Source organism: Barbatula barbatula (genome assembly GCF_947034865.1).
Source record: "Barbatula barbatula genome assembly, chromosome: 4".
Taxonomy (NCBI): Eukaryota; Metazoa; Chordata; class Actinopteri; order Cypriniformes; family Nemacheilidae; genus Barbatula; species Barbatula barbatula.
Window position 1 is genome coordinate 26,990,472 of NC_136768.1, and position 72,089 is coordinate 27,062,560.

The following is a 72,089-nucleotide window of genomic DNA, read 5'->3' on the forward strand; positions in this document are numbered from 1 at the left end:
AATATGAGTAATACTTACACAATATAACTAATACTTGCAATTGAATAAAAATACTTCAGTTTTCATATATGTCACAATTCATTCCTTAAATACGTAAATATATAAGCCATATATAGCCAAAGGCTGTTAACCCTTGGCTTTGATTTGTCTGTCTTTCTTTGTTGTGTGAGGCTTTGATGTTGGATGATAAAAATAGGCATACTGTTTTACATGCACTTTAGATGGTTGTTGTTATATTAAAAAACATAAATTGTGGCAATATAGTGGCATTACTCTCGTTATTCATTGGAAATGTGTTGTTGTGGTGGAAAGAAAACATAATGGGGTGTGAGAGCAGGGGTTGAGATATGATGGGGGTCCAGCACTCAAAAAAAGATTAAGAACCACTGCTCCAGGACATCTTCTCTTTGTAACATCAACTGACAAACCGATTTTAAGTAATGAAGAACTTAAGTAACAAGCTGATGCGTTCATTGAATACAGAATACTGGAAAATGGGCTTTAGGCTATCTCCACACCAATGCATTTTCATTTGAATACTGAGTTTTCGTTTTCAATACGCTCTTCGTCCACACTAGCGTTTTTATGTGTTTGCCAAACTCTGGCCATCCACACTGAAATGTCTGAAAACGCTGATGTCACCGTAAGGCGCATGCGTCAAACGTAAGAACATCACATGACGACAATGATGCGTCATCGTCTATAAACGTCTCCGTTTTCCTCATCCACACTACGACACTGAAACAGCGTTTTGAAATGTATGAATTTTGGAGGGTGTTTTTATAAAGCTCTGATTTCCTTGACGGAAAACACCGTCTCAGTGTGGAGCAGCAAATAATAGGGTCCTTATTTCATCAATATATCGGCGAATTAAAGCTGCATTTCTTCACAATACTCTTGTCAATCATTGTATTTCAATATCAAATCACATGTGTTCACAATTTAAAACCCAAAGCAATGAAAGATTTAAATCTTCTATTTGTGGGCATTAATTGCAACCTAACTATTTCATTTCCATCTTATTACAGTAAATGGAGCAGGCTTTGTGAATGAAACAGGCAAATTTGTTTTTATCTCTGATATCCAGTTGAGCTGGAAAGATGCTATAAAATATTGCACACAGACATACACAAACCTGGTCAGCATTTGGAATCAAACTGATAATGACCAGCTTTTGCTGATGATGCAAGGATTTGACAGAGCATGGATTGGCCTGTACTGGAAGTCGTGGAGTTGGTCAGACTCATCAACTGACTGGGTTAACTGGAAGACTGGACAGCCAAACCAGACTGGGGTGGACCAACCTTGTGGTGCTGTAGGTCCTGATGGTCTCATGGATGATCGGCTCTGCTCAGAGGCCCTCCCGTTCATCTGCCGGACTTGTATGTATCATGAATAATTTGTAGTTACTCCCCTGAACATTTCACAATTGTTGGCAAACAGAATCTAAGTAAACTAATTACATTAACAATTGTATTATAGGAATTGAATGGTACAACTGCAGTTAAGTTTAAAATAAATAGTAATTTTAGCTTAAAGTAAGTTGTTTTATGTTTATTTTTTCATTGGCCAAGAATAAATAACCGACTTGTTTTTCAACAGATACAAAGCAGCAGATTGTGAGAGTGGAGGTGAAAACTGGTCAGAATGTAAATGATCCTGCCGTGATGGAGACCATCTTGCAGTCTGTAAGTATGAAACTGGAACACATACAGTCCTTTGTATAGTACAGGACAAATTGGAGTTCATATAACCAGTCCATATATTTTGCATTATTTGTTTTTAGTTTCGGATAACAACACCTCTATTGTATTGTTAATATACACTTAACTCCGTACATTAGCAATTCCCTTTTAATTGCCATCTTTTTAGCGTCCGGTGTCATATCCCTCGCAATAGTAAGAAAAACAGGTGCAAAACAGGAGAGTCACCTCTTACAAAGATTGACATTTGCACATGCACTGGCAGACCTCAGTTACATTTCTCGGTTATGATCAATCCGCATGTTTAGAACTGATGAAATGAAGCTGACGCTATTTACTCTTTATTGCTAAAAGCAATTTAAAACTGTTGAATAATTCACACATGCACTAAGAGAGGGCTGAAATAAAGCACCGCTTTATCAGTCCGAATGTTTGGGACAAAACTACACAGTAAAATGGCCAGTGTAAAATCAACACTGCTCAGAGTTAATATGGTCACACTCTACAGATTGTAATAATGAGGCAATTAAGTGATTAATTAAGAGATGATTAAGTATTAATGATGAACAACTGCTGTTGATTTTCTTCAGATTAAACAGAAGCTGAAGGATCGTGGGATAGAAAAAGATACAAGTTTGACATGGAGAGTGCAACCGGATGGAAAAGTTTTCACACCAAAACATGGTTGTGAAGAGAATATAAAGCAGAGAGACTGTTCAGACTCTCTTTTTTAAATATAACACTTCATAGGACCATAATTGTTATGTTTAGGACCGTCAATTGATTTCAAGGAAACTTATTTTTAAATACGTTTTACAATCATTTAAATTTACTCCTTGAGTTTACTAATTATATTCTGCTAAAGCTCAGAGAAATAACTTAATTTAGCTTTAGCTGCTTAACACAGTAATGTATTTTGAAATTGTATTTTCAGTGTGAGGTAGATTTGTGTCTGTATATGAGATCTCAACAAAATTAGCAAAAATTATAACAAATTTATATATTTTTATTATTTTTATTATTTATATAGCACACATAATACAACAAGCATTGCCCAAGGTGCTTCACAAACAGTAGGATAAAACACTTAATTTACAAAAATTACGTACCAACAAACAATGCAATGTCAGCAAACATAAGATGGGAGACATACTGTATCACTTGGGCCAAGACCACTTCAGACTGACCCACATGCTACATCTAATAAGTGGGTTTTTAACAACGACTAAAAACAACAATATTTAACCACTACAATACGATCTCCATGTTGATACAAAAATAGCTGTAATTAAAAGTTACTGACTGTATCTGTAACATGTCAGAGGCGACCTGACCCTCCTAACAGAGTCTGACTTTTAGACACTGCTTTTATCAGGATGGTCTTTTTCTAAAACAATGCCCTGTAGCGTACTGCATTCTTCTCTGTTGTACTTTATACACGTATTTTTCCTCTATTTTTGTATTTTCTTTTTCCTGTAAAGCTGCTGTAATGGAAATTTTCTAGTCTAGCTTCTTGATGTGTCTATCTATATGTTTATGAAGTTTTTATCCATGTTTTCTTCTCTATGTTATCATGTTTTTCTCTATACGCGTCATACCACTCTGCCTTTGCCCTCGAGCAGAGGCCAAGATGTTCTGTTTGGAATAACGGGCATCACTTCTCGGAAACCAGCTCGGGATTCTGGCTAGGGGGCAAAGGGAGGGGGTTTTCACGTAATCATATATATACTCTGGGTGCAGAAGGAAAGAGTGCCTTTGCTCTGCACCATGCTCATTGCTTATGATGCAGATTAAACGACAATAAAATACTTTGCAAAGTACCTGATGTCTCTGTGTGTTGCGTTTGTCAAAATTGACTCACCTTGATTAAGGAATAAGAAAATTCCACAACAATTTGGCGACGAGGTATGGGATCACAAGGCTGACGGAGAACGGACTAGAGTTGACTGATCATCCTGGACATAGCAAATCCAGCTCTAACCCCATACAGGGACGAGAGAACTCTACTCCGGACCCCAAGCTGACGTGATCCCAAAAGAACTCAGTGCAAGGCACAAAAAGGAAAAGTGGTGAGTCAGATAGATTTCTAAAAAGTCTGTAGAGCAGGGACTACTCTGAAATAGTAGATTTCTAAAAGGTCTGTAGAGCAGGGACTACTCTGAAATAGTAAATTTCTAAAAGGTCTGTAGAGCAGGGACTACTCTGAATTAATAGATTTCTAAACAGTCTGTAGAGCAGGGACTACTCTGAAATAGAAAGAACATTTCTAAACAGTCTGTAGAGGGGGACTACTCTAAATCGTGAAAAATGGGACAAGGAAGATCCCATATGAATATGGATAAACCAACATACAGAGAAATGAGGAAAAGGTGGGGAACGGGAAGTTTACAAGGCGTACCCTATTTAATAGAAAAAGCTTACTTTCCAGAAAACGGTACATTTAGTACCACAAAATTAGGGAAAATAAGAGAACACATGGGGAAAAAAGACATATTTAAAATGTCTACAAAAGAAAGGGAAAAATATGACGAAGCGTGTAAATGTTTAGAATTATGGGAAAAGGAAGCAAATAGACGTGACTATGTTTTTAAAGGAATGGCATTGGAAGAACTGCCACCACCGAAAACTCCATTGTACCCTGTTTTGCTTGAATATAATGATTTAACCCCTCTGTCTTCTTTACCCCCATCTATGACTGAGTACAAACACCAACCGGAGGATGATTGTGTCCCTCCTCACCGACATCTGAACCCGATCGAGGCAGCTCCAGTGCCCCCACCAGTATCTCCACCAGCACCAGTGCCGCACATGCCACAGCCTGTGGTGCGTCAAAAGCAAGAAAGAGCGCAACCAGCACCGACGTATAAAGAACTTTTGACCTTTTGCAAAGAATTCTCACCCTCAATGAAAGAATTAGAGAGACTGTTGAAAGTCAAACTGAAACCATCTGACCTAAGAAAGCTACAGTGTAAATGGCCTGTGGAGGAAGTATTTAAAGAACATTCTGGACTTCAACCTGATTCAGACGGACCGGACATTGGTCCGTTCGAAGGACATCTCAGATCCGCTTTTCTCCGAAACCTGAGAGGAGAGCTGAGACGAGAAGTGGAAAAATCATGCATCGAGCCAGATCGCGCGAGAATGAGTGGGATTGTCCGTCATGCTGTACACGCCGAAAGACAAACAGGCAAGAAACAGTTTCAGAAGAAAAACACCCAAGATAAAGAACTCCACATGGCTCTAATGAATATCGGAGGAGAACACAGAAGAATAGGAAGATGGCGAGGAGGTTTTAAACCCTCTAGTAATTATGATCCAGAGAAGTGTTTCAATTGTGGAAAAACGGGGCACTGGCGAAATGATTGTCCTGAGCCTCCAGGAGCACGGAGGTCGAAGAAAAGGTAGATGGAAGTGAGGAGGTGAGGCATCATTCCGAGGGTGGTGAGTATGATTTCACTTAGCATATGCAATGAAGAAATGCTTTTTCCTACTGTATGCAATGAAGATCTGCTTAGCTCACATTCCATGATGAATGAAAACGCTTTCTGAACTTTGCTAAAATGCACAATGCTTGTGTGCAACAAACTGCTCGAATTTTTTATAGATTCAGGGGCAACAAATAGCCTACTGTGATTCACAAGAAGTGTTTAAATTTGCCAGAGTCTAAACTAGCTGTGTTTTCCCTAAATGCTAGTGGCTCTAATGTAAAATAATTTATGTCAAAAGGGTGCAATGTGAGTTGGGGAGTGTCAAATTTCAACACAGGTTTCTCATGTCTGACTGCTGCCCGATTCATTTGCTGGGCAGAGTCATAATGTGTATGATGACAGATTGAGCATGATACCAACACGACCCGTGTGCAGCGCTCGTACAGCTGTACGATGTAATATTGAATTACGTAAGTATGATGTAGAAAGTTTTGCCTCACAGAGCCTCATGACGTTGATTACAATGGTGTGGGGAGCTGTGGGTGTTTTGCTGACAAATATGCGCACGCCATAGAATGGGTTAAAAGGGACGACGTGCAATATTCAAATTTGTTGCATGCCCATCGTGAGAATCATGCCTGTCTGTCAGCAACAAGGGGACTTGAAGTGTTTTCACACACTAAAAAAGATTAATGATGAGTATTGACATACCAGAAATTTTGGTAAAGGTGCCCGTTCAACTGTTGGTAACAGGAAAATATTATGTTGAGTTGATTAGGATTTGTGAGCCTGTTGTGATAACGCCCAAGGGTAATTTTCGTCCACGCAAACAGCAATTCCCCCTCAAAACAGAAGCCTCAAACCAGAAGCCCTCAATGGCATAAGGCCAATATTCAACGAGTTTCTCAAAAAAGGCATAGTTGTGCCATGCCCAAATTTACCGGTGCGCAGGCCTTTGTGTTCTTTTCTCTTATCTTTTAAACTGGAAACAAAGTAAATGTCTCCAAAGTCCAGCTGGCAAAACAATTTGTTCGGTTTTTGGGTCACGAAATTACTGACCGCGGCAGACAGCTGTCCGCAAAGCGTGTCTGCAATTACAGACATCGCAAGTCCAAAAGCAAAGAAGCAATTGATATAATTTTTAGGGACCATTTCTCTGCTCAGACAGCAGAGCTCATTGCACTCACACGCGCATGCGAATTAGCAAAGAATAAAAATGTAGACATTCACACAGAGAGTAGAAATGCATTTGGTGTAGCTCATGATTTTGGCACACTGTGTAAACACAGAAACTTTTTAAAAGCTGATGGTAAAAACATTCTTAATCAGACACCGGTTGCTGATATGCTATCTGCCATTCTTCTCCCACCAGCCATTGTTGTGTGTGACTATGCCACACACACTTTTGTATCTGAAACAATTTCTACAGGAAGCCGACAAGCTGACCTTGCAGCAAAGCAAGCAACATCAGAGACAGACAGATTTTCTCCAGAAATCACTAACAAAACTCTTTCTCTTGCAGAGATGCAAACATTTTGCAGAACCGGATGAGCGTGCACTCTGGAAGGAGTGCTCATGTAAATACACAGACAATGTTTGGGGGGGCCCAAATGTCCTCACCTGTTTGCCAAAACATTTTTTCTCTGCTTTTGCGATTTTGACGCATGGCCTAGACCACGCGTCAAAAGGGGGGATGTTACAAGGCAATGTGTTTTTGTGTTTTTTGCTCTCAAAATGTTTGTGCAGGTCAAAAGAGCAGGAGCAAATGGAGCTGACAAATCATTACACAGCTTCCAGGAAGTCGTAGGAAAGACATGCCTCCCACTGCAAAAAGGTGTCCAAGGAGTGGCAACTCCAAATGGCCATCAAAATGGCATCCACAATGGCTCTTCGCAATGGTCGTGCAAGCGACAGGAGGAGCGACACTGCTGGTGCTCACAAAGGGAATCCACAGTTCGAGAATTATAAATTAGAGATTATAGAATTTTGTTTCTGTGCAACACTATATTCCAAGTTTAATAAAATGGTATGGGGAGGGACAGTGTTACCCTAATTCTGATAGGTACTGGGGAACAAATATGTATTTGTGTAGAGGTACGTGTACCTCAGGTGATGTGGTGGATAAGGCAACAAAATTTGAAAATGTGGGCCATTATGTCCCCTGGGACGGCCAAATAAAAAGGAAAAAGAGAAAGTTTTAGACTAGCTCTAACTCAGAAAAATTTTAGTTATGAGGGAACGGGAGCAACTTCCCAAATAAGACTGGAAATATGGAAAGTGACGAAGGCTGAAGCAGGTGGTGTTACCAATTCTAGTGGGATTTTAAGAACTGTTTAGATAGAAGAATGAAACCTGTAAGAGAAAGGGCGTTGCTCATCTTACGGGTCAAAGTATAAAGATTTTGGTTACCATAATATGTTAAAAGGGGGGAATGTAATGGAAATTTTCTAGTCTAGCTTCTTGATGTGTCTATCTATATGTTTATGAAGTTTTTATCCATGTTTTCTTCTCTATGTTATCATGTTTTTCTCTATACGCGTCATACCACTCTGCCTTTGCCCTCGAGCAGAGGCCAAGATGTTCTGTTTGGAATAACGGGCATCACTTCTCGGAAACCAGCTCGGGATTCTGGCTAGGGGGCAAAGGGAGGGGGTTTTCACGTAATCATATATATACTCTGGGTGCAGAAGGAAAGAGTGCCTTTGCTCTGCACCATGCTCATTGCTTATGATGCAGATTAAACGACAATAAAATACTTTGCAAAGTACCTGATGTCTCTGTGTGTTGCGTTATTCAAAATTGACTCACCTTGATTAAGGAATAAGAAAATTCCACAACACTGCTTTGAAACTATGGAATATTGTCCAAAGCGCTATATAAATAAACTTGAATTGAATGTGCATTTGTGCTGTGTTCGTTATATTGTAACTTGATTTGCAAATGCAGGTTTGTTGAGGTGTGATGCTTGTAGTTAAAAACAGTTGCTGTAAAGTAACTTAAAAGCTACAGTTGCTTAAACAGCTAAATCCCCAGTAATAAATTAACACTGTTGGGTGTCTATACACAGTAACATGGCCAGTGTTAAATCAACACTGCTCAGAGTGTATGTGTCCACACTTTGGAGTGTTAAAAGTAACACTGAAGCAGTATTTAAGTAAATTAGTTAACAGGGGAGAATTAAACACAAACACTATTAACATTTCATTTATACAGACACCACTTTCACATTTTCTTATATGTGCATACAAGATTTTAGGGAGAAGCAACAGGGTTTAAACTATTTTTATTTTATTGAAATCAAGTTGGTTCGATGTCGCCATTATGGTGATCAGTGTTTCATATGATATATCATGCACTGTGATCAGCAGATGAACACATTTCTTTTTAAAGGAAAGGAGACAGCAGCACTCATCATACAAACCTTAACTATGGTGATATTAGTAAAGTTCTGTTGGTAAATGGACGAATTGCTATCAGGTTACCCAACATGCACTGTAGCATGATGTTATTTTTGTTACCATTCTTGAGCTAAATAATCTGTTGATGTCTCTGTGTATAGCATTTATAACATCTCGGTTACGTATGTAACCTCCGTTCCCTGATGGAGGGAACGAGACGTTGTGTCGAACCGACAGATGGAGTTTGACTTAAGAACCTATCATCTTCTGACTATTTTGAAAAGGTCAATGAAATTGGCGAAGGACTCCGCCCCCGGATATCGGGGTATAAAAGGGAGACGGCATGCTGCATTCATTCAACTTTTGTGCTGAGGAGCCTGAGAGCATCTCTTGACTGCTGCAACGGGCGGCAAGTGTTGTGGCATGAGGGACACAACGTCTCCTTCCCTCCATCAGGGAACGGAGGTTACATACGTAACCGATACGTTCCCTTTCTGACGGTCTCTCGACGTTCTGTCGAACCGACAGATGGGGTTCCTATGGAAAACGCCACAGCACTATGCCGCGTCACAATCTCTAGCGAAGTGACGGTGACTGGCCTAGGCGTGTCAGACGGGAGCGCTTGCGCGAAATTGTAACCATCCAGTGGGTTTGGCAGGGCGTCCCAGAGCTTTGGCAAAGATAAGAGGCACCTGCCCTTGGCCACCACAGACGGAGGCCTTGTATCTCTAGTGGCGAGAAGTGGGGTTCCAGGACCCTCCCAGAGGATGGCCCACCCGAGGCGTAGACCCCCGCGGAAGAAGGCATCTGTTCCCCGTCAGCAGACCGCCAAGAGGTACTCTAAGCAGCCCTAATGGGACGAACCTGGGGGAGATTTCACTGGGCACAATCCTGGCCTTACCAATGCTGGGTCGGAGAAGGACGCTGCCTGCCGCGTTTCCATCAAGTCCAGGCCTGGCGCCCACTTACTCACAAAGATTACACTTACTCACTGAGCGTTGCCGTCTGTTGGAACCAGGTCCAGTATAGGTAGAGTCATCCATACTCAGGTAGACCCCTGTACTAGGGCTAGTGCCCCATACGTAGTGACTCCCCTCTGGGTCGTCCCGTGTGTTGAATTCCTCCCTCCTGATTTCCCGATTGGTGAATCTGTGACCTCCCCGCGGGTGGTAGTCCCACCTGGATTTGTCCCCCTACTCGGGCTGACACCTTTTTGTTGCATGTTGTTCTCCCCACCGGTGAGACCATGTTAGTGTCTCCACATGTAACCTCCCCTCTGGGTAGGATGTGTCCTCCGTAACACACTCTTCAAAGAGGAGAGCAGTTTTTCCCCAGTATTCGGCTCCGGACAGCTCCTCGCTACTAGAGGCGTACACCACTGTACTTGATTACCGTCAGTACAGGCTTCTCAGTATGACCACTACTATGTTACTGGAAGGTTACAAAAGCAACATGGCGGCAGAAACCGATACAATGATACAAAACTATTTTTATGCATTTATCGCTTAATTTCTGCATGTATGTCTGTATTTCTTTATTCATGCACTTTTTAAGTCATTTCTCAGCGTCCATAGAAAATGATGCTCATGTAATGATGGATGAGATATATTTTGATATTCACTGTAAAAAATGGTGCAGTTTTAATAAAACATTCCGTTTCAAACGAGCCTCCATTCAAACCACACCAAAGATTGTACTGTGTAGGCAGAATTGTTTTTGTGAAATAAAAGACCGTATAAGAGCAGCCGCGGCGCTACCATTGGGCCCGGGTGGGCCCACCCATTTTAGGTCTGGGCCCGCCCATTTTCACCCAGGCCGAGGAAAGCTTTCAGCGGCTAAGAGAACCTTCTACCCCACGTGTGGACTCTTAAGCCCGCCCACAGGCTGCATCGTCACCAGCTAGTGATCCAATGAAATGAATGACGTTGGCGCGCAAGCTTTTCAAGCAAGCTCAATGAATGAAAAAGAGAAGAAAAAAAGAAGAAAAACTAGCCGCTACTTTTTCTTCTTTTTTTTCTTCTCTCTTTTTTTCTGTAGCCTAGCCAAGTTTTTCTTTGCACACGGTAGCTATGAAACGCAAAGCAAAGCAAAGAAAAGCAGCTTATTTTCATTTAATATCAGTAAGAAACGCTCCGAGGAGCAGGAGGAGGAAACTCCTGCCATAAGTAATGCGGTTAGTGACCAGCTACCATCCTGCTCGGCCGCCCTCTCTCCATCAAGTCCTCTCATAGCCGCCCACTCACACCAGCAAGGCAAGTAGGCTAACAGTTAGGCTAATGTTAACGTTAGTGTCTGGTTGTCTGTATGCACATTTTCTGGAGGGAAAAATAATATTGGCAGTAAGCAGAGGTAGGCTAATTATGATAGCGTTTTATGTGTTATAGGAGGAGACAGGGTTCAGCAGCCTAGCACAAACGCCGTTCCCCAAGAAGACCTGTCACAACCTCCGCTAGACCTGTCATCAATAGATGAGCCCGCAAGCCAGCCCAAACACCGTACATTTCCAGCCACACACATTTCGGGGAAATATAGGAGTTTTTCTGACAGGTGGTACTCAAAATTCCCGTGGCTGGAATACGTCTCGGTTACGTATGTAACCTCTGTTCCCTGATGGAGGGAACAAGACGTTGTGTCGAAGCCGAAAGATGGGGTTCGCCCTTGAGAACCAATCATCTCTGACTATTTTGAAAAGGCCAATGAAATTGGCGAATGAAATTTGCATGCCGGGCTCCGCCCCCAGATATCCGGGTATAAAAGGGGAGCCGGCGTGCTCATTCATTCACCTTTTGTGCTGAGGAGCCTGAGAGCATCTCGTGACTGCTGCAGCGGACGGCTATTGTCGTGGCAAGAAGGACACAACGTCTTGTTCCCTCCATCAGGGAACAGAGGTTACATACGTAACCGAGACGTTCCCTTTCTGTCGGTCTCTCGACGTTGTGTCGAAGCCGACAGATGGGGTTCCTATTGAAAACGCCACGGCACTAGCCGCGTCACAATCTCTAGCGAAGCGACGTTGACCGACCTGGGCGAGCCACACGTGAGCGCTATCGCGAAATTTGTAACCTTCCAGTGGGCAGGCAGGGGCTCCCAGAGCTTTTGGCAAAGATGAGTAGCCCCTGCCCTCTGCCAACTCAGACGGCCCCATTGGCGAGGGCCATCCAGTCGTAGGGCTACTGGGTAAGCGCTGTTCCTTCAATGAGGACGTGCGCTACGGAGACCACTTCCCACCCTAGGGGGGAATACAGTGGAGACACCAACATGGTCTCACCAAATAGGGGAGAACTCATGGGAGGTATGTGCGGAATGCCGCAAGGTGGATGTCCACCTGGTGGAGGTCATGGGTTGCCACGCGGGGAACCATCTCATGACGACATCTCAGACGGAACCACCCTAGTTGGGGGTTACTACGTGTGGGGCACTAGGTCCGGTTAGAGCTATATGTAATAACTCAGCTTGATACCCGGCCATAGGCGGCAGGGCTGCTCCGCCGAGCCCGCCGCCCTGAGTGCTTATTGATGGATGGACGGACTGCCTATTCTTCACCCTTGGGGAAAGAAGGGAGGCAGCCCATAGCGCGCTGATCCACCTAAGAAGGGGAAAGGCGCTATGCGCAGGCGTACGCCCCACGACTGCTGGTCTCACCTGTTGGCAAGACTCGAGCTGCCGACTCCCCACGGAGGTTTGCAAGCCTCTGCGAGGTATAGCGTAGCCCAACCCGCAACTCTACAGATGTCTGCCAGAGAGGCGCACTGAGCCGATGCCCACGAGGAGGCCACACCCCGACCGGAGTGTACCGTCACTCAAATGGGCACGGGCTAGGATCGGCACGCCGTAGTGACGGCGTGTGCGATCCGGCGCGACAACTCTCCTCGGAGACAGCACTCCCGTTGCTGACCTCCAAAACAGACAAGAGCTGCTCAGGGCCTTGAAGCCCTCCGTGTGGTTCGAGTAGAGGCGCAATGCGCTTACTGGACACCCCACGTACAGGTTGGGTCTTTCTCCCGGTGTGGGAGCGCCTGCAAGTTCACCACCTAGTTCCCAAAAGGGGGGCGGCGGAACTTTGGGCACGTAAGTCGGCCGGGGTCTCAGGATCACGTGAGAGTCACCGGGCCTGAATTTTTGCAATCGGTGGACAAGGAATGCTTGCAGGTGCCTCACCCTCTGGATGGACTCGAGCCCCAGCAGGAGAGCCAACCCCCCTCGCAGAACGAGGAAGGGGCTCTCGGCAGGGCCCGAAAAAAGGGGACCCAAAGGTCCACCTTAAGGTCCCAAGAGGGTACGGGGCGCGGACGAGGCCTTAGCCCCTCGCGCCCTAGAGGAACCTAATAATCAGGTCATGCCGCCCCAGAGGCTCACCAGCAACTGGTACGTGATAACCGCGACAGCGGGTACCCATGTTCCAATGTGGAAGGGGAGATTACTCCCCAGCCTCTCCTGCAATAGGACAGCACGTTCCTGAGCGAGCAATTCCGCGGGTCTTCTCCTCGAGAAGAGCACCAGGACGAGAAGGGGCGCCACTTAAAGGCATCCAGCCTTGTGGGCATGGCCCTTGCCTGAGTGACAGTCTCCACCACTGAGGGGGGTAGGTCATCCAGGAACTCCTCGTCCCATCCAGGAGCCAGACCCAGAGGTCCGGCTCGAATGCCACAACGTGTCCACCCCCTGCGAGTAGGCCCTTCGCCAGGGGGAGTTGTCGTCAGGAGTATTAGCTCCGAGGACCAAGTGTAGTTGGGCCCGTAAGGCGCAACTAGCAGCACTTGATACTCCCTACCCAGACCTTGCACAGGACCTGCGCAATGAAGCTCACTGGGGGAACCGTAGTTCCGCTTGTCCCGCGGCCAGCTGCGCGCTAGGGCCTCCGTGTTGAGGGGGTCCTCGTCCAAGGAATGCCCAGCGGTACTGGGTGGTGTTCAGGGAGGCGACAGGTCCCCCTGTGCCCGCCCAAACCACACCCAGGCCAGCCCGCAGGGGTGGAGTCATCACTTCCCACGGGGTGTCAACTGACGAGAGAGCGCTTGGCTGTCTGGTTCAGGACACCCGGTGGGCGTGTGACCTGCAGGGGCTTTGCCACCTGCTGTCTCCACGGGAGGAGGCGTTTTGGGCGAGTTGCGATGACTGCAGCGAGCGAATGCCACCCTGAGGTTTAGTACGCTACGCCGGTCGTGCTGTCCGGGCCAGTATGCTGGCTCTGCACGAGAGGCCGGAGCCTCATCAGTGCAAGCAGGACAGCTAGCAACTTGAAGGCAGTGATCTGCCAACGCAGGCGGGGGCCCGTCCAGCGACCCGACACTGCGCGCCCGTTGCACACCGCACCCCGTAGGGAGGCGTCTGTCGTTCCACGACCGGCCTCAAGACCTGCTCGGGGTTAGGATGCGACGGCAGCAGGCGTAATGACGATACGCCTACTGCCAGTGCGCCACGCTCTCCAGGGAACTCATCTCTGTAGTCAGTGCTGTCGCGGTCCCATGTGCGTCAACCCGAGGGGGACAGGCCACCCCCGAGGACACCATGCCCAGGAGCCTCTGAAACTGATTTCAGGGGACCGCTGGCTGCTGCCTGAAAGTTCAAGCAGCTCAGCACTGACTGTCATGGAGACAGTGTTGAGTTCTCTACCAGGAAAAAGGGGAGCTCCGTGCCAGGGAGAGCTGCTCTCTTTTTCCCGGCTGACCCGTTACTGACATGCCAGCCCCTCAACAGTGCCGAGGGAACTGTACATGAGAGTATGCGGTCAGTTGTCATGAACCACTCCTGGCGTCTGACAGACACCAGGACGCGCTTCTGCGCCTCCCGAACGGCACCCTTGCAAGGTGCTGCTCAAGGTATGCAGCGACCCCTGGTTTTGGGGATGATGAAGTGCGGCTGTCGAAGCCACTGGACATCTCGGCCGAGGGGATGGTTCGATCGCCTTCGCCAGAGGGGTGGCAGCCCCAGCCTGGAGCACAGGAACATCCCTGCCTCTGCTGAGGTAAGAGGATGCCTGAAGTCCGGTGGAGGTCTGGCGAGCTGGATCGAATGCCGAGACGGACCACACTCCCAGCCACCGTGATGGTTTGAAATGCTAACCAAGCACCCAGAGACCTCACAGGGGGGGCTGCGATCTACTTCATCAACCCGCGGGGGTTGGTTCAATGACTAGCAGTGCTGTTCCCCCCGGGGGAAACGGCTCCGCTAAATCACCTGCCAGGCGATGGCGCAGCTCGACGCACCGTCGAAGCGAGAGTGCTGAGGGCTGCTTTATACTCGTCATTGCGTGCCGCCACGACGCAACGTCGAGTTGCCGAACACCATCTTTCAGAGGGTGAGAGCGGCTGCAAGTGGGACCCAGAGAGACACCTCTCCTTGTGAGAAGGCGGGCACTAGGCCCCCGAAGGGGCCCAGAAGGTGTTTGGGACACGGCAGGGACCGCCCCATTCCGACCATCCAGCAACCAAGGCTGGGTCGGGCCCAATGGTTCAATCTCTCTAGGTGGTCCTTCTCTCGACGTCTTCCTCCGGGGGGCCACCTGCGGGGGCACCGGAACCGGAGTCGACGCTGGAGAAGGCCAGTGCTGCTGGGGGCAGACCACGTGCGAGACCTCGACGGCCGAAAGGCGGCCGGGTCACAGCAGGCCGGTCTGTTTCTACACTGTCAAAAGGCTGCTGGAGCAGTCCTTGACAGCGCCACCAATCAGCCGACCTTGCGAGAGGGGAGTCGGGAAAGTGGCCTTTCTCGAGCTCGCCCCCCTGCGCAAGATTGGGTCCGAGGCATCTTTCCGGGCCACTGATGTGGACATCGTCTGACCCAGCCTGCGCTGCCACCGCGGTCCCCGGAGGGCCAGTCGGCGGCGGCACTACTTGGGTCGGTCTTACCCCGTGGGGCTCTCTTTAGCGCCCTGGCCTGCAGGGTGGCCATGGCGTAAGAGTGGAGGCAGCTTGGTCCACGGCACTGCCAGCCTCAACACCAGCGATGTCGAGCCTTACATGCCCCGGACGGTGAGCCTAGGTCAAGCTCCCCAGGTGGCCGCCGTCTGCGGATACCCGCGACTGCATGCTCCACCCAGGGTGCATTGACATAGTCCCTAGCTGCCTCCCCGCCCCGAGGGAAGAGAGGGCGATAGTCAGCTAGACGGAAGCGCGCCGAAGGGGGCGCTCCAGGTCCTACTGAACTCCTTATGCAGCTCGGTAAAACTTGGCACTTGAGCCGGGCCCAATGTGCGAGTACCCAGCCGCGAGCACCAGGGCTGCACCGCAACCCGACGCTCACGGCGGTCCGAGCGAGCATGGCTGACATCTTGACGTCTGCTCTCACCTGTGCTCGACCTCCCGAGGGAGGGAGCTTCAGGGAATCGCCAGAGTCTGATGCCAGCAGGTCGCGCTCCGATGTTGCAAGAGACACCTCATCTCCACGGCTCGTGTCCTAGCGCGTGGCTGAGGAATAAGATGGGGCGCGAGACGGGGCGCGAGCGGTCCGCGAGCCGACCGGCTGACGGATTAACGCTCACGATAATCCCCACATCACCCTCGCTGCTCGCCGCCGCTGACGGCAGGGCCGTAGCCGCTGCGGTCACAGAACGGGAAGCAAACGAGGTGGTGGCTTGCTCTTGACAGAACATAGCCAACGTGACGCAACGTCTGAATAGCCGTCCGCCCGCAGTGACGCAACGTCTGACTAGCCATCCGCGCGCAGTGACGCAACATCTGAATAGCCATCCGCGCGCCGTGCGGGCAGGACGAATCCACGAGGCTGCCACAGTGGTCGGACCCCCGAACACTTGCGGCAACCACCGTGTCCGTCCCCGTCCTCGATGAGTGTACTGCACCCAAGAGATCAGCGGGCAATCCCACACTGAGGAAATTGCTCTTTTAGAAAAATACCTCTGGAACTGCCAGGACGCCCAGGGGAATCTCCGCTGCACCGCGTCGTAGAAATCGGCAATTCGAAGAATGTCATCAGATGCGAAGGCTCCGAAGAACAAAAGGTGAATGAATGAGCACGCCGGCTCCCATTTTATACCCGGATATCCGGGGGCGGAGCCCGGCATGCAAATTTCATTTGCCAATTTCATTGGCCTTTTCAAAATAGTCAGAGATGATTGGTTCTCAAGGGCGAACCCCATCTGTCGGCTTCGACACAACGTCGAGAGACCGACAGAAAGGGAACAGCATATCAAGAGATTCTGTATTTTGTAAGTATTGTCGTAATTTCCCTGAAGCAGCTTATGAGGATAGATTCATTAAAATGGGCTTCAAAGACTGGAAACATTTTTCTGAGGGTTGTGGCAAACATGAAGCCAGCAGGGCACATGTTGCAGCGCTGGGGAAAATGGATGGTTTCAAGCAAAGTCACCAGCCAGGACGGGGAAATATTATTAACCAGTTGAACAACGATGCCAGCAACAAGTCATTCATTGAAAGACATAGACAGCACATCATGATGGTAATAGATCTCGTCCTGTTCTGTGCAAAACAAGAAATCCCATTGCGTGGGCATCGGGAAAACCCAGATGCGTTAAACAAGGGTAACTTTTTGGAACTACTTGACCTGGTTTCCAAATATGACCCAGAAATAAAAAGGCGACTGGATGAATTACCCAACAATGGTAAACTACTGCACCACACTATACAGAATGAGATACTGGAAATCTCAGCATCACTCATTGTCAAAAAAATAAAGGCAGATTTGCATGATGAGCCAGAAACATATTATGCGATTTTAGCAGATGAGTGCAAAGACTTCTCCAAAAGAGAGCTAGTGGCAGTATGCGTCAGATACCTGCACAACGGCACATTGAAAGAACGGGCTGTGGGATTTGTGGAAACGGAAAACATGACTGCAGAGGCAATATCAGCTAAGATTTTGGAAGTCGTGGAGCCATTGCAGCTGGACCCGGGACAGTGCGTCGGATTTGGGTTTGACTGCGCATCAGTCATGTCGGGGAACAGAGGAGGGGTACATGTGATACTGAAGAGGACGTTTCCCCATGTTTTATACGTGCATTGTAACTCACATAGACTTAACCTTGTCCTGTGCACAGCAGCTAAAGTGTCTCCTGGCATTTCAACGTTTTTCGACATTATAAACAGCTTGCATAATTTTATGACTGGGGCGCACAGACATGCCAAATTTTTGGAAATTCAGAAGCAGATGCGACCAGGACAAAAAACAATGGAGCTGGAGAGATCCTGTGATGTGAGGTGGAGCTCATGGTCAAATGCAGTCAGCAAGGTGTTGACGCTCCTGGGCCCTTTTTTGGAGACCCTCGCCACATTCTCCGAAAGTTCTGGCCAAACAAAACTTGAAGCTGACTCCCTACTGCACCAAATGCAAACGAAAAAGTTTTTGTTTCTGCTTGTCACATTCAACCAGTTATTGGAAGTCAGTGACTATGCCACTAAGGGCTTGCAATCTTCCACACTATCAGTTACAGATTGTATTGATCTGATTGAAGGGCTCAAGGACAGCTACACACAATTCAGGAATGAAACTGATGCATTTGATAAAGAAATGGCACTGACAGATGAGCTGATGAATAAACACGAGATTGTGCGCTGGGATATCAGTGGATCACGCAAGAGGAAGTTGCCGGCCAGGTTAGACAACATGCACGTTGATTCTACTCTGGGCAAATCATCACCTGTACAGCAAAACTCGGACTTACAGCAATTATGGAATGACATACTGGACTAGCAGATGATGGAGCTGAACACTCGTTTCAAGCCCGACACATACGGCTTTATGAGAGCCGCTGCTGCCTGCTTGCCACGGTCAGACACCTTTGGTGACAAGGCTCTCATCCGGCCCGCCTGCGCGCACTTTTCCATTCCCGTGGAAGACGCAGAGCACACTGTGTTTGTGCAGCAGTTTACAAGAAAGGCAAAGGCCAACAAGACCACAAACGAGAAAAAAGAAACACTCGTAGAAGTGCTCGACGCATGCCCCCGTGATATTTTCCCCAACATGAACAGTCTCATGCGGGCCCTCCTCACATTGCCCATGACGACATGTACTGTGGAGAGACTCTTTTCAGCTGTCAAACGGATAAAAACAGGCACCAGGGCAACAATGTTGACAGATAGACTGAACTCTTTGTCCCTGCTTTCATTTGAAAGGGAATTGACTGATTCACTGAAATATCAAGACATTCTTGCTGTGTTCAGCATGAAACCCCGCCGTCTCCTGCTCTAACAAGCCCCAAGTCCCACAAGCAAGTTTGAATTGAATTGTGTGCATGTGTTATTATTTATCAGCTATCTCGGATTGTTATGATGTTGTTTAGTTGTTTGTTTAATCCTATATGGTTAGATATGCTATTCACTTAATTATTCTGAAGAAATAATACAGGAGAAATAATTTTTGATCGTTTTCCTGCTGTTTGTGTTTAGATTCAATGCTGCTGTTATTTCATGTCGATACAGTTCTTCTGTCATTCTGAATTCATAAGAAACAGTTCAATCATTTTGGACAGTTCCCTTCCTGCCGTGCTGGGTGAATAAATGGAGAGAGAAACAGACCCTCCAAAGATATAATTCCGTTTCAGTCTTTTTGTGTATTGAACGTTCAAAAGAGATAAATGAAGTTAGGCTTACTGCCAAGGTGTACGTCTCTGTCCGCTTCAGCACTGAGCTGAGGACAGCGACACAAGAGCCACACAGGTCGGCTACTGAGTCGCTGTCCTCTGTCCAAAGCGCTGAAAGGAGATAAAGGGGAACCCGTTTGTTGGTCTTATTTTAACTGGCCCATCCAGTTTTCTGGAGGCCCACCTACAATCGAAATCCTGGCGCCGCTACTGTATAAGAGTGTAAAGTTCTCCCACTGATGTTTCTTGCCAGTACATTTCAGGTTTATTGTGATGAAAATGAAAAGCCACGAACTGGGATATACGTGTGAAGCTTTGAAAAACATTTTGTGGAAACTATTATACAAACAAACTTGAATTTAACTGAAGCGAGAGTTTCATACACACACGGACACAGCGGTGAATAAAAATACACTTTCCCCTCGTTCAAATTACATCGACACACCTGATGCAGACCAACATTCCCTCACTTTAACACGGGTCCGATCGTAGAAAGCGATCATTCAAATCAATCTTTAACCCGTAAAACTACATTCATGTGCGGCCCTTCATTCTACATGTGTAGCAGGTTGAAAAATCTGTAGGTGTAGATCCTAAAATATAGAGAGGAAAAAGGATACCCCTTTAAAATTTGGTATTGTTCATAAATGCCTGTGCCTTTGACATTCGTCTATTAAATTCTTCATGACCTTGTTGTGGGTAAAGAAACTGTTGCTGTTGTTCTTGTCGCCTGTAGAGGGGGTTTCACGCTGTTCCTGCACCGGGAGCTTTAGGGTTAATTCAACTTTGCCCGGAGCTTGAAGCAGCGAGCATCTCTGTCAATCACCGTTTTATTCATCTTTCTACAGGTGAGCAAAACGTTTCAAAAATGGTCAAAAATAACGTTTTAAAACTGTGTTTCAAACACGTACATGTTGATTGTTGGTAAGTTACTGAGAAAGAATGTTAGTTTTGTTAATACGCATGCCGAAGTAATGAGTCAGATTACACACATATATGTGAATTTGAAGTGAAATGAGAGAATAGTCATGTGAAAAGAGTTAAGGAATGTTTCAAACGTGTTTTATATGTTGATTGTAATTGAATGATGAAGTTTCAGCGAGTTTAATGTACATTTGTTACCGGAGTTATTTCGAGCCAAAATGGCGGTGCCTTTATGAGTGAACTAGAGCCAAAATGGCGTCTTGCATGTAAAACATGGTGTTAGTGTGAAGCAGGGGCGATTCTAGGATTTTCATTTTAGGGGGGCTCAGCCCCCAATAAGGGTATGATTAAAAAATATTATTTGACTATTAGGGTAGGTTTGTATACTACTAACCTTATTGCTATCCACTATTTCATTGTATTCGATAAGTGTATGTATAAGAATATAGACAAAACATGTATTAATGTAATTGTCTATTGGAAATATGTTTAATCTGTTCTATATTTATTTCTATTTATTAAAAATAACAACATGAATTATCAATTTGCCACTTCTATAAATCAATTACTTAAAATAAAACAGAAATCCATTTACTCTACTCTTACTCTAATGTATCATGATACACTAATGATTCATTATTACTTAATACAAAATAAATATTTAATATTACAAAACAAAATAACTCCACATGATGTTTCTCTCTCTGTGCCATTTGTTGCTTTCAGACAATGATGTTTGTATTTAACCATTTCTGGGCATGGCTGCTCAATGTAATGCCGAGATACACAATAATATGTTTTAAATTTTAAAAAGTAAATTAAAATAAATCATGATCGTTTTCTAAAGTGTGTTTTCATAGGTGTTAATCGCTTCATTTTTGTTGATAGAAAAAACAACTACCACACTGTAGCGAAGACATACTGGTATTGGATGAGAAACCGAACCGTGTATTGATCCAGTAACATTATGTAAACTGCAATTACAAGAACTGCACCGATGCAGATGTCATATCATAGCAATCTATCAATAAATGCCCACGCGCACGCGCACCTTGTACTCTCTGATGTTCGCTTTGCTCGGCGCCCCTGCGGATTGAAAAACGCACTGAATCCATGCAGATTCAGATCAGGGGAGGAGCCGAAACTTGACGCAGCGCTCCGCCGTTACAAATTTGTTTTTAAAGGGGACAGAAGCGATCACAAATTAATTAATCAAATAATTTTTAGGGGGGCTGGGCAGAAGTTTAGTGGTGAAGCCCCCCTAAAAAGGGCCTAGTGACGCCCCTGGTGTGAAGCGAAATTTATGATTCATTTGTGACTGCGAATGGAATTAATGTTCATGAGGATGTTCAAACATGTGAAACCAGTAGCAGGTCAAGAAACTGTGAATGATTATGTTTATAATAGAATTGTTCTGTTATGTTATATATGTTAATGTCGTGACTCGTGAATACACCGGGAAATGGAGAATGAATTACACTTTGCCCTGAGCTTGAAGCAGCCAGTATCTCTGTCTCACAGCGTTTGACTCATCTTTCTGCGGATCCGGCAGAATTGAATAATTCACGTCACCCCTACAGGCTTCCCAGCCCTGAAGCGGGTAACATGTAGCTTGAGACGCTTTAAAATAATTTTATCACATAAGCTCTTTACGTCGAAACAGTGGGTGGCTCTTAAAAGAGCCTTTGGGTGGATAAACGCTTGATACGCGTCGCTTTACTTGGAGCTGGTGTACTTGGTGACGGCTTTGGTGCCCTCGGACACGGCGTGTTTGGCGAGCTCACCGGGCAGCAGCAGACGCACGGCGGTCTGGATCTCTCTGGACGTGATGGTGGAGCGCTTGTTGTAGTGCGCGAGACGAGAAGACTCGCCGGCGATGCGCTCGAAGATGTCGTTGACGAAAGAATTCATGATGCCCATCGCCTTGGAAGAGATGCCGGTGTCGGGGTGGACCTGCTTGAGGACTTTGTACACGTAGATGGCGTAACTCTCCTTCCTGGACTTTCTGCGCTTCTTTCCTCCCTTCACGGCGGTCTTGGTGACGGCCTTCTTGGATCCCTTCTTGGGTGCGGGCTTGGCTGGTTCAGGCATGATGGAGAATAGACGAAGAATAACCGAGAGTCACCGCGCGGGGGTATTTATACACTCTAGAATGCAAATGTTTAGCGTAACGTGCGTGCACGCTCCCATTGCGTGTTTCCGTCGACCAAACCCTTAAACTGTTTCTATTGGTCAGCTGAAAGATAGAAGGGCGGATGGAAAGGGCCAATAAAAGTGTTTCCCGCCCATAGCCTCGAGTTGAAACATGCCCCACCCCCATGCGATTGTTTCTTTTGTTTCCGCTTCCGGCTCATTTTAAAGCGCGTTATTATTGATCATATTTAACAATTCGACGCGCGTTTCATTAAAGTCCCTTAATTATAGTCTCTCTTCGTTTTATAGAGATTTTGAATATACGTTCATAACATTATATTATTATATCCATTTATTCTGCTACTTCTGTCTAAACTATATTATCTTTGTTCTTTATATTTCACATATATTTTATTATAAACTACTTTAAGTGCACTACATACATCACACTTTATTTGATAAAGTTTTCGTTTGTTCACATATTGCACTATTTGAACGCAGCCCAGCTGCAAATGCAATACGAATGTACGGAGTCATGCTGGTGAACCACATTATAAAAACAAAACATCCTCAAATTAAATTGACTGTCGGAGAGCGAGAGATCGATTTTAGGTTGTTTTTCAAATTGTTATTCCCGCTTATAAATCATAACAAACAGGTTTATTTTACAGAGCCCGTGTGTATTTATATAAAAACACTGAATAAGTAGATGTAATTACTGTACGGTTGGTGTTTACTGGTAGTTAAATGTAATTTATGCAGTAAATACATGTAACGTGTAACACGAGCCGTAACTCGAGTGTTGATGATATAAAAGAATCAGAAGCACAACGCGAGTCAAGTGAAGCGCCGCTCATGCAGCAGTGAAACAGAAGCTTCGGCTCTTTGACGGAAGTCGTGTGTGGCTCTTAAAAGAGCCGTTGGGTTTTCAATGAGAGTCCGGGTCGCGTTTAACCTCCGAAGCCGTACAGGGTGCGTCCCTGCCGCTTCAGCGCGTACACGACGTCCATGGCGGTGACGGTCTTTCTCTTGGCGTGCTCTGTGTAGGTGACGGCGTCACGGATGACGTTCTCCAGAAACACCTTCAACACACCGCGAGTCTCCTCGTAGATGAGACCGGATATACGCTTCACTCCACCGCGGCGAGCGAGACGACGGATGGCGGGCTTGGTGATGCCCTGGATGTTATCACGCAGAACCTTACGATGACGCTTAGCGCCTCCTTTCCCGAGTCCCTTACCGCCTTTACCTCTTCCAGACATGATGTTCAGATACTTGAATTCAATGTGAAGACAAACCAATAAGCGAAGGGTTTAAACATGTGCGTATAGGACCGAGGAGAAACATGCCCACGAGGGCGGCACCAGCGCACGTCATTCATACCCCTTTTCCTCGCGCCTCTGCCCTGACACATACTTGAATTGTAATTTACAAAAAGCACAAAGATGAAGATTTTCTAATAAACTTAAAGTGATTTTGAAAAATAAAACTCATCATTTCTTCAGCCTCATGTCACTTCAGACCAGAACTTCAGTTTAAATGTATTTGTTCAGATAAAGATCATTGAAAGAATGTTAACATTTTAAATTATGTGACGTCATCATTCACTGCCATAAGAGGGACAATTTAATGATTCAAAAGAGCCTCAGAAATGTTTATTTTCCTAAATTCTTCTAAATATCTGAACATTTCTTACATTCCTACAAATAGTTGTTTTTGTTTGTAAATAGGTTTTAAATGACATGTTTAGTAAATAACTTTAAGCTCTTCATATGAAAATTATAATTATATGTTGAGTTTGTGAGGAAGTTAAGTTTACATGTGATCATTCGCCCTTAAAGAGGATTTATCGCCGATTAATGGATGAAATAAACACGGGAGCAACTCCACTGATACGATTATTTTCATTATTAATTGCGACAAAAATATTAATCACTGGCTCATGTGGCGTTGCTATTTACGATTGTTAAAAAAAGCTGGAAATCACGTCATTCAGTGGATGTGGTGGCTCTTAAAAGAGCCTTTGTGTTGTGTTCGAAGACGCGGGACTTAAGCGCGCTCTCCGCGGATGCGACGCGCCAGCTGGATGTCTTTGGGCATGATGGTCACTCTCTTGGCGTGGATGGCGCACAGGTTCGTGTCCTCGAACAGACCGACCAGATAAGCCTCGCTGGCCTCCTGCAGAGCCATGACGGCGGAGCTCTGGAAGCGCAGATCCGTCTTGAAGTCCTGAGCGATCTCTCTCACCAGACGCTGGAAAGGCAGTTTGCGGATCAGCAGCTCGGTGGACTTCTGGTAGCGGCGGATCTCTCTCAGAGCAACGGTGCCGGGCCTGTAACGATGAGGCTTCTTCACGCCGCCTGTGGCCGGTGCGCTCTTACGGGCGGCTTTAGTGGCGAGCTGCTTCCTCGGGGCTTTGCCGCCGGTGGATTTACGAGCTGTCTGCTTGGTTCTTGCCATCGCTGCGGTCTCTTCTACGTTCTGTACGAAATAAATCTACGTTTCACGGCGCCTGTTTTTAAAGGCTTAGCCAGCGCAAGACGTCACGGCACGGAGACATGTGATTGGCTTATAGGTGACGTAGGCCCGTGAAATGGCCAATGGCCGCGAAATTAGCATTCAAATGAAATTGGCGGGACGTTGCCCATCCTTTGTTCAGCTCACAGTTCCGTTCGCGAAACACAAAGCAAATCCATCACATCATTAAATCATCCCATCATTTATCTTTATTTCTATTTTGTATTCGTGTCATTTCATCGGATCAGAAATGTGCAACTTGCAACGATATAAAGGTTATCGCCTACAAAATATATTGTATTCGGATCACTATGTAGAATAAAAATATTCTCTGACTAAAGGGCAAAACTCTTCTTTTACTGTTGTACAAGGATCGGTAAACTACAACTATGACAAACTCCCCTTCAGTCGCTTTTATCTTAAGCATCTGTTCATCATGTAACCGAACACAAGTTCACTCTCAGAAGAGTTTCTCAAATACGTGTTCGATGAACCTACATCATAAGGCGCATTTCAGTTTATAATAAACCAGGAACACAAGACTGAAATCGCATCGCTCTCTTGTCGAGTAAGTGTGTGGCTCTTAAAAGAGCCTTTGGGTTTACGGGAGACGATTTTCCGCCCGTTTACTTGGACTTCGCGGGCTTCTCGGTCTTCTTGGGCAGCAGCACGGCCTGGATATTGGGCAGCACGCCGCCCTGAGCGATGGTCACTTTACCCAGAAGTTTGTTCAGCTCCTCGTCGTTGCGCACCGCCAGCTGCAGGTGACGGGGGATGATGCGGGTCTTCTTGTTGTCGCGAGCGGCGTTTCCTGCCAACTCGAGGATCTCGGCGGTCAGGTACTCGAGCACGGCGGCCAGATACACTGGAGCACCGGCACCGACGCGCACCGCGTAGTTGCCTTTACGGAGAAGCCTGTGAACACGACCCACGGGGAACTGGAGTCCGGCCCTGGATGAGCGAGTCTTGGCCTTAGCTCTCGCCTTACCGCCGGTTTTGCCTCTTCCGCTCATTTCTTGCTGTTAAGATCGAATGTCTGATAACAACTGAGAAGAAAAGTGCTGCAGTTGTCCATTTTTAATCCCTTCTGTCAGTCAGCTATTGGTTGGAGCCGTTTAAACTGCTAAACCAATCAGTCAACTTCCCTCCAAACGCAGAGCCCAACCCCTCTTTCTGCCCGCCTCACAGATGCTGTCGGGGGCGCACTGCGGAATACGCGTTCACACAAAAGTTTGGCAACAGGTCTGTGTAAACGGGCTTTTATATTACACGTCTCCTAAATGAAAACAATAATATATCTCTATAGTTGTTACACAGAGTAATTAATTGGTATGCGTAAAGAATTACATACATTTAAACTGCTTTTTACATTCTGATTTAAAACAATTATCTTATAGGAATGCGTGATTTTCAACATCACAGTTTAGTTATGACCGCCAACACCACAACCGACTGTAATGATCAAATCCATCAGCAAAATTAGTCGACAAAGTCGCTCTTTCATGAGGGGTTGGGTGGCTCTTAAAAGAGCCGTTTGTTTATATCAACACCTGTTATGCATTCACTTCTTTTTAGGCGCGACCCTTTTAGGCTTTGCAGTTTTGGGTTTGGCAGCAGCCTTGGCTTTCTTCGGGCTCTTGGCGGTCTTCTTCGGGGCTGCGGGCTTCTTCGCTTTTTTGGGGCTCTTTGTTGCCTTCTTTGGACTCTTTGTAGCCTTCTTGGGGCTCTTTGTTGCCTTCTTGGCTGGTGGTTTGGCGGCGGCCGGTTTCGCCTTCTTCGGAGATTTCTTAACGGCTGTCTTCTTTGCCGCTGCAGTCTTGGGCTTCTTGGCAGCGGCGGGTTTCTTCACTGCGGCGGGCTTCTTCGCTTTAGGAGCGGCTTTCTTTGCTGGTTTCTTGGTCTCTGCTGGTTTCTTGTTCAGCTTGAATGATCCAGAAGCGCCGGTGCCTTTAGTCTGGACCAGTGTGCCTTTGGTCACGAGGCCCTTGATGGCGAGCTTGACGCGGGAGTTGTTCTTCTCCACATCGTATCCTCCGGCGGCGAGAGCTTTCTTCAGGGCGGCCAGAGACACGCCGCTTCTCTCCTTGGAGGCTGACACGGCTTTAACGATCAGTTCAGCCGCGCCTGGACCCGCTTTCTTGGGTTTGGCTGCGGATTTCTTCTTCGGCGCTTTCGCCGGCGGGGCTGCTGGAGCGGTTTCTGCCATTTCTGTAGTCGGATCAGAGATCAGTAATGCGGGAGGACTGAGCGGCGCTGCGCTCTTATACACCACATGAGAACCAGATAGACTCAGCTCGACCTGCTCTGTGCCCGCGCGCCTCTGTGAGCCGCAAACTCTTGTGTTTTCTCTCGTGACATTTACAATGAAAATCAGAGTTTAAAGATCATTTGACGGAGTGAAAACAGCGAGAACACACAGCAGAGATCCAGAGCTTTATTCAGAGACTCAACTACACGACACTGAAGGCTTTATTGATTCAGTGTTAGATTCAAAACACGACCAGCATCGATCTCTGGAGGAAAGCCTCGTGTGAATTCCTTGTGATTTATTCGTGTAAAGTTTGATGAATTATTCTCGTTTTCTGAATATTTAAAACACGTGTGAAACATGATTTGTGTGAAATGAAGGTCATTCAGAGACTTGTTCAGTGTTGCATACAGAAGTTGTTTTGATCAGCTTGATAAACACACAAACACTCTCGAGGTATTTGTGTGAATCTCACAAAGCTCTTTTGTTTTATTGATCTGCACATTTGTTATATGCAGACTGACGGAACGATAAAACACAGAATAAATATCATCAAATATAATAAAACTGTAAACCTGCTAATAAAACAATTGATAGATCATATGGTATTTGTGTGCGAGCGTGGGCATGTGTGTTTTGTAGAGATGCTGAGATTCTTACTGAGAGTACAGACATGTTTGTGTAGTATATTATCGTCTTCACTGGTAGTTATGTGATCTCATTCTCAAGGTTCTTAATGTCACAAGACAATGTTGTGAAGCAGTAATTGTGGTATAATAATAATTATCTGTTGGATCTGTTTTTAGTCAAACAAAGCACAGAAATGCAAAAAAGTTTATTCAGTAAACTCTGCTTATCTTATGCTGACATCACTTTGTCTCCTGACTGCTTATCTTATCTCTTAATCTCTGTAAACATTTAATATTTTGAGCATAGACTTAAATATTCAGATAAACATCTGAAATGGCACAGATCCATAATTGTGTCTATCGGGAACAAGACAACATGATCTAGCATTTATTTTCCCTATTATGGCAGTACATGAGGGATGAGATCTGTTTGACATTTTTCCAGATGTATTTTTCGGTGTTGGTCAGAACATGGATGGTAATACATAATGACTTTTCACTTTTGGGTGAACTATCATTTTGATGTGTTTATTTAAATGATTAACTACACTAAATTTGAGAAATTGTTTACTTAAAACAAAAACCTAAAAGGTTAAGTTCTTATTTGTTCTTGTTATACAGGTTAATTTATATACATTAATGTTAATTTCAGTTTTCTCAGCATTTGTACCTCTGGCAAACATGTCCTCTAAAAAGGTAAGTTCACATCTAAATCAATGTTATGCGTTATATGTTATATGGCTGAAACTGGTAGTTCCAGAAAAGCAGATTAAATAAGGAAATGTAATTTTTTCATCAGTATAGCAGTGATGACATCATCAAATGAGCGTAAGAGGCATTACAATAAATGGCTCAGATTACTGGGGCCTCATTTATAAAACTGTGCGTAGGAACCTTACTAAAAGTGTACGTACGCACAAAAGCCAAAAATAGCGTACGCAAAAAAAAAATCTGATTTATAAAACTGTGCGTACGCACAACTGCACGCAATTTTCACTTTATAAATCACAGTCTACCTGATAATTTGCGCACGTGAAAAAAATCGACATCCCGCCCTCAACCCGCCCCTTTTCAACCATATATAGCACATGCAAATCACCTCATGAATGGCCGTGCATCTTAATGAGCAAGAGGTTCTGTATGCGTGATAATAGCAGCAATGGAAACTAAGGGGAAAAAGAGAAATTTCACAGACACAGAAACAGAGAGGTTCTTGTGACTGAGGTGGAGGAAAGGAAATTTATTTTGTTTGGTAGCCATAGTATTGGCGTCACTAACAACTTGCACATTTATGTAATGCACGTTTCGATTCACATAAATGTACTCGTTCTCATGTGGAGATCTTATAGCAATATGAGTGCAGTCAATTGCACCGATTACATTTGGGAATCCGGACATTGCTGCAAATGGCCTTTTGATATTGGCCTGTTCCCGAATAGTGTAAGGAAACTTTATGTATCGATTTGTCATTTTAATAATCCCTTTCAAAACAGCAGGCATAAGGAGCTCAGTGATGGCTGTGAAATCCCAGATTTATGTCAAATTAACAGAATTATAAATTTCCAAATCAAGCTTTGCGCATGAAAAAAATCCCGGTTGCCAAAAATCCTAAAACTGAAAGGACTTGTGATGGTACCGGGATGGCGCGGTTTCGTGTAGTTTGCCTTTGTAATGTTGGCCCCAATTCAGCACACAGATCCAAAAGCATGGCTCTAGGGAATCTAAATCGGCTTATTAGTCAGTCATCATCGTGGGCTGGAAAATCTTCGCGGTCTCTAAACACCCTTTCCCTCCTAAATCTGCCATTGGCATAGTCCTCCAGCAATGCCAGCGCATCCATCATGTCGTAGATGGGGTTTCACCGTAGTATTTATGTTTACAGCGATCACATTCAAGCCTTTACACCTGTCATAGCAATCAGACAATGAGTGGTAAACCCATACGCCCACCCTTAGATCATTAGCAAATGAAAGTAAAATAAATTAAATTGATGCACTTTTATTTGATAGATTATTACCATTTATTTATATAAATTGGAATTGTGGACATGCATGTTTTATGATTAGGACGCATAATGAGGGTTGAAAGTGATTAGTATGTTTATGGTTATATGGATAGGTCTATATGCGCAACTTTTCAAGTTCAATGTGTTTAATTTCATTAATCTACCGTCAATCCCTCAGCTCACCATCAGTGTCGCCAAACTGCATGGTCTTCAAAATGTGCGTACGCATGGGTCACAGTTTGCGTGGATGTGCGTATATTTTCACGTCAAGTTTTTCTTTATAAATCCCACCTTTTGCGCAGGAACTGGCGTACGCATGTTTTCAGCCCCGTTTTGTGCGTACGCAAGCTTTATAAATGAGGCCCCAGATTACTGGTGTGGATTTTGGGACAAAACAATGGCATTGACATATTTCAAGATGTGTTAGGGAAAGTTATTTTCAGTTATTACAAGTCACATATTCATTTTAGTGGGACCAGCCTTAAACCTTGTCTGTGAAACAAGCCTATGTGTCATTTTGTGCTGAGTTAACAGAAGCTGAGTTCAAAGTAACACAAAATGCGTTGTCCCTTACTAGACGAATGAAAGCCAAAAAACATGTTGCCTTTTAAAGATAACATGCATGCACTTATGTTCATTTATTTATTTAAAAGTTCAAGAGGACAGTGAACCATCACAAGGTGAAATCGTTTCATCTCTGTGATTGCAACCACTGTTAGGTGGGAATACATTTGTGTATTTTTTGTATATCTGTCTCTAACTGATACATTTACATTTAGGAGACGCTTTTATCTAAAGCAACTTACATTGCATTATCCTATACATTTATGTATCTGCAATCCCCAGAGATCCAACGCACAACCATGTGTTGTTAACACAATGCTTTTACCACTGAGCTACAGGAAAGCAAGAACACGAATAAACGGTTAAGATTAAAATTTGCTAATAAGTGTAAAAGAAAATGTTGTGCAGAAATGAACTTTACATTTGGTCTGTGTTTGTTTTTTCCAGCTGAGGAGACTGATGAAGGTATTGGTCATATCTCCAGAAGGTATGTTATTCCAGGAATGACTTAGATGCAAACAAGCCTGTGGGCCAACTTGTCTTATTTTCAGCATCTGCACTCTTTACCGATGATTTCAATAATAAACCACGTCATAGCGCATGACAAATGTATACTGTGGGCCACTGACACGTGTCCTTTAATTTATAGCTAATACGAATCTACATTTTAGCGCGTTTACTGCATGTTTTGGAAGCGCAGAGACAACTCGCGGTGGATTTCCAGCCCACATCCAAGTGTGACGTCACAAACCACGCCCGTGTCCAATACGTCACCACAACTGACACCGCCTATAGAAATCAGGTTCAACGAACCCATGAGTTAAGTGGCGCTACTTCCGGCCAGCAGTCTAGCGATTCATATGAATTAATTATCTTTCGTTATACTACTTCACGATTTCGTGTTTTTTTTAAAAATGAACTAAATGAACTACAGGTCAACCCCAAGTACTTAAACAATTTAAAATATACGGAGCTGATTTTCGTCATCAAAACAGCCCGTACAATGCTTGTATTGATTAGTTATAACATTTGTGAAGTTACCATTATACCGTTCCTAATGAATTAATACTACCCTACCCAAAAATATATTAAATTCAATAGAACAATTAGATCTTGACATTGTAAGTCATTGAATTTATAATATTGCTAAAATTTCTTGAACGTCCTATTAGAGATAGTTTGTCTTGATAGATTTATATCACTTTAGTAACATGCCATTAATCTTATTGCCTTTTAAACATAGTTTGATAAGGATATGTATCCACATCTTAATATACTTGAATAAAAAAATCATGCTTCACAAGTTGTGTCCAGTAAAAAATAAAAATATGCCTTCCTGTTTACACACCACAGGATGCCCGGGGGGTGATTCTGTTGTGGTGATAGACTCTGGAGAGAGGCTCAAAGGTTAGGTTAATGGAATATTTGTATTGCATCTCTCGTCTTTTAAACCACTCAAAGCCTTTAACACATTGGTTTCTGCGTTTTTATTAAAGACCTTACATAATAACATTTTAAAAGAAAATATTTAGTGTCAATGTATTACAATTTGATTTTAGTAATCATTTGTGTGTACCTTGTAGGTGACATGTTCTCTAAAATGAAACAACATGTTCAAAACATTTTACATTTTCATTTAGTCATTTAGCAGATTTTAAATCAATAATGTGTATTATCGTCACCTGGTGTGTTGGCGTCTTACTATGGAAGGCCATTTAGGCAGAAATGTCTTTAGACGTAACATGTACAGACGCTATAACGCGTCTTCTGGTAGGCGCTTCCGGTGCCTCCGGACAAGAACCAGCAGACTAAGAAACAGCTTTTTTCCCAGAGCTGTTTCATTATTGAACTCTGCCCCCCCACTGATTCCACTACCTCTCTTACCTTGAACTCCAAGCTGCATTGTTTACATTGCACTACAGGGCTGCATGCATGACTGCACTGTACACACCAGTACTTCATGTTATCTGCTCTACTGGACTGTTTACACACGCACATCATCATTTGCACTCTATACTGCTCACTTGCACATCTGAAATATGCTCATTTGCACTAATGGACCACTTTCATAACTGCACTAACTAATCTACTGCACTGTAACTCCATTAACTGCATCTACTCATCTATTGCACTGTAACTTCAATAACTACATTAACTCATCTTCTGCACTGTAACTCTATTAACTGCATTAACTCATCTTCTGCACTGTAACTCTATTAACTGCATTAACTCATCTTCTGCACTGTAACTCTATTAACTGCATTAACTCATCTTCTGCACTGTAACTCCATTAACTGCATCTACTCATCTATTGCACTGTAACTTCAATAACTACATTAACTCATCTTCTGCACTGTAACTCTATTAACTGCATTAACTCATCTTCTGCACTGTAGCTCTATTAACTGCATTAACTCATCTTCTGCACTGTAACTCTATTAACTGCATTAACTTATCTACTGCACTGTAACTCCATTAACTGCATCTACTCATCTATTGCACTGTAACTTCAATAACTACATTAACTCATCTTCTGCACTGTAACTCTATTAACTGCATTAACTCATCTTCTGCACTGTAACTCTATTAACTGCATTAACTCATCTTCTGCACTGTAACTCTATTAACTGCATTAACTCATCTTCTGCACTGTAACTCTATTAACTGCATTAACTAATCTACGGCACTGTAACTCCATTAACTGCATCTACTCATCTATTGCACTGTAACTTCAATAACTACATTAACTCATCTTCTGCACTGTAACTCTATTAACTGCATTAACTAATCTTCTGCACTGTAACTCTATTAACTACATTAACTCATCTTCTGCACTGTAACTCTATTAACTGCATTAACTAATCTACGGCACTGTAACTCCATTAACTGCATCTACTCATCTATTGCACTGTAACTTCAATAACTACATTAACTCATCTTCTGCACTGTAACTCTATTAACTGCATTAACTAATCTTCTGCACTGTAACTCTATTAACTGCATTAACTCATCTTCTGCACTGTAACTCTATTAACTGCATTAACTCATCTTCCGCACTGTAACTCTATTAACTGCATTAACTCATCTACTGCACTGTAATTCTATTAACTGCATTAACTCATCTTCCACACTGTAACTCTATTAACTGCATTAACTCATCTTCTGCACTGTAACTCTATTAACTGCATTAACTAATCTTCCGCACTGTAACTCTATTAACTGCATTAACTCATATACTGCACTGTAACCTTATTAACTCTTATACTGCACCGTATCTTTAATAACCGCATTAACTCATCCACTACACTGTTACTTCAACAACTGCATTAACTCACCTATTGCATTGCAACTTTAACAGCTAATGTCAATAATCTATGCACACTTAAATCACTTGCACTATTGTTTAGTCTAAATTACTATCTGCTCATATCCACCTGTACATTAATGTTCATAGTGTTAATGTTCATAGTATATAGTCATCTCTATATATTGTTCTTAGTACATACATACTGTCATATTTTCATAGAACATACCTACTGTAAAATATTTTCATAACCTGTATAAAAAACATTGTATAATGTTTTCTCAATATTGTATTCTGTATTTATTCACTGTATATCCTGCACTTGCTAATTGCACTTCTGGTTAGACCTAAACTACATTTCGTCACACTGTACTTGTATATGTGTAATGACAATAAAGTTGAATCTAATCTAATCTAAGTGGGAACACTGTGAGGAGCAGCAGATCACTTGGCTGTTAAGGGGAAAAAACATCCACATTATCTGACATGCAAAGATCTACACATTCTTGAAAAACGCGTCTGCAATTGTTAAGAAAATTTGGCAAAGACATTGCTTTTCCTTGTCTACTTCTACCGCTTTTATTTTGAAATGCTCTCTTTTTCCTTGTCCTAAAATTATGTATTGCTGACGCATCCGGAACGTATCCGGAACTAGGACCATACGCAATGCCACGCATACGGGCACGTCATGTTTAAATGCATTATTCATGAATGACACGTTGCTACGTGAACGATGACTTCAAAGCTATATGTTTAATCAATTTTATGCAAATCCTTCCGTTTTGGGGCTTACCATTGGCTAAACCAAAACGTCTGTACGCGAAATTACGTCTTTAGGCGCACACGTTACATCTAAAGACATTTCTGCCTAAATGGCCTTCCATAAATGCCACGCATAAGGTCACGTCTAAATGCATTATTCATGAATGACAAGTGGCTACGTGAACGATGACGTCACGGCTATATGTTTAATCAATTTTATGCAAATCCTTCCGTTTTGGGGCTTACCATTGGCTAAACCAAAACGTCTGTACGCGAAATTACGTCTTTAGGCGCAATATAGCGTCTGTACACGTTACGTCTAAAGACATTTCTGCCTAAATGGCCTTCCATATCTTACTGTTTCACTCATAATGAGAATGTGACGTTTTTGGACAAGGGCGTTGCTTATGACATCACACTTAGATGTGGGCTGGGTTGCACATCCACCGCAGGTTGCAGCGAGGAAAAAAAACAGTACTGCTAGCTTTGCCCTCTCGCGTTTATGTGTCTCTACGAGGTCCTGTAGGCTTATGTAAAGGTCCTCCTCTGCCGGTCAATTTTCAATCTACTAGTGATCATCATGTCTGGAAGAGGTAAAGGAGGTAAGGGACTCGGGAAAGGAGGCGCTAAGCGTCATCGTAAGGTTCTGCGTGATAACATCCAGGGCATCACTAAGCCCGCCATCCGTCGTCTCGCTCGCCGCGGTGGAGTGAAGCGTATTTCCGGTCTCATCTACGAGGAGACTCGCGGTGTGTTGAAGGTGTTTCTGGAGAACGTGATCCGTGACGCCGTCACCTACACCGAGCACGCCAAGAGAAAGACCGTCACCGCCATGGACGTCGTGTACGCGCTGAAGCGGCAGGGACGCACCCTGTACGGCTTCGGAGGTTAAACGTGACCCGGTCTCATTGAAAACCCAACGGCTCTTTTAAGAGCCACACACGACATCATAGAAAGAGTTCACCGCTCACTATATAGCCTGAACCAAAGCGATGTACTTTGAGGTTAATTACAACGCTCTTCTTAACAGCCTTTGATAAACGTTTTACTCTTGATGTTGAAAACAAGAACGTAGAAAGAACATATGGAGAGGTTGGTTCCTATATGAAATTGCTTCGTTTTTAAAGTTCACCAATTCAAATGATGTTCGTTTCTGTTTTATTGCGTTAGTTAGCGGTGTTTTTAGTTATTGTGGTAACATTATAACATTGTATAAATAACAACTGCAGTTTTATAAAGGATCCTTCACAAATCCTTCCTGTTGGATCATTATTCCTTACTCAGTCCGGTCAACTACATCTCTCACAAAATAAGAAAAACAACACTAACGCTCTCTCTTCTCTCAACGGGTGTTTTTTTCTAGCTTTTATAGAAACCAGCATGTTTGCATTATTGCTCCTGTATGACACATCGCTTATTGCTCCCTGAACTCTTTATAAGTTGCCTGGGATAAAATCGTCTGCTAAATAACTAAATGTATTCATTGGAATGCATAATAAAAAAAATGAGTGCGATATTTTGCGACAATATTTCTCAGTAATGGACTGTAAACGACACGATCTCCCACAGTAAACGCAGACACGTGTTTTTTTACCGTGTAGAATATTACAATAATAACGCGCTTTAAAATGAGCCGGAAAAGAAAACAAAAGAAACAACCGCGTGGGAGGGGCATGTTCAAACTCGAGGGTTTGAGCGGGAAACACTTTTATTGGCCCTTTGCATCCTCCCATCTATCTTTCAGCTGACCAATAGAAACAGTTTAAGGGGTTGGCCGACGGACGGAGACACGCAATGGGAGCGCGCGCACGTTAAGCTAAACATTTGCATGCCGAAGTGTATAATTACCCCTGCGCGGTGACTCTCGGTTATTCTCCGTATATTCTTCATCATGCCGGAACCTGCAAAGCCCGCCCCCAAGAAGGGATCCAAGAAGGCCGTCACCAAGACCGCCGTGAAGGGAGGAAAGAAGCGCAGAAAGTCAAGGAAGGAGAGTTACGCCATCTACGTGTACAAAGTCCTCAAGCAGGTCCACCCCGACACCGGCATCTCTTCCAAGGCGATGGGCATCATGAACTCTTTCGTCAACGACATCTTCGAGCGCATCGCCGGCGAGTCTTCTCGTCTCGCGCACTACAACAAGCGCTCCACCATCACGTCCAGAGAGATCCAGACCGCCGTGCGTCTGCTGCTGCCCGGTGAGCTCGCCAAACACGCCGTGTCCGAGGGCACCAAAGCCGTCACCAAGTACACCAGCTCCAAGTAAAGCGACGCGTATTAAGCGTTAATCCACACAAAGGCTCTTTTAAGAGCCACCCAAGATTTCGACGTAAAGAGATTCTATGTAAACATTATTTTAACACGTGTCGAGTTGTGTTGCCCGCTTCAGGGCTGGGAAGCCTGTAGGGGTGACGCGAATTAATCAATTCTGCCGGATCTGTGTGAGAGAAATACTGGTTGCTTCGGACAAAGTGTAATTCACTCTACATATTCCGGTGTATTCACAACATGAATCAGAACAAGCTTTATTGCCAGGTGTGCTTACACACGCGAGGAATTTGTCTTGGTTACAGAAGCTTCCAGTACACAAGTAAGGTTACAAGACAAGTAACAATCAACAAAGGCAACGAAGGTACAGAAAAAATAAAAGTTAAGCACACAAGGTGAAAGTGCAGTGTGACAGAAGAGCCCCGGAATTTTTGTTTAAAAATATACAAGTTATGAGTTTATATATGTGAAATGTCTGAGGGAAAGTATTGCACACATTTATTGCACTGCAGGGTGTATGATATGTATATACAGATTCTATGAGAGATAACAAACATAACTTACAGAACAATTCTATTGCTTGTTATAATGTAACTCATTATATTCATTCATAATTCCTTGACCAACTGATGGTTTCACATGTCTTAACATCCTCATGAACACGAATTCCATTTCAGTCCTAAATTAATCTTAATTTTCGCTTCACTCTAACCTCATGTTTTACATGCAAGACGCCATTTTGGCTCTAGTTCACTCATAAAGGCACCGCCATTTTGGCTCGAAACAACTCCAGTAACAAATGTACATTAAACTCGCTGAAACTTCATCATTCAATTACAATCAACATATAAAACACATTGGAAACATTCCTAAACTCTTTTCACATGACTATTTTCTCTCATTTAATTTCAAATTCACATATTTGTCACTCGAGTGTAATCTGATATTTGACTCATTACTTCGGCATGCGTATTAACAAAACTAACATTCTCAGTCACTTACCAACATATACGTGTTTGAAACACAGTTTTTAAAACATTATGTTTGACCATTTTTGAAACGTTTTGCTCACCTGTACAAAGATGAATAAAACGGTGATTGACAGAGATGCTCGCTGCTTCAAGCTCCGGGCAAAGTTGAATTAACCCTAAAGCTCCCGGTGCAGGAACAGCGTGAAACCCCCTCTACAGGCGACAAGAACAACAGCAACAGATTCTTTACCCACAACAAGGTCATGATGAATTTACCCATCAATAGACGAATATCAAAGACACTTTTATGAACAATTCCAACTTTTAAAGGGGTATCCTATTTTCCTCTTTTTATTTTAGGATCTATATCTAAAGATTTTTCAACCTGCTACACATGTAGAGTGAAGGGCCTCACGTGAATGTACTTTTACGGGTTAAATATTGATTTGAATGATCGCTTTTTTAGGATCGGACCCGTGTTAAAGTGAGGGAATGTTGGTCTGCATCAGGTGTGTCGATGTAATGTGAACGAGGGGAAAGTGTATTTTTATTCACCGCTGTGTCCGTGTGTGTATGAAGCTTGAATTATGAAACTCTCGCTTCAGTTCAATTCAAGTTTGTTTGTATAATAGTTTCCACAAAATGTTTGTCAAAGCTTCACACGTATATTCCAGTTCGTGGCTTTTCATTTTCATCACAATAAAACTGGAATGTACTGGCAAGAAACATCGGTGGGAGAACTTTACACTCTTATAAGGTCTTTTATTTCACAAAAACAATTCTGAAAAACTCAAATATTTAGATTTTTCTGCCCGAAAATTGTGCCAAATGCAGAGAATTGTGTGTAGTGTTTTGAAAAAAGTGTGTTTTAGATCTGCAATGTGAGTGTAAAGCAGGAATTGTGCTTGTAGTTTAGCAGAATTGGTTCAGGTGGTTGGTGAATGAGTTACATGTTGAGCTCATTGTGTCTCAAGTACCAATATTTGTGTGTAAACAATTGAGAAAAACTGTAAAGGTTTATGTTGTAATAAATACTGTTAAACCCTTCAATTATTTTCTAAACATTGAGATTTAACCTTTAAGAAACGATTCAAATAACTGTTATACTAATTGACAAATATCTTACATTTGAAAACCTAAATCCAATCATCAAAATCTATAAAAGACAAAGACATCAGTTTGGTCACAAGTATTGTTACCTTTTTATCAACTGCTAAAACACATTTCACAAACATTTCCTCCATGTTCCCCAATGTCGAAACACAACACCCTTTTCTAAAGCTACAAAAACACAACCACACCTTCTCACTTCAAAACTCAAACTTTCACACCAAAAGAGCAGCTCGAAGCTTTCAAAAATGTAAACACTGTACACATCATTACACACTACAGCAAAACAATTGAAAACACAATGCTCAATTTGTGAGAAGGATCTTTGTTTCATAACTGCCAATGCATATTTTTAGAAACTTTACAGTAATGGATCTTCTTTGATCTCTGCAGAGGATTAGGCATTTAGATTTGTGAGTTTCATATGAAGAGAATAAATCCATAGTAAATTCTGCAAGTACACTACTGTAACACAACTCAATGCAAAAACAGAATCTATTGCACACAACAGTACTCTTGAAAACATGATCAGGGTGTGAAGTTTTTTTATTTACTTTATTCACCACACACACACCACAATCACTGTGCGGCATCATGTCGCTGAGCTGCATCGGGCCACATCCCCTCATCCACATCGCAGGCTATATTGTCTCTTGGCAGGCACCGCGGGAAAAACGCCCTGGAATGGCGAATCCATCCTTGGAAGGCCTCCACTGGGATGTCAACACAGGCCAGCTCCATTGCCCTTAGGAGGTTCTATCTAGTGTATGGTTGTCTGTCATAAACCTTCCATCTCCACGATGAGAATAACTCCTCTATAGGGTTCAGGAAAGGGGAGTAGGGTGGCAGACAGACGTTTAAAAAGTGGTTAATGTTGGTGGTGAACCACTCTCTGATTTGGTTTGTTCTGTGGAAGCGTACATTGTCCCAAATGATCACATAAATGTGATGTGCGGGCCCAGGATGGTGTTGTTGGCGGTCCAGGAGGATGTCTTTTATCTCATCTAGGAAGGTGAGGAGACATTGGTTGTTGTAAGACTCAAGGACAGCATGCCGGTGGACAAGCCCCTCCAAACCCATGGCCGCACAAAAAGTAATATTACCCCCCCCCCGTTGGCCAGGAACCTCAGTGATGAAATGATGAAACACACCACTTTATTTCACACGTGTACAAAATATCTTGTTTATATTTCATAAATCTTTTTTAGTTTGAAGTCAACATTATGGTGATCATTGTGTCATTTATTGAAGCACTTCACGCTTACCTTTTGATATTAGTTTTTTTTTTCAGGCCATTACAATAGTTTGTTAGAACCCATGTTACTTTGGTCAAGAAAATAGAAGTTCATCATCGCAAAACAAACTGCATTCATACATTGCCTCTCAGACACAATAACATATCATATGTGTTTGTTTTTTTAGTCTTTCAAAGTTCATGAATACAGTTCTGGGGGTCCAACACGCTGAGGCAGCCGTTGTGGATAAGTCCTGCCCGCATTGCGGTTGCATGGCTATTCAGATGTTGCAGTCATGGGTGGCTGTGTTCTTTTAAGAGCCTTCCCGTGGGGGTCACCCCCGGCAGGGGACCGGCACTGCTGGCCGTCGAACCAACCCCCGCGGGGGCAGTGAAGCAGATCGTACCTCTAGTCCCCCTGTTTCGGTCTTTGGGTGCTTGGGCAGCACTTTCCAAGCCGTTACGGTGGCTACAGAAGACGATCCGTCTCGGCTATGCGATCCAATTCGCCAGGCCTCCGCCCAGGTTTCAGGGCATCATCTTCATCTCAGCTAGAGGCAGAGATGCTCCTGTACTACGGGCCGAGATGTCCAGCGGGTTTTACAGCCCCTACTTCATCGTCCCCAAGAAAGGCGGTGCTCACGCAGAGGCGCATCTTGACATCCTAACCCCCCGGGCCTTCAATTACCTTTTTTACGGGCCAGAGTCCCTCTCGGGCAGGTCTCGAGGCGAGTCATGGTGTCGACAGACGCCTCCTCGCAGGGTTGGGGTGCGGTGTGCAACGGTATCAGGTCGATGGACGTGCCCCCGCCTGCGCTGGCATTCAATTGCAAAGAGTTTTTAGCTGTTCTACTTGCGCCCCTGGTCAGGTCGGACAGCACTACTGCCGTAGCGTATATCTACCGCTAGGGTGGCGTTCGCTCATGGCAGTTAATGCAACTCGCCCCACGCCTCCTCCTGTGGAGTCAACAAGTGATGAAGTACCTGCGTGCCACACACATCCCGGGCGACCTAAACCAGACAGCCGATGCACTCTCTCGTCAGTCGACGCCTCGGGGAGAGTGGCGACTTCACCCCCACTCAGTTCAGCTCATTGGGTGCGGTTTGGGCAGGCGCAGCTGGACCTGTTTGACTCCCTGGACACTACCAATTGCCCGCTTTGGTACTCCCTGAACGAGGGCCCCCTCGGCACGACTGCGTGACAAGCGGAAGTACGACTTCCCCCCAGTGGGCCTCATTGCACAGGTCCTGTTGAAGGTCAGGGAAGAGGAGCATCAAATCTGTGTAGTTGCGCCTTACTGGCCCAACCGGACTTGGTTCTCGGAGCAAATGCTCTTGACTACAACTCCCCCCTGGCCGATTCCTCTAACGTTCCAGGGGAATGGCACGTTGTGGCATCCGAGACCAGACCTCTGGGACCTCCATGTCTGGCTTCTGGTTGGGACGAGGATATCCTGAGTGGTCTGCCCCCTGCGGTGGTAGAGACCATTACACAGGCAAGGGCCCCGGCCACTAGGCGGCTTTACGCCTTTGTAAAGTGGCGCCTCTTCTCGTCCTGGTGTTCTTCTCAAGCCCTTGGGGCAGCATGACCTGGTCATTAGGTTCCTGAGGGGCGCGAGAAAGCTGAATCTGGCCTGTCCGCGCTCCGTTCCCTTTTGGGATCTCAATCTGGTCCTGGCGGGCCTTCAGAGGCCCCCTTTGAGCCCCTAGGAGGCCGCTCTTCCTCACCTCTCGTTGAAGACGGTCCTCCTGCTGGCGCTCGCTTCCATCAAGAGGGTAGGGGACCTACAAGCATTTTCCGTATCCCCGGATTGCCTTAAATTTGGGCCTGGTAACTCTCAAGTGATTCTGAGACCCCGGCCTGGCTACGTGCCCGAATTTCCCACCACTCCCTTTCGGGACCAGGTGGTGAACTTGCAGGCGCTCCCCACTGGGGAGGAAGACCCAACCCTGTCCGTGTTGTGTCCGGTATGCGCGTTGCGCCTCTACCTAAACAGCACACAGAGCTTCAGAGCTCTGAGCAGCTCTTTATCTGTTTCGGAGGTCAGCGTAAGGGGAGGGTTGTCTCCAAACAGAGGTTGGCGGCATACCGATCACAGGACTGCCCGTGAGGGCACACTCCACTCGGGGTGTGGCCTCCTTATGGGCACTGGCTCAGGGCACCTCTCTGGCAGATATTTGTAGAGCTGCGGATTGGGCTATGCCCAACACCTTCGCGAGGTTCTATAACCTCCGTGTAGAACTGGTGTCAGCCCGAGTCTTGCATGGTGCAAGCACGTGAGACCGGCGGCCGGTAGTGCATACACCTGCGAAAGCGCCTTCCCCCCCTTTCCGGGTGGGTCAGTGCGCTAATTCAGCCTCACTTCTTTCCCCTCGGGCGAAGAACAGGCATTCCATCCATCACTAAGTACTCCATGGGGGCGGAGCAGCCCTGCCTCGTATGGCCGGGTATCAGCTGAGTTATCAAATAGCTCTAACCGGACCTAGTGCCCCACACGTAGTAACCCCCCAACAGGGTGGTTCCGTCTGACATTTTCCTCATGAGATGGTCCCCCTCGTGGTGACCCATGACCTCCTCCAGGTGGACATCCACCTAGCGGTACCTTAGTTTGCGCTTACCTCCCATGAGGTCTACCCTACGGGCGAGACCATGTTGGTGGCTCCACTATATTCCTCCATGCGGCGGGAAGTGGTCTCCGTAGCGCATATCCCCCTTGAGGGAACGGCGCTTCCCCAGTGGCCCTACGGTACTGGGCGGCTTCTCGCCACTAGAGATATAAGGCCTCCGTCTGTGGTGGCCAAGGGCAGGTGCCTCTCATCTTTGCCAAAGCTCTTGGACGCCCTGCCAAACCTACTGGATGGTTACAATTTCGCGCAAGCGCTCCCGTCTGTCACGCCTAGGCCAGTCACCGTCGCTTCGCTAGAGATTGTGACGCGGCATAGTGCTGTGGCGTTTTCCATAGGAACCCCATCTGTCGGTTCGACACAATGTCTCGTTCCCTCCATCAGGGAACGGAGGTTACATACGTAACCGAGATGTTATAAATGCTATACACAGACACATCAACAGATTATTTAGCTCAAGAATGGTAACACATGTTGGGTAAACTCATAGCAATTTATCCATTTAGCAACAGAATTTTATTAATGAGTGCTGCTGTCTCCCTTATTTTAAAAATAATGTGTTCACCTGCTGATCACAGTGCATGATATATCATATTGAACACTGATCACCATAATGGCGACAACAAACCAACTTGATTTCAATAAAATAAAACTAGTTTAAACCCTGTTGCTTCTCCCTAAAATCTTGTACGCACATATAAGTAAATGTGAAAGTGGTGTCTGTAATAAGTGAAATGTTAATAGTGTTTGTGTTTAATTCTTCACTGTTAACTAATTTACTTAAATACTGCTTCGGTGTTACTTTTAACACTCCAAAGTGTGGACACATACACTCTGAGCAGTGTTGATTTAACACTGGCCATTTTACTGTGTATAGACACCCAACAGTGTTAATTTAATACTGGGGATTTTGCTGTTTAAGCAACTGTAGCTTTTAAGTTACTTTACAGCAATTGCTTAACTACAAGCAAATGCTTAACTACAAGCATCACACCTCAACAAACCTGCATTTGCAAATCAAGTTACAATATAACGAACACAGCACAAATGCACATTCAATTCAATTCAAGTTTATTTATATAGCGCTTTGGACAATATTCCATAGTTTCAAAGCAGCTTTACAGGAAAAAGAAAAATACAAAAATAGAGGAAAAATACGTGTATAAAGTACAACAGAGAAGAATGCAGTACGCTACAGGGCATTGTTTTAGAAAAAGACCATCCTGATAAAAGCAGTGTCTAAAAGTCAGACTCTGTTAGGAGGGTCAGGTCGCCTCTGACATGTTACAGATACAGTCAGTAACTTTTAATTACAGCTATTTTTTTATCAACATGGAGATCTTATTGTAGTGGTTAAATATTGTTGTTTTTAGTCGTTGTTAAAAACCCACTTATTAGATGTAGCATGGGGGTCAGTCTGAAGTGGTCTTGGCCCAAGTGATACAGTATGTCTCCCATCTTATGTTGGCTGACATTGCATTGTTTGTTGGTACGTAATTTTTGTAAATTAAGTGTTTTATCCTACTGTTTGTGAAGCACCTTGGGCAATGCTTGTTGTATTATGTGTGCTATATAAATAATAATAATAAAAATATATAAATTTGTTATAATTTTTGCTAATTTTGTTGAGATCTCACATACAGACACAAATCAACATCACACTGAAAATACAATTTCAAAATACATTACTGTGTTAAGCAGCTAAAGCTAAATTAAGTTATTTCTCTGAGCTTTAGCAGAATATAATTAGTAAACTCAAGGAGTAAATTTAAATGAATGTAAAAAAACCTTGTAAAACGTATTTAAAAATAAGTTCCCTTGAAATCAATTGACGGTCCTAAACATAACAATTATGGTCCTATGAAGTGTTATATTTAAAAAAGAGAGTCTGAACAGTCTCTCTGCTTTATATTCTCTTCACAACCATGTTTTGGTGTGAAAACTTTTCCATCCGGTTGCACTCTCCATGTCAAACTTGTATCTTTTTCTATCCCACGATCCTTCAGCTTCTGTTTAATCTGAAGAAAATCAACAGCAGTTGTTCATCATTAATACTTAATCATCTCTTAATTAATCACTTAATTGCCTCATTATTACAATCTGTAGAGTGTGACCATATTAACTCTGAGCAGTGTTGATTTTACACTGGTCAATTTACTGTGTAGTTTTGTCCCAAACATTCTGATTGATAAAGCGGTGCTTTATGTCGGCCCCTCTCTCATTGCATGTGTGGATTATTCAACAGTTTTAAATTGCTTTTAGCAATAAAGAGTAAATAGCGTCAGCTTCATTTCATCAGTTCTAAACATGCGGATTGATCATAACCGAGAAATGTAACTGAGGTCTGCCAGTGCATGTGCAAATGTCAATCTTTGTAAGAGGTGACTCTCCTGTTTTGCACCTGTTTTTCTTACTATTGCGAGGGATATGACACCGGACGCTAAAAAGATGGCAATTAAAAGGGAATTGCTAATGTACGGAGTTAAGTGTATATTAACAATACAATAGAGGTGTTGTTATCCGAAACTAAAAACAAATAATGCAAAATATATGGACTGGTTATATGAACTCCAATTTGTCCTGTACTATACAAAGGACTGTATGTGTTCCAGTTTCATACTTACAGACAGGGCTGGACTGGTAATCTGGCATACCGGGCAAATGCCCGGTGGGCCGACGCACTTGGGGGCCGGTTGATATAAAATGTTTTTTTTTTATTTGCCAACGACCGGCCCATAAAGCAGGGACAGCGGCCCATTGGTTCATTATCCATACTGACACTGGGCTGGCCCAATCATCTCTTTGGGTTAGGGCTCCACCCCTCCCCCTCGGTTTCTTGTGTCAAATGCAGTCAGTGGGTCAGAGCCAGAAATCTGTGGATTTAGGATGGAGAAACAAAAGCGCAAGGGCAAGGGGGGTGCGGAGCAGTTGCGGGCCAAACAAATAAAAATTCTAGAGGTTGATGCCTCAACATGTGCAAAAATAACCGACATGTTAAGTCCTGTAGCTTCAGTTTCCAAGCCTATAGTAGCTGACCTGACGAAATTTTGCAAAAACAGGTGAACATAGCACATGGAGGAGAGGTGACAAGCCATGGCGGCACCCAGGCAGAGGAGTAGGTGTCTGATAGTGAAGTCAAGGAGAGACAGAGTGAGTAGGAGAGTGTACTTGAAACGGTAAGCAGTGTTGGGCAGTAGCGTCGCTACAAGCAGTGACGCTACTAGCTTAACTAAATTTTTCAGTAGCGTGGTGGTAACGTCGCTGTTTTCTGAATCAAATAGCTTTTCAGTAGCGAAGCTCTTTTGTTGATCAAGTAGTGCGGTAGCGTCCACACAAGCTTACTTTACATATTACCAAACATTTCTGAAGAACAAGCTCATATCGGAAACACAACTGCTAAGGATCACCGATCCTGGTCCAGTAAGTGACGCCACCACCATACAGGGACCGGCCGGTGACTTCTTCGTGTTTTACGCTAAACAGCTTTTTGGTGCATTACTGCCACCTTCTGCTCCGGACGGTGACCACGGGCCACGACGAAGATGATGATTTACCTAAATTAATGAATATTATAGTAAGACAACATAATCGTTGTTGCTATTATAATGTCTATCAGATTGTCACCTACTGCACTAGCCACTCAGTCAGCTAAAGTCAAATAACACAGCATAAGCTATTTTGCATTGTTTTTGTAGCTAGGTTAGCAGAGTTAACTTATTCAATTGCAACTTCGGCTGATTATTCTAATGTTAACTAGCTTTTATAACATGGAGCACATTGTAATTGACAGAGTTGCAGAAAATGTGACTCGTTATTCTCTCTCCCTCTCACTCTCCCTCCCCCCTCCCTCCCTCCTTGTAGGGGTTTTGGGAATGGAAAAGTAGATATGCATATCTGCAGGGACCGCAAGGATGGTGTACTTGTTGGTTGTGTCCGACCGATTGTGGTGGGCTGGTCTGAGCAAAAATGCCAGGGCCCTTTTTTTATCCCAGTCCAGCCCTGCTTACAGACTGCAAGATGGTCTCCATCACGGCAGGATCATTTACATTCTGACCAGTTTTCACCTCCACTCTCACAATCTGCTGCTTTGTATCTGTTGAAAAACAAGTCGGTTATTTATTCTTGGCCAATAAAAAAATAAACATAAAACAATTTACTTTAAACTAAAATTACTATTTATTTGAAACTGAACTGCAGTTGTACCAATCAATTCTTATAATACAATTGTTTGTGTAATTAGTTTACTTAGATTCTGTTTGCCAACAATTGTGAAATGTTCAGGGGAGTAGCTACAAATTATTCATGATACATACAAGTCCGGCAGATGAACGGGAGGGCCTCTGAGCAGAGCCGATCATCCATGAGACCATCAGGACCTACAGCACCACAAGGTTGGTCCACCCCAGTCTGGTTTGGCTGTCCAGGCATCCAGTTAACCCAGTCAGTTGATGAATCTGACCAACTATACGTATTCCAGTGCAGGCCAATCCATGCTCTGTCAAATCCTTGCATCATCAGCAAAAGCTGGTCATTATCAGTTTGATTCCAAATGCTGACCAGGTTTGTGTATGTCTGTGTGCAATATTTTATAGCATCTTTCCAGCTCAACTGGATATCAGAGATAAAAACAAATTTGCCTGTTTCATTCACAAAGCCTGCTCCATTTACTGTAATAAGATGGAAATGAAATAGTTAGGTTGCAATTAATGCCCACAAATAGAAGATTTAAATCTTTCATTGCTGTGTTTTTTTTAATTGTGAACACATGTGCTTTGATATTGAAATACAATGCTTGACAAGAGTATTGTGAAGTAATGCAGCTTTAATTCGCAGATATATTGATGAAATAAGGACCCTATTATTTGTGCTTCACACTGAGACGGTGTTTTCGTCAAGGGAATCATAGATTTCTAAAAGCGCCCTCCACAATTTATATATTTGAAACCGCTGTTTCAGTTTCGTAGTGTGGATGAGGAAAACAGTAGAAGTTTATAGACGATGACGCATCATTGTCGTCATGTGATGTTCTTACGTTTGACGCATGCGCCTTACGGTGACATCAGCGTTTTCAGACATTTCAGTGTGGATGGCCAGAGTTTGGCAAACACATAAAAACGCTAGTGTGGACGAAGAGCGTATTGAAAACGAAAACTCAGTATTCAAATGAAAATGCATTGGTGTGGAGATAGCCGAAAGCCCCTCTTCCAGTATTCTGTATTCAATGAACGCATCAGCTTGTTATTTAAGTTCTTCATTACTTAAAATCGGCTTGTCAGTTGATGTTTCAAAGAGAAGATGTCCTGGAGCAGTGGTCCTTTTTGGACCCCCATCATATCTCAACCCCTGCTCTCACACCCCCTTATGTTTTCTTTCCACCACAAACAATATATTTCCACTGAAAAACGATAGTAATGCCACAATATTGCCACAATTTATCTTTGTTTTTAATATAACAAAAGCCATCTAAAGCGCATGTAAAACAGTATGCCTATTTGTATCATCCGACATTAAAGCCTCACACAACAATGAAATCAAAGCCAAGGGTCAACAGCCTTTGGCAAAATTTGGCTTATATATTTACCTATTTAAGGAATGAATTGTGACATATATGAAAACTGAATTTTTTTTTTCAATAGCAAGTATTAGTTATATTGTGTAAGTATTACTCGTATTTTATATATGTAAATACATTTACCATACAATTCCATATATAATTGTTCTGTATAGGAGGGCATGCATACACATTTAAACACATGCATAGTATAAATAGAACCCTGTTAGTATAATGTCTCAGATTACATTAGTAACCCTGATTCCCTCAGAAGGGAACGAGAAGCTGCGTCGCTATGGCAACAATTTGGGAACGCCTCAGTGTGACCGCATCTGAACCACGTGTGTCAAATAAACTCATAATGAGGTAATCACCGTGTGAACCAAGGGGAACAAAAGGGCATCCCAAAAATGCACACTCAGCTTACCAAGCCCCTCCACACAAGAGCAGATCAGCCTTCGACAGTTCTAATATTTTATATATTTTAATATTCTAGTCAAAACTGTTAAAATTACACATTCCCTTAAAGAGTGTAAAAAAGGAATGCGCATCTGGTGCAACCACCGTTCTGCCTCAGCGGAAACAGGGCAGCGGCAGCGGGTAACGCAAGCCAGCCACTCTAGTTGAAGAGCATTATGCCCTAATATACCCCACGTGAGAAACCGCCACTCTACCTCGGCATGACGATCCCGCACAAGTTCCCTTGAAAGGGACCACTGAAGTACTCACATCATTTACATTTTCTGTATTTTTCTTACCATTGTAGCAAAAAAAGGGGTACTTTTCAATGCATGGAGAGTCTATCCATCCACTGCTACTGATTACAGCACAATCATCTCGTCCACTTAAGTTGTCCGGCTCTCCAGGCTTCCAAAATGTGAATGTCATTTTCTTTGTTAGGTAAGTCCACCACCAGTTATTACTAACCCTGTACAGTCCTGTCCAGGCCAGCGAAGTCAACGAAGCCTTTATTGTTTTTTGTAGATTTGAATCCCCGTTTTTAACAGTGGCCAGGTCAATTTGACTGTGTCTGCAGTAAGCTCGTGCATCATGCCAGGTCATCTGCTGCTGGATCAGAACATATCCGTGTGAGCTGCCATGGGAAAGTGTCCAGAATCCTGTTGAGAAAAAAGAGCACATAGAATAAATTTCAAACCAACTTTTGTACCGATGGCTGTAACATGGCATTTAAAATGTTCCTTTTCCACAGTGAAATATCTGATGTTAAGAAAATACAGCTGCACTGCATAAAGTGACACATTTTGTCTTGTTTTCTAGTAAAAATATCTAAACATTCTTGAATCAAGATACTTTTTCAAGATGACTTTATGGTCAAGAAAAAGTATCAAGAATGTTTTTGATGAAAGAAAATACAAGAATTAGATGAATTTATGTTTAAAACAACTAAGAAAATCTGCCAATGGGGTGAAAAAATAAAAAGTTAAACTAAATTCAAGATTATTTTAACTCTGGAGGTTGACGTCATGCAATCCAAACTGTCATTTTGGCAGGCAATCCGACAGAGCGCAAGAGTGGCTGTAGCATTGGTATTGACAGTGGTCAAACAGTTTAAAACAAGACTTTTTAGACTTTTCAAATGGTACTATTTTAACATGGTGGACAGCCGATGTGCGCCAGGATGGCAGAACGAGAGGGGGGAAATCCGAGGGCAAATCATTTATCATCAGTAGGGGGGAGCTGTGGTTCATTGTTTGTTTGTGCCCTCTTTACATGAGTGGAGCTATTTTTGGTCACAATGCTCTTTCTTTGTGACAACCCAGCAAACACAAAACGTTTTTACAACGTTTAACAACGTTGCTGCATTTTGGTTACAATTAGGTAATGTTGCAGTATAACGTTTTAAAAACCACACCGTATATTAAAAAAAATATGCAACTAAAATAAAAATGTTTTTAAAACTTAAGAAAAAATACCTGAGTGCTATATGTTTTAGAAAATAGTTTAAAACATAAATATCATGTGTGTTAAAACGAAGACAAAACCAGACCAAACGGTAACTTTTGTGACACGTTTTTTAGGTGTTAAAATTATTTATATTGATTAAAGAATCAATATCATGTGAACACATAATATGAACGCTAACAGAGAGTAAATAAACTTACAGGTTTATATTTCTCCAAGCAAAGTTTGTTCGCGTTGTGAACCGACACCAGGCTTCTGCTGTAGGTTACGATGAATGAGATCAAGAGCTCAACACTGCGCAAACTTCAATACTGGAAAATGGCCACTAAGTGACGGACATACACCATGACAATTGGAACACACATGAAACTAAACGCTGTCAGTGTCTCTAACAATTTATTCACAGCGCTCAATATTATGCATGTGAATTATTTTCTTATTGTGACAAATCTTATGTTGTTGGAAAGGTCAAAAACTCAAAAATAAATATTTCATCTCTGTTTTATAAAATCATTTATGTAAGTTATGTAATCATTTATGTAATTAATTCATAAATGACAAGAGTGTGCATAAGAAACATGTATGTATTGCTCAATGTCTGGCGGTACACATACGTTTACTTAATAATTTTCATCCAAAATATTGTTTTTCTCATGACAAACTATATATTGTCGGAAAGGTCTAGGACTCAAGAATGCATATATGATCAGTATTTTATGAAATTCAGAAAATGACAAGATTGTGCGTATAAAAGGTTTTAAAAACGCCCCGCGTGGAACCATGCGATGGATCCAGAAAGGGCTATCGATCTCTGTTTTACCACTTTGTGGTCGATGCCTTTATAATGCACCAGCAACTGGCTGCACAAAAGAACCGAAGGCAGATGACACAGAAGGAACTCCGGGAGGCGCTGGAGCTGCAGACTGGAGGCCTCAGAATGAAAGCTGCTCCACTTCTGCTCCTTCCACCTCATCTCAGGCCATATCTGCCCATCACAGAGCCAGGCAAAGATGAAAGGAGAAGATGCCAAGTGTGCCATCAAAAAACCCCAGTAATGTGCCCTGCATGCAATCTGTTGCTGTTTCCAAGAGACACGTGATTGTTTCAATTACTGGCATGATGAACATCATTTGTAATAATTGTTATAATAGTTAGAAGGTCAGAATGTTCTCAAATGCTGTAAATACTTCGTAAAATGTTGAAAATTGCTAATTGTTTATTTTGTGATGTTTTCTAAAATCCATATCATATCCATAACTTTATTTTTATTATAATTTTTGGTCCATTTGTCACTGTTCATTGTGTCTGCTCGTGGACAAAGTAAAAAGAAAGTGAAAAAAGCATCTCAATGTGTTTCTTTAATGTTAAATGTCATACCAAGTAACTAAGTTTAAAGAGCAAACATTGGTAAGCATTGAAGACCCCTGGTGGATTTATGTGGTAGAGCAGCTAAAAGAGTCATTGAAAAGTGTTATGTTATATTGGATTAGTATTATATAACTGTTTACGGGTAACAGATTAAACCACTTTTTATATTATATATCAAAGTGAAACTTATATAACCTCACAGTATACACACTACTGTCTCCAGACTTCTTAAATGTATGAAAAGATGATTAAAATGATGTCAGTCTGGCCATTAGATCTTATATTGCAGCTCACCATGTGTATAAAATCGCATGTTTTTATTTGCCTATAGAATCTATATGAGAGCGTTTGGACACGGAAGCGTTTGCCCTTCCATATATGGTGGTGCGTGACGTCAAGCTTAAATTGTCACTAAATGCATATTTTATTTAAAATTCACTTAAATATATGTAAATTTGTATTAATAAATTAAATCTTTAAAAGCTTTCCAGTTGTTTGTACCATTTCTAAACTACAATTAAATAAAATGCACTTAAAAAAACACAGCAAAACAGCTGAAAACTAAAATACTCATTGAAAGTAATGTAAAATATTAAGGTCTTCATTATATGTTAAAAATCGTCTTATTACTGTAACTGTAAAGGTTTCAGTTTATTTTTTCCTGACAGAATTTTTCCCAAAACAAAATACATAACAGCCACTTTCACTCATAAATAATCAAATAAAATGTGCCTTCTAAATGTATAGCATTTTGTTAGGATCAGAACTCGGAGTCAGATGCGGGTTTAAAAATGGTTGGTTTAATCAGAATTCAGGACAGCAGATAATCGACAATGTCAAAGTCAGAGGAGTCAGGAAAAAACCCACCCACAAGGATCCTTAATATACCCCAGAGTCAAGGCTCAGGCGCTCAGCAAAAAACTTTCAAGGAGTAATTATATACAAAGTTGTCCAGACCCGTAAAGAAAACAATGGCTGAATAGAAGGACACAAGATTGTGTAAAGATCCAACTGTTCTCAGATCAGTGTATCAATAACCTCTCGAATGTGCGTGAGAGGGATAATCCCAATGAGAGATAATTCCTTTTGAAGAGGGCTCGAGTCGTACCACCGTCCGTCACAACCTTGGGGAGTCGAGGAAAGAGGGAAGCGTCCCGATGTCCGGGGGCGGGGCAAACGTCTCGCCTCTAGAAGCTCACCGTTAGATGCGGTGAAGGTCTCTCAGCGATGGGGAATAATGCGGAAAACACCATGCAGGGAGGTCTAAAGCCCTGAGTCGAGAAGGGGAGAATGGTGTACACCGAGTTGACAATAAGTCCCATCACACATAATAGGTGCGCCATCATCCACGCGCAGAGACTAGACGTCTGAAAGGGTAGAGTCCACAGCCAGAATTACGTCCGAGACAAGAGCATCTATAGATAAACCCAAAATAACAAAACTAAAGAAAATTAACTAGTCTGGATTGAAATAACAAGAATAGAGTTAAAAAAACATGACTAGAGATACGTAACAAGACTAGAGATACGTAACAAGACTAGAGATACGTAACAAGACTAGAGATACGTAACAAGACTAGAGATACGTAACAAGACTAGAGATACGTAACAAGACTAGAGATACGTAACAAGACTAGAGATACGTAACAAGACTAGAGATACGTAACAAGACTAGAGATACGTAACAAGACTAGAGATACGTAACAAGACTAGAGATACGTAACAAGACTAGAGATACGTAACAAGACTAGAGATACGTAACAAGACTAGAGTTACGTTACAACACTAGAGATACGTAACAAGACTAGAGTTACGTTACAACACTAGAGATACGTAACAACACTAGAGATACGTAACAACACTAGAGATACGTAACAACACTAGAGATACGTAACAACACTAGAGATACGTAACAAGACTAGAGATACGTAACAAGACTAGAGATACGTAACAAGACTAGAGATACGTAACAACACTAGAGATACGTAACAACACTAGAGATACGTAACAAGACTAGAGATACGTAACAAGACTAGAGATACGTAACAAGACTAGAGATACGTAACAAGACTAGAGATACGTAACAAGACTAGAGATACGTAACAACACTAGAGATACCTAACAAGACTAGAGATACCTAACAAGACTAGAGATACCTAACAAGACTAGAGATACCTAACAAGACTAGAGATACCTAACAAGACTAGAGATACCTAACAAGACTAGAGATACCTAACAAGACTAGAGATACCTAACAAGACTAGAGATACCTAACAAGACTAGAGATACCTAACAAGACTAGAGACACTAAAATGAGGCGAAGAAGCCTGTAGTCAAAACGTTAACAAAGCAAACGATCTGACAACTGGTGGGGAAATTGGTGAGGAATAAGTAGTGAAGGAAATAAACGGAAAAGTGAAAGCAGGTGGGCGTGATTAGAGAGAAGGAGCGTCTGGTGCGCAGAGACTAAGTGCAAAACCAAGGGCGGGCAGAAACGGACACCACGTGTGAGAAAGGTAACAAAACAAACAAAACAAGAGGGGTTCAAACCCGAGCCCTGACAGCATTTGTTTTCATATGAGAGAAACTCGTTCCAGATATATCAAATCTGACGAATAACAATGATTTATTTGAGACTAAAGTTGAATTAAACTGTGACTGACACACACTCACTGAGGTAAACTCTCCCCTTTGCACTTATTCCTCTGATGCACAAGCCACCGCCCACAGTTCATATGCACCAATCATTGCACCGCGTGTACTGCATATATTTGGAGTTTGATGATATGTCCAGTTGTATTATGTGGGAATGGGAATCCCTATAGTCCCTTACAGTTACCCGCTTATATTGAATGCAAGCATTCATGTGCAGGTTTAAGTTTTATCTGAAGTTGGATGAAATTATTATCTGGTATGTTTATAAATAGAAATACATTTGTAACCACATTGGAGTTGATTTTCATGATATGATTTTCCTTTTCAGTAACACTATGATAAACTCATATTTTTTCCTCTTATTTCTTTCATTTCAGCTGTCGTTTCGGACCGCTTTAGATCGCCGTTTACATTCAATACCAGTACATAAAAACCTCAAACTGAAGTCCCGTCTCCACGCTCAACCAATGTACACTTACAAGGACAGTTCACCCAAAAATGCAAACTCGTCATCTCCTCTTTTGATTTCATGCATGTATGACTTCCTTTCTTATACAGAACTCAGAAGAAGCTATTTTGAAGAACGTTGGAAACAAAAAAACCTTAGTATTAATAGTTTTTTCCTCAGATTTAGTCAGAGACACTCTAGTTCCTCTGTAACAGACCGAGTCAAAAAGTGTTTTTATTAGCACAGAGTTATCATGACCTTGGGCTACACTAACAAGTTTAACTGTTGTCTACACCAAAGCTTTCATAAACTTACATTCTTATTTCTTTCATTTCAGCTGTCGTTTTGGATCGCTTTAGATCCACCAGTCATTCACATCTAAGCAGTAAGTTCATTTTGATTGTGAAAATTACACTAAATCACAAGTCCTGTCAATATTCTTAACCTTCACATATTCTCTCTGAATGGCTCACGAGAGTTAAATGCATTTATTTAGAAATTATACTTCAGGGTTTAAACATATGGCAATCTTGTATAAATGAATGAACACAACAAATAATTTTCTCTATGATATTAAAGTTGCTCGCATCTTAGTTTTTACTTTTGCTATATTGTGTTAGTAGGAAATATCATCTTACATTTCCAAATATTCCTTTTGACATTAATTGTAATATTCCAGGACAATATAAATAAACCACGGCCAGTGATCCGATCTCATCATCATACAGTCTCTGTCTGATATGAAGAAACGGAACAATCTGAGACAGATAAAATCCAGAAGAACTGTGGCAACATTTCCAAGATGCTTCAAGAGACCTACCTGCAAAACTACAATTGCACATAGGGCATAATCTGCTTTAACCACAAAGAATGGACACACCAAATATTGATTTTATTTAGTTAATATAAGTTAATTGATAAATAAAATCTATTTATGACAATGTTTTTGACAGCATCAGCATTTTACTGGGCTGTGTTTCCTGATTTCTAGTCTCTTGGCCTGCTACGAATGCTCTAAAGGTACACGGCAACTACAGGTACACTTTAACTACAGGTAGACTTTAACTACAGGTAGACTTTAACTACAGGTAGACTTTAACTGCAGGTACACCATTACTACAGGTAGACTTTAACTACAGGTAGACTTTAACTACAGGTACACCGTTACTACAGGTACACTTTAACTACAGGTATACACCGTTACTACAGGTACACTTTAACTACAGGTATACACCGTTACTACAGGTAGACTTTAACTACAGGTACACCGTTACTACAGGTACACTTTAACTACAGGTATACACCGTTACTACAGGTACACTTTAACTACAGGTACACCGTTACTACAGGTAAACCTTTCTAGGCGTGTTCACTGAAATAGCCTAGGTCACTTTCTTATGCACCACGTTACCAGGTGCTGTCCATTGCTGTGGTGCTGAATGAATGGATATCAATCGCTTGAAGAAATAGCATTAATTAGAACCAATAAGATAACTATAAACCACATTGCAAACTAAATACAACCCTGGATATTGTATTTAATTCTGAATATGTGTGTTAACCTTTTACCCAATTTGTATCATGCCTAAACCCTCTACACTAATCTCATATTATGCCTTCATTAGTCTTCAAAAGGGTCGTTTATATCAGGGCTCCACAAACTGTGGGCCATAAAGAGGGTTTATATTAAAATAAAGAAAAAAATTCCAACAACAAACAATTACAGTTGTTTGGCCTCTTGTTGTTTAGTATGGAGCACATGCACTAGTCAATCTAACAATGTTTTTTTGTGGTAAAAGTGCAGTAACCCCTTTTATTTTGAGTAGGCTATTGAGCACTATTGTCAAAACCATGGTTTTATATTTTACCAGTGCTATGGCTTTTACAAACCACGATTCACACACAATAAATAATGAAACAAATGTACCATGTATTTAATTAAAACAATTAAATCGTTGTGTAATATTCATGTAATGTAATTCTGTAATGTAGTCCATAATAGAGATTCTTCTGAGGACGTCAGGATTGTAAGGGTTTAATAAATTAAAATAATAAAATGTAAAGCATTTAATAAACAAAATCATTTAATTATATATTTTAAATATCTTTTTGTATTTTTATTGCTAATGTTATATTCAATTCAATTCAATTTTATTTATAGCACTTTTCACAAAGTACATTGTTTCAAAGCAGCTTTACAGGGGGAAATATGAAAAAACACAAAAAGGGTAAAACACATGAATAATTTAACTTGTTATATAAACACCTAGTAAATTATATCTAATGTCAGCAGTGTCTTATTTGTTATTTTGCGAGCATATAAACATGCAAAGATGCCCGAGGTTCAGGGAGAAGTTTCTGAAGCATGCCCCACATAAAAGAGGAGGGCAAAACAACCTCATGGTATTTATCATGCAATATTAATTGGAATAGTATGTGTGTGTTTTTGTGAATGTGAGATTTCTCAGATTAATTGTGTGATTCAATACATTATAAAGTCTAAGTATAATCAAGATTCAACTTTTGTACAATGACTTATGTGTTCCTTTTTAAGACTCAAGTGCCAGCTGATGATGACGATGAGGTAATATTACATTTTTCTTCCTTCCAATTTAATACTGTTAGACCGGATCAGAAACATATTGCTTGTGAGCCATAAACTCTTTTGGTGAATCCTTAAATAAAACAAACATAAAACAATATTTATTTTTTATTTTTACTGTTTGTTTTACTTGTTTAATACTTATTCACAATGTATTAGTTTTATTAACTAGCATTTCGATAAAATTACACTTTGCATCATTTCTCAGCAAACAACAGTAACAAAATTAGTTCATATTTTAACAATTTTCTTTTAGTTTATGTTTTCTTTTCAGCACCATTATCACAGTCTTTTGTGTCAAATAACAGTCAATAAAGTGTGTATATTATAATTGATTATAAAATTGACATAAGACGAAATTCAGTACGTAATTCATTAATCGTGCATGATGTGTAGAGCCATAAGAGGCCAGAATATGAACGCAAGTTTGCAGTAAACAGCGTCCTCTGCTGTTCAAAACATATATAGCGATTCAAATACAACAAGCTTGATTCGTCACATTTTATAATAGATTTTCAACCGGCTCGAGGTGAATCGTTATATCTCTACTCCAAAATACATTCAACTTTTTTTACGATTTCCGAAATCACGTTTTTAATAATTTAATTTGAACAAAGTACGTACTAAAGTTACTGGAGACTACAACAGTGATCAATTTGTTCATTATTAGTTGTTTTGAATGTTTTATGAAAATATTGTATACATTTAACTCAAAGTATGTTGTAATATCAAGGGGATTCATAAGAATTATGATTTTTGCCAAAATCTTGCAGCTCTATGGGCATTTATAGCTACTATTCATGAAACTACTGAAATTAAATGCATATTTTTTCCCCTAAAAGTTTTTACAGCTGGTTTCACAGATGGAATGTTTTTTATGTTTCTTTTGTTGTACCAACCTGTAGTTCGTTATAGAAATGGAGACGTTTGGATGCCGAGAAACAACTTGTTTATTAGCTCACCACGGGAGCAACTAACAGCACGTGCCTCCAGTATACAAAATGTGTATTACCACCAGGGGGCACTCCAGAACCACATATGAACATAGCTTTCTAATACACAGCCTATATGCAACTAGATTGCATATCACCATTTATCTACACAACCCCAGCATCACTCACAGATCTAGCCCTGGGATGTTTTGGGGGGAGTATACCTACGACCAATTCATTAACCAATTAGAATCAGTATGCCTATAGGCCTAATGTGTTATGGGACCCGTTTCAGAAAGTAGGTTAAGTGCAAACTCAGAGTAAGTTAACCCCAGAAAACGGGATACTCTGGGTTTTCAGTTTCAGAACGTGAGGTATATCAAACCCGTGACCGCGGGGTAAGTTAAGCCCGTTTCAGACATCAAGGTATATTATACTTAGAGTGAGTAACCATAGTAACCTACTCTGTGAACCTAACCTGGTCAGGAGCAGGTTTTATTCCACTAACCCGAGGTTTGTTACAATCTCCGCCCCCTTTAGAAGCGCGAGCGGTGTTGAAATTGCCTTCGCCGTTTGTTTTTTCAATCGTTCGTAACACAGACATTAAAATGGCATGTATGCAGAGCAGTAAGAAAAGTGTGCATCGCTCTCAAGCATTTTTTATACACTTTTGTTAAGTTTCCTGTGAAGAAGAGGAGTTTAATAGGATTATGGTGAACGTCTTTCTGAATTAGACTGATCAAATAAATGTAGTATTGCTGCCACCTCTGGAATTAGATAATAATTCAAATACCCTTTAGGATTTCCCATTGTGATTGGGTGCACATTTAAAAGGTTCCACTCACCCCGCTCTGCGCGGGCTTCGAACTGCCGTCGGTCCGAATGAGAGACGATAAAAAGGAGGCTAAAGACCACAGTCTCTATTGCGTTTGTCAGTAGAGCATCTCTGTTGAGTCGGGGGGTGAGGCTTACACACTGCACAGCTCTTCACTAGCTGGCCTCCGTTACACACAGCTGGATCAGGGGCAAGAATGGCCAGTTTTCTGTCTTCTATAGCCACAGTGCTCGGTTCTCATATCCTCATAACTTTCAAAGCCAGTTTATTAAATATATCAAACATTTCCCAGTCAGGCATCCTACAAGCAAGAGCATTTAAACTCACCGGACTGAATGATGTTTTTATATTTCATTTTCAGCTGCTGCCATCTTTTTATTGCAAAATCGTAGGTATATGTATATATATGTGTATATATATGTGTATATATGTGTGTGTGTGTATATATATATATATATATATAGTGCCTCCAATTCGACTGCGAGAAATAAACGGAACGCTTTTTGTCACGTGGCGTTGCCATGGTGAATCATGTTATCTTCGCTCAATTGATGATGTCTTTTTAAAGCCGCGGTGAACACGAGTAACCTCGGGTGAACTTACTCAGAGTGGATTGAACTGATTGAAACCAGCTGTTCTGAAACAGAAAACTCAGAGTAGCGGTTATCTGAGTAAATCCACTCTGAGTTCATATTTTAACTCAGTGTTGCTTGAACCTCCTTATTGAAACGGGTCCCCGGTCTACATGGCATAAACAATAGATATTGCAAGAAACAACATAATATATACTTTAACAAGACTTTTTGAGAAATTTAAGTGCGATCTGAGAAATGCGCCGCAGCGACCGAGAAAAATTATAAATGGTGTCGATCTGCAACTTACTGTGTTTGCTCCTCAGTTTTAGAACACAAGTTCGTAATTTAACAATGTAAACTATGAATTGTGTTCATGGCTCTACAAAATGATTTAAAAAAATGTTACCGGTCTTGTAGGACAATAGGCCTACTTCTGCTCATAGCATGCTTTTTTCTTTGACAGACGCAGCTTGGACAGTTACATTTATTTTATGTATTGTTTAAATGATAACTTATTAAACATATCTCGCTAGTTAAACACAAACAATTAATTTTATTGGATTTATGAATTTCAGTCTCTTTCCCTCTTCCACTCTGAAAGTGAGGATTGAAGGTAAGGTGTTGCTTGTTTGTTCTTTTTTGTTGTTCATAGTTCTTGTTTGTGTCCAAATGTATGCCGTATATTAGCCGCATTAGTTCTTTCTGTTATCAAATGATCATTTTTATTTTCATAGTTTTCAAATTCAGTTTATTTATAATAGAGATGTTCGATTATATTGTGTTGTACATTTGATTCATTGTTATTGTGTTCAAAATATGGATAAATTGCTTCATGAAATTAATAAAAAATGTATGTTTCTTTACCAATGACTTCTCAATTCGGTTCTCAAAGGGTCTCACGACTTTGCAAAGGAAAATTGATATTGTTGGAGACCAAAATGGACAAAGAGAGTAGCCGTGGAAATGGAATGCGGTTGCTCACCCCAAGACTTAACAATCAATCTTATCTTTTTCGACTCCCCCCGTATCAGCCTTGGCCAAGGCTGCTGCTGGAATTCAACCCTGAGTGGAGCAGTGCGGAGAGATGCTCTTGCGTCCCTCCCCCATTATACTGAAACACCTGCACAGACTATCACACAGACTATCACACACACAAACATAGGCCGCACTCGAGGGCGGTCTCCCACCCCCAGATCAATCGCCTCCGTCGCTTTGACCTGCCAGCCTGACAAGCGGGTCTGTATACGGCGCCACCATGGCAGCAGGATCAGATGGCTGCTTGTCGGAACTGGATTACTTATCCCTGTTGCAAGTCTTGTCTATGGTGTATTGTGTACATGTTTTTCTCCTCACCTTCCCCATGTTATGCTTTATCTTCTTCTTAAAATACATTTCGTTGCACTGCACTTGTATGTGTGTAATTGTCACCGGGTGAACAAACCAGAAACCAAAGAAAGATTGCGACTCGTTGCTAGGGGGAAGAAATGCCGGTGCGATACCATAATGAGCGCCAGCTGAAGCCAATGATTAGCGCTTCATTGAAGCACATGCTTCAATAAAGCACAGTATAAAGAGAGAGGCTGAAAGCATGGTAGAGAAGGAAGGGGGAAGAGAATGTTTGGGCAGTTGTGAAGCGCTGCAGGAGTACTCAAGTGGATCATCGTAGCGGCAGTGAGTGGCGAGTGAGGAACAGAAACTGTACCAGCTGGGGAGACCATCGAGTTTGGGTTTATCTTCTGAAACTACTATCCTTTGGATCATCCACCCTATGAAGAGGAGAGAAACGAGTTGATAAATCGCTGTAAAGATAGAGTGAGTTTGCAGTGTCTGAAAGAGTGAAACCAACACGTGTGAGGATTTACCAGAGTGATTTATGCACGAGTGTGGTGAGATCAAACAACTGTTTTCTCTGAGTCTCTGATGGATGAAACTGGTCCATAACCTTGAAGATGCTTTCAGATTGAACTGTCCCCGTAGTTGTTTCCAGGTCCCTAAAGATTGTGTGCATGGTGTAGAGGAGGAAGGAAAACTCAACGCACCGTTGTTGCCACCAATCACGAGCACCGTATCCCACATCAACGAAAGCCCAGCCTTACCATTTCTTCTGACGATGCCGTTCCATTATATCCAGAACGAGAGCGAAGGCTGGTAAAGTACCCCGTTTTCTGTCTCACCTACTACTGCCTGCCTCACTATCGAATTGTCCGTCCCTTACAGGGAGCAAAGAGGGAGCCATTGTGAAGAGTTGGATGTGGCTTTGCGAGCACGTTGACGAATCCGAGCCCGGAAGCTGCCTGCCCCACGAGTAATTCCACGAGTCTGACGACGAGGAAAGTCCCGGTCTGTCCCACGAGCCTATCTAGAGAGGAATATACTTACCTGGAGAACGGAAAAGTACCTACCGGCACCCCCCTTCCTCACTTCACCAACGCTACAGCCACAGGCCCACCTAGAGAGGAATATACTTACCTGAAGGATGGAAAAGTACCTACCAGCCCCCCTTCATTGCGTCCACGCTACAGCCACGAGCATCCCCACCCCTGCTTTTTATCCCTTTTTAGATTAATAAAGAAACTTGCCTTTTAAACTCATCCTTGTTGTCCGCCTCTCGGTGTTTTCTGGTGTCTGCTCCTCCGGAGTGTGGTAAATAACCCTCGGCCCTGTCACCGGGTGACATAATGACAATAAATCCAATCCAATCAATGTTTTTATCGGTCCCAAAAGAATCGTTATATCTTGAATATTTACGACACTTCAGTTAAACCATAGAAGACAGACGTAGCAGGACAGTGTCAAACACCGCAAGGCAGTCTACATTCAAGGCACAGCCAAAAAGGATGCTTCACAGGTTTGGGTGAATAACAGGTCCAAAACGGATGTGAAAATAACGTTATTAAACGGCCCAAGGTAAATTAACAAAGTAAAAGCAACGTAAAAAAATCGTTTGTCTCGTTGTGAAAACACATATTTATAACGTAAAAGACCCTGACATTTTGTCGTATGAAATACATTGGAGAGACGTTATCACAACTTTAAAAATTTGTGTTTACTTTGAAGGCAAGGAAGGTTTTCCCATCTTATAAATTGATGATTATTTTGACCATCAGTGTAATATAAGGAGATATATTGTTATTAAAGAGGTTTACTAATGCGTATATTAAGTTATTTTAGATGGTTTCAATTTCTGATATTTCATATGTTCTGAATTCCATGTGGTGGCCATATATTGTATTGTGTTCCAGGTTCATCTGTGTATTTGGTGGTTTTATCATTTGTATTTTGCCTATATCTTACATTTATCCTTATTTTTTTTTCTATGTTGAAGTTTATTTTGACAGTTTGCAACCATGTGATTGGTGGAAACCATGCGATTATTGAACACAGTTGACTTACCCTTCCAATGACGACAAATCAGGTTAAAGCCGGCAGACTCCAAAATTGAATATCCATAACAAAACATTTATTTTTACCATTACATGTTTTGAAGAGTCTCCGGAGTTGGACGATATAAAATTTGGCAATATTTAGATCCTGCAGGTCAAAAAAGCCACCCGTTTCTTTATGACAAAAGATAAAGGCATCCCGGGTGCACTATAGGGATCTGCTATGTTCAATCTATTAAGTTTTGCATTCAATTCATACTCGCTCCTGGCTGTTCTTGACAGAAAAGGTCTAGGAACAGCTGGAGATCTATTGGCAGATATTTTTGCTTGTTTTAAACATATACTCATGAAACAAGACATCTAGACGTCAAGACATTTCTAAGGTGACTTTTGTCAGTTATGTTTATGCTTTAAGGTGGAGACAGGCTTTAGCCAGAAAATACCAAATACAAAATGGCAAAATTCTTATTCAATCCCGCAAGGTGACTCTGTTTCACGCAGTCACTACAGCATTTGTTACCACACACATGAAACTGTCATTTAGGGGATTCACTCTCGCATTTAAATGCGGTTATCACTCACAAAACATTGCACGTGTCTGACACAATAGATTAAAATGCATTGGATACATTATGAAAGTCTTGTTAAATGTTATACTGTAGTTCGTTGAACACACGACACTAATACTACTAAAAACTTAGCTTTGAGATTTTTTTAAAAGCTGCATTGCCACTACGTGGTCAAAATCCTAAATAAAAAAGAATAAATCAAAACAAATTTATACATAAACACACTGACCTGAGAAAAGCAGGAGAAGGAGCAGCGTTTCCATTGCTGATGGAGTAAAAGTATGAAATCAATCTTAAACAGTGGAAAAAAAGACAATTGAATTACGAGGATTAGGCTGCAAGACAAGTGATAAACATTTTATTATAACAACAAAAATATAAAATTTTACCTGTAGGAACAGTCAGGACTGAAGATGATATGGTCTAAACTTTATCAGTCTCTACATTCTTGGTTTTATGTCCTCCAGAAAAGCTTTTATGCAAAACCTGTTTCAGTTTGGATGTACCGAGACTGGTTTACATTTAATTTTGTCTTCAATTAACCCTTTGACGCACAACATGGGTCTAAAGTGACCCGACTGAGTTTTAATTTGAGCGTGAAGCACTAAAACCATATCGTTATTGTCTGTATTCTTAGTCGAGGATTATCATGTCATCCATTCGGTTCAATTCCATATCAAGATGCATTGACGACTCAAATTTTAATTTTACTGGTTCACAAATATACTAATACAAGCATATATATGAACTGAACCATTAGTTTGACCTGCTCTTCTTCAAAGTATTAAAGTACGACATGCCCGGGAGCAGGAGGAAATACACAAAAGTAAATGATTAAAGTACATCATGTACTTAAGTACTTATATAGTGCCATGTACATGTAAAACATTAAAATGTAAAAAAATTTATAAACATTAAATACACCAATCTACACCAGATAATCAATCTTCGAAAAAACTAAATTTTTAATAAACTCAATAAAAGCAAACAACAAATATAAAATACCAGCACTGAACAAAGGGAACTTCCTGAAACATCACAAACTGCTCAGCATGCTCTTGTTTAAAAGTGCTTCTTTAAGCAGTGAGCACATCTCCTGCTGTCGAGAAAACACGCTCTGCAGACACGCTTGTGCCTGGGATACACAAGTTTCACTTTGACAGCTGAGAGAGGTGAGGAATTTTGACCTCATGGACACGCCACCAGTTCAAAGGGTCCTCCGTGAGAGGCAGAGATGGAGCTTTACTGCCTTCCTCCTTAGCCCTTCTACTATACCTTCAGTGTCTGTGAAAGACTGTCCCAGCAATCTCACAAGCAGAGATCATGGAGCCTTTCGTTTTGGAGAAGCAGAGGGACCGTCATCCATGGATGTTTCTTCTCCTTGTGTTCCTGTTCCCTTGGGTGCTTGAAACTTATTCTGTTTTTGAACAAAATAATTGAAAATACGATTAAACTAGCTGTCAGTGCAGGTCACATACTGTATATTTAGATTATAACTGTTTTTCAGTTCTCATAAATTATTAATAAATAACATTACATTTTAACATCATTGTAGCTACTTTTAATATTATGAGTGTTAACGTTTGTTTTCATAAAAATACAAATAAAATACGTCTTTTGGACGTTCTTTTGTTTGGTGGGTAGAGTTGTCCATTCGATGCCTCTCGGGAAAATGGCCTGTTGATGTGAGGTGGGGTAAAATGTCCCAGTCGCCATACTATAAAAGTGCCTGCAAGGTCTGCAATATGCATATGTGAAGTTTATATTCAAGCTTTGAAAGTAAATATATTAAACCAAAAAAAATATTGTAGCTTCAGCCTACCGATCATAAAATGGAAAGCACTATATCAAATGGTGATCAAGAATAACCTCATTGAGGAGCAACACTGTTCCTGTAAAGTTGGGTAGCTTTCTATTCTCTATTCTCATCATAAAAAATTAGTACTAAAAATGTCCTATTTAGTCCTGCAGCTTCTTGAATGAGTCTGTTTTAGAAAGTCTTTAAGATTCCACAGTGACATGACTTATAGCTGGGATTGTGTTCTCGACGGCCAGCAACAATGGCGAAGGACTTTTTAAAACCACATAATGCACAGCAGGTTCAACTCTTTGGTTTGATTGTTGGACAAAGTGGCAAATGACAACAGATATCACTAGAGTGAGCAATATCAATGTAATGATTGGCCGGGTCGCCTGTCAATCATACTCCCGGCGAAGGGTCAATTGAGGCATACGAGCCCTTCGTGTGACTATTACGGTACAATGGCTTCTTTTATTGATTTTTTATTGATTTTATTATCGATTTGTTTGATTGGAGCTAAACCCTGCAGGACACTGGCCCTTTAGGGCCGAGTTTGGCCATTTATGATCTCTTCTAACAATATTGAGAACTGTTTAATAAGAAAAAGTCAAAGGGTTTTTAGTTTTTCTCAAAACGTATCTTTCTCCTTCCCAGTAAATCAACCTAACTCTTAAAAAGATCCATGCAAATAGTTACCTTTATCTTTGAAAGTTTAGCCGATGGATATTTTTTAGACTTGAGTGGGTTTATATAAAAATGTTACATAAAAAAAACATCTGTAGAATAATTTTTCAGTCATATGTACCTGGATCTGTGCATTGCAAAGCCAATGATTGTTTCTTCACATTGTAGAAACAAGGAATAACAACCTCACAAAGAAAACTGGCCAGTGTTAATTTAACACTGTTGGGTGTCTATAGGGCAGTTTCCCAGGCAGGGATTATCTTAAACCAGAACTAGGCCTTAGTAGGTTTAACAAACATGCCTTATTAAAAACATTACTTTTGTGCATTTTAAAACAACAAAAAGGCACTGATGTATTTTAAAAACTTTAGCTCTTTGAAATCTAGAATCAAGCGCCCAACTCAAGTTAACAATATCATGGTGACTTCTTGTTGTTCATGGTATTTTTCTGTGCTAGTGTGTGTGAAACAGCAGCTGTTCATCATTTTGTATCAATCAGCTCTTAATCGATCACTTCATTATCTCTTTATCTTCAACACTGCTTCAGTGTGGACACATATGTACACCCAGCATTTAACACTGGCATGTTTGCTATGTAGAGCCATTGTCACAAAACTAATGCTTAAACAGGTTATTCTTTAGGCTGTGAAGCTTGTTTGCATCTGATTTATAAAAAGATTCAGTTGGTAACGTATATGGCTGTATTTGCCATTACCTACTCACTCTCATTACCCAAACACTTTAATATGACAACATTTTAACATGTGTTTTGGTGGTGTTGTTTTGCATATGCAAAGACTGTTCAACCCCATTATTTCAATTGTACCGTGATACCAATAGAACAGATGAAAACCATTGAATCAATGTTAATAAAAGTGATTTGTCAATGTTAATGGCATTGAATCTGTCACTTCACCAATAACAATCCACCTTTATTCTGATCAGTGTTAGTTGGGCTACTAATGCTTGTAAAGGAAGTCACTCAGTTTCTTCTTTCAATGCTTTCTATATACAGTCATAAGAATGCTTGTACATTGGTAAAGAGAGATCTCTTTTAGAAGTTTAAGGTTGAAAAGCGTCCTTTGTGTGACCTGTGTCAAGAATTTTACATTTACATTTACATTTGGTAAATTAAGACGCTTTTGAAGTGATGTTGTCCTTGATTTGTACTAGGAACATACATTTGACTCTGAATGGAAACTAAGCCATCTTGTCCGAATCTCAAAACTGCTTCAGGGCTTCTTTTTAACACTCTGGGTGTGGATCATACAAAGGCTGAGTATTATTAACTTAATATTTGGGGTTTTCCCCTGGGAGGGGAAGTATGCGTAACGTAAGTAATACTGATCTACAGTATTTGATCTGAACAATTCAAGTCCTAAACCTGATCAAATAATTTGCATTAATGGCTTTTGCAGGTTTGGTTTTCGCAGAATGTCTTGCTCCTTCCCACACGTCCAAAGTGTATTGTGATGACTGGCTGTCAATCTCTATTTAAATTGCATTAAAGGTTGGGCTTATTTGCAAATCTAAATCATAGTCCCCTCACACGCAATACACAAAGCCTGATGTGACAATGTGAAGGACTACAACCAAAGTCTGGCTGGGATGAGTCAGGTCACTATGATGATTTTCATCACTGGTAGTTATCATCTGATCGCATCATTGTTTGGTTTTGCATTACAAATGTGCTGTATAAACACAGTTTCAACTTCCAACAAAACAATTACGTATCGCTTGAGGAAAGGCCACAACCTGTAGCTACTTCTAGCAAGAGCGAGCTCACACCCTTGACGGAACAGAGCCTTACTCAACACACTGAAAGATAATTCTACGAGACGTGCCTAAGGTTGCTTGAGTCTGCACTGCTGTGCCTTGTGACACAATGTTCAACATCATGAAAGCAACGTCTGTTATGATTGGGATATCTGTTTCCCTTATGAGATGTCTTGCCACAATGCTAAACTGATTGTTGTATGGTCAGTATGTTTAGTCAGCATATGTGTATGCATTTGTTATACATGTAAGACACAGGTTGGCGTGTAAACTCCACTTACATTATATAATATATTTAGTTGTTGATTCGTAATCAAATCAGAGGTGATCTGTCAAGAACAAACATGGTACTATGTCATTGATGCAATATATATTTCTCTCATGTTACAAGCTTAGCAGACAGAGAAAAATAACATTGAAAAGAGACAGTAGGCTGTCAGTGCAGGGCCTCTGAGAATGTGTTCACTGCCGCTGGCGAAACTTTTGCCCTCACTTGGCCCACACAGGCCCAGACAGCAAGCTACTGGAACAGGTACAAACCATTGAACCAATGTTAAAAATGTTGATTTGTCAAGGTTAATGGCATTAAATCGAAGGGGCTGTGGCCTCTATTGTACCATTTAGTATTATTAGTATTCTTACGATTAACTAATGGTAGTCAATGGTAGTCCTATGAACTGTACACAGAAATCTTTTGAAAATTGGCACACTCGTAGAGGTGGTACTCGTTAGTCATGTGAGCAAGAATGGGGTCTCTACCACTTACTCTATAGCGCCACCAAGCAGTTCAAAAATACACTTTTCAAACAGTTATAACTTATGAACCCGTTGATGTACAGAAAATGTGCTTAGTACACAGGATTACGCTCGTCACACTCATCGCACTGTGGATTATACAGGACTCGATCGCAATGCAGGCACAACTGTCACCTGCAAATGTCGAATCCATACAGAGCACCATGAGGAGCATTAGGTTAGGCCAGAAAGTGACAAATCATCACGTTCAAAGAGTCCTAGGTCTTATGGCAGTGGCTTCTACAGTAATAACTCTGAGCCTCCTGCATATGAGACCGTTTCTGTTGGGGCTCAAAGCCAGGGGGTTTCATCCAAGGGCCAGCCCCCAGAGGCATACAAGGGTGACGCGCCAAGGGCTTTGCACCCTTCCTATGTGGTTCAGACCTCGTTTTTTTTACTTTAGGTCCCACTCTCGGCCCGTTTTGTCGTCGCAAGATGCTAACGACAGACGCATCCCTCTCGGGTTGGGTAGCGGCCTTAAATGGCCGTCCAGCCCAAGGGATCCTGAGAGGTCATTTTCTCGAGGCTACCATGTCCTAGTGCGGGGGACAAGACAGTTTCGTACATAAATCCCCAGGGTGGGCTGCGGTCGCGCTACATCAACAAATTGGCCCAGCAGATCATGCCCTGGGCAGAGGGCAAATTCCTGTCCCTTGGAGCGATTCACATCCCGGGGCATATGAATGTGGGAGCAAACTTGCTGTCCAGACAAGCTGTGAAGAACGGGGAATGGAAACTCTGAGATAATCAGACAAATCTGGGAAAGATTTTATGAAGCGGAGGTGGATCTCTTTGCTACACAGGAGACAGCACAATGTCCCCCTTACTTCTCTCGGAGTCATCCAGCTCCCCTGGGTCTGGACGTGATTGCTCCGATAGCTCTGCTCCCGGGAGTCCTAGCGAGTGTCCGTCAACAGGGGTCTCGCCTCTTAATGATAGCTCCCCGTTGACCAACCAGAATCTGGTTTTCAGACCTGATATCCCTCCTTGACAACACACCATGAGCGATCACAGTCAGGACGGATCTCCTGTCTCAAGCACACGTGGCGATACTTCACCCCGTCTAGAGCTTTGGAATCGCCATGCCTGGCCCCTGAAGGGGACCAGCTGAGAGGTGATGGGCTTCCGCCCGAAGTAGTAGAGACTATTCTAAGTGCTAGGGCTCCCTCCACTAGAAGGAGCTACACTCTTAAATGGAGCGTTTTTGACAGATGGTGCATAGTTCACCATGCAGACCCAATTCACTGCCAGATTGTTTCAGTGTTGGAGTTTCTGCAAGAGAAACTGTCCTCAGGAACAAGCCCCGGTACTCTCAGGGTTTATGTGGCCGCCATTTCGGCTTGAAAACACCCTTTAGTTGCCCGCTTTATTAGTGGAGCGAATTTATCCTCATCCGAGTTATCTGCCTAAAGTTCCATTCTCCACCGTGCACCCGGTTGTTCTTGAGGCCTTCTGTCCTGCCCCGTTCAGAACGTCGGAGCAGGAACGATTACACCTACTGTGTCCAGTACGTGCTCTTCGGAATTACATCCACCACACTAGCCAGTGGTGTAAATCCGAGCAGCTTTTCATCTGTTATGGGAGCCGCAACAAAGGGGCGGTGTTTTAAACGCAGCATCAAGAGTAGCTTTTGATAGGGAACGTCTCGGGTTACTTGGCTGTAACCCTGTTCCCTGAAAAAGCGGGAACGAGATGCTGCGCCTCAATGCCGGACGTCTTTTCAGACAAAATTGGAACCTGAAGACGCGTTCGCGCCATGCGTATTTATAACCTGCAGGTGTTGGTGTAATTAGCTAAATCACCTGCCGAGGTTATTTAAAGTCAAAATAATTTTTGACGTGTTTGACACACGTGCTTCACAACCGGTCGAACAAAGACATTCTCCCGTAGCGTTTGAAATGCAGCATCTCGTTCCCGCTTTTTCAGGGAACAAGGTCATAGCCAAGTAACCCGAGACGATACACCCCTTCAAAGTTGACTGTGCCTGTGACCTCTTCTCTTTCTCGTATTGAGCTATTCTGACTGGATTTTAATACATTGACAAGCAAGTCAACTGAGTGGCACACCTGGTAAATTGCAATACATTTCAATTGGAAGTATGTGCACAAATGGTGCATGTCTATAAACAACATAAAGTGGTTTACACTACATGTAAATAGAAGCGGTCTGTTTAGTCCATAAAGGTAAATGTCAATTACAGCGAATTCTGGGTAGTGTACAGTTTATTAGAAGGCTTAATTCAAGGCACAATCCAAAAACAGTCTGAGGTCATACACTGTCAGCCAGACAATTTCAAAAACAAGGCACAGAGGAGAGGGTAACTAAACAAAAGCAACTGAAATATAAACACACAATACCAAGCAATGACTAATGAGAAATCTAGTGTGATATGGCAGTCCAGGGGAAGTGGAGAGTGCCCTCTTGTGGAGCATTAGGGAACTCCGGCTAGTGACTGTGACATCACCCCATAAAGACACATTTATAAAATGGGTCGGAATACACACTGTTAGACCCAAGCCCGTAAAATCCGGTGGGGCTTCAGAGTAAGATGACAGCACATTATCAGGGACATGATAGCAGCAGTGTGGTAGAAGACCAATAACACGGTGGTTTTATGGTGGCCTTGCTACGCATGTTACATGTAATTATACATACTTATATGTAACCAACCCCAAATTCAAACCCTAACCCTTTGTAAGGACCACTCCAAAGCAATGTTTCATGCACATGCCCAGTAGCAACTAAATCATCTGTGAGCTGGGAGGGAGACCTTCCCGGACGCACCAATGGTGAGTGCCCTCGACCTGGCCAGGACATCCTCTACTGCCCCCAAGGACCACCACAGACACACTACCTGCATGCTGCGCACTTTCCAGCATGAAAACCGTTGGCCTCTTCCTTCTGTAAAGCGCTGCCACAACACCGGGCAGAATGGATCAATAACTTCTTCCAGTACTGCCGAGACGGATACGGGCCTCAGTTCTAAAACGGGATTCAGCGAGTAAGGTTTGGCTTCACAGTTCTTATGGATCAATGTCAATATGGCGCTCGAAATGCCACCATCGCACCTATTCTGAAACTACCAATTTGACACCTGAAAGGTGAGCATGTCTGAAAATAATTTAATAAATGTTGACATTTTGTTCTGCATGATTTCTAGTGGTATTTAATTCTTCATAACACATTTGACTTTCTTTCTCTCTTTGGTTCAAGAACTATTTGTATTACAAATCAATACAAATCATCCCGGAGAAGAAACCAAGCGCAGGCAGCAGTACTAGAAAACGATTTACGTTTGTTACAAACAAAACAAAATCCCAAGATGGGGAGCAAAAACAGGATAACTAAAAGTACACAAGACTTTGACAGGACGAAGAACGAAGGGAGCGGGGTCAAAATCTATATACAAACAATGACCATGTGCTGTCACACAGAACACGTGGGGTTGTCATGACCCTGCCACAAAACCAGAAGCTCATGACAAAGAGAGGCAGGATCATGCCTCAGAAGCGTGCTTTATGGGCATTTGTTTCCCTCTATGAGCTGCCTGCAACACTGACACCAAACTAATTGGGATTGTTGGAGAAAACCGTGATTGTACTGTCGCACAAAAACTGACACGATAACAAAAGAAGATTTATTTTTATAAAGAACGAAATGAATATGCCACATTAGACTGGGTAAACTAAAAAGGCTTGAATACATACAATATTTTTAATTGTAACCTTAAGAAATACACAAATTCGATATTATTTGTTTATTTATTTAATTATATTTTATATATTTTATTTTAAAGTAAAGTTTTGCAAATCGCA

At 42.4% G+C, this 72,089-nt stretch overlaps 7 protein-coding genes across 7 annotated transcripts; 2 read left to right on the forward strand and 5 right to left on the reverse strand.

Annotated features, from left to right (window-relative positions):
* Positions 1–21,724: 21,724 nt before the first annotated feature.
* Positions 21,725–22,099, reverse strand: LOC306893404 (histone H2B-like; the record flags this gene model as incomplete). The annotated part of the gene is made up of 1 exon (XM_079455193.1): positions 21,725–22,099. The coding sequence occupies one exon, from the start codon at positions 22,097–22,099 to the stop codon at positions 21,725–21,727; it is 375 nt and encodes a 124-aa protein (XP_079311319.1).
* A 992-nt stretch (positions 22,100–23,091) lies between these two features.
* Positions 23,092–23,403, reverse strand: LOC306893413 (histone H4; the record flags this gene model as incomplete). The annotated part of the gene is made up of 1 exon (XM_079455202.1): positions 23,092–23,403. One exon carries the CDS (start codon positions 23,401–23,403, stop codon positions 23,092–23,094), a length of 312 nt encoding a protein of 103 aa, XP_079311328.1.
* A 787-nt stretch (positions 23,404–24,190) lies between these two features.
* On the reverse strand, positions 24,191–24,601 carry LOC306893367 (histone H3.2; the record flags this gene model as incomplete). The annotated part of the gene is made up of 1 exon (XM_079455156.1): positions 24,191–24,601. The coding sequence occupies one exon, from the start codon at positions 24,599–24,601 to the stop codon at positions 24,191–24,193; it is 411 nt and encodes a 136-aa protein (XP_079311282.1).
* A 683-nt stretch (positions 24,602–25,284) lies between these two features.
* Positions 25,285–25,671, reverse strand: LOC306893387 (histone H2A-like; the record flags this gene model as incomplete). Its single annotated transcript, XM_079455176.1, has 1 exon — positions 25,285–25,671. The coding sequence occupies one exon, from the start codon at positions 25,669–25,671 to the stop codon at positions 25,285–25,287; it is 387 nt and encodes a 128-aa protein (XP_079311302.1).
* Positions 25,672–26,219: 548 nt separating this feature from the next.
* LOC306893354 (uncharacterized protein) lies at positions 26,220–26,864 on the reverse strand (the record flags this gene model as incomplete). The annotated part of the gene is made up of 1 exon (XM_079455140.1): positions 26,220–26,864. The coding sequence occupies one exon, from the start codon at positions 26,862–26,864 to the stop codon at positions 26,220–26,222; it is 645 nt and encodes a 214-aa protein (XP_079311266.1).
* Positions 26,865–34,750: 7,886 nt separating this feature from the next.
* Positions 34,751–35,062, forward strand: LOC306893411 (histone H4; the record flags this gene model as incomplete). The annotated part of the gene is made up of 1 exon (XM_079455200.1): positions 34,751–35,062. One exon carries the CDS (start codon positions 34,751–34,753, stop codon positions 35,060–35,062), a length of 312 nt encoding a protein of 103 aa, XP_079311326.1.
* A 999-nt stretch (positions 35,063–36,061) lies between these two features.
* Positions 36,062–36,436, forward strand: LOC306893402 (histone H2B-like; the record flags this gene model as incomplete). The annotated part of the gene is made up of 1 exon (XM_079455191.1): positions 36,062–36,436. The coding sequence occupies one exon, from the start codon at positions 36,062–36,064 to the stop codon at positions 36,434–36,436; it is 375 nt and encodes a 124-aa protein (XP_079311317.1).
* Between the last annotated feature and the right edge of the window lie 35,653 nt (positions 36,437–72,089).